At 32.4% G+C, this 72,089-nt stretch overlaps 1 long non-coding RNA gene across 2 annotated transcripts; it reads right to left on the minus strand.

The window, feature by feature from the left end:
• Nucleotides 1-23,877: 23,877 nt before the first annotated feature.
• On the minus strand, nt 23,878-26,865 carry LOC146953863 (uncharacterized). Of its 2 annotated transcripts, none has more exons than XR_015011224.1 (5): nt 26,704-26,865; nt 26,466-26,540; nt 24,577-25,726; nt 24,359-24,483; nt 23,878-24,262 (listed from the first exon to the last, which is right to left on the minus strand). It is a non-coding gene; the product is annotated as an uncharacterized LOC146953863 (long non-coding RNA). The 2 variants fall into 2 exon arrangements; XR_015011228.1 differs by having other exon boundaries at nt 26,476-26,540; nt 26,704-26,838.
• Between the last annotated feature and the right edge of the window lie 45,224 nt (nt 26,866-72,089).

Below are 72,089 nucleotides of genomic sequence, written 5' to 3' on the forward strand. Positions count from 1 at the left end.
AAAATGATAAAATCAACCTTGGAATTCGAATATATGCTTGTTAGATTTTATAGGAACTATTACATGCTTCGATTCGATAAGGCTAGGCCACTTTATGACCTTTTTAGTGAAAGAAAAAGGTCAAAAACGAGTAAAATCCATAAATTAACAAGGAAATTCACTTAACCCCCATTTTGGCCTTTTTAAAAAATTCTAAAATAAACCATGGATGTCGTAGATATGCTTGTTAGATTTCCTAGGAACTATTACATGCTTCGATTTGATAAGGCTAGGCCACTTTATGACCTTTTTAGTGAAAGAAAAAGGGTCAAAAACAAGTAATATCCGTAAATTAACAAGGAAATTCACTTAACCCTTATTTTGTCCATTTTCGAAAATGATAAAATCAACCTTGGAATTCGAATATATGCTTGTTAGATTTCATAGGAACTATTACATGCTTCGATTCGATAAGGCTAGGCCACTTTATGATCTTTTTAGTGAAAGAAAAAGGTCAAAAACGAGTAAAATCCATAAATTAACAAGGAAATTCACTTAACCCCCATTTTGGCCTTTTTAAAAAATTCTAAAATACCATGGATGTCGTAGATATGCTTGTTAGATTTCCTAGGAACTATTACATGCTTCGATTCGATAAGGCTAGGCCACTTTATGACCTTTTCAGTGAAAGAAAAAGGTCAAAAACGAGTAAAATCCAGAAATTAACAAGGAAATTCACTTAACCCCCATTTTGGCCTTTTTAAAAAATTCTAAAATAAACCATGGATGTCGTAGATATGCTTGTTTGATTTCCTAGGAACTATTACATGCTTTGATTCGATAAGGCTAGGCCAGTTTATGACCTTTTTAGTGAAAGAAAAAGGGTCAAAAACGAGTAAAATCCGTAAATTAACAAAGAAATTCACTTAACCCTCATTTTGTCCATTTTCGAAAATGATAAAATCAACCTTGGAATTCGAATATATGCTTGTTAGATTTCACAGGAACTATTACATGCTTCGATTCGATAAGGCTAGGCCACTTTATGACCTTTTTAGTGAAAGAAAAAGGTCAAAAACGAGTAAAATCCATAAATTAACAAGGAAATTCACTTAACCCCCATTTTGGCCTTTTTAAAAAATTCTAAAATAAACCATGGATGTCGTAGATATGCTTGTTAGATTTCCTAGGAACTATTACATGCTTCGATTCGATAAGGCTAGGCCACTTTATGACCTTTTTAGTGAAAGAAAAAGGGTCAAAAACGAGTAAAATCCGTAAATTAACAAAGAAATTCACTTAACCCTCATTTTGTCCATTTTCGAAAATGATAAAATCAACCTTGGAATTCGAATATATGCTTGTTAGATTTCACAGGAACTATTACATGCTTCGATTCGATAAGGCTAGGCCACTTTATGACCTTTTTAGTGAAAGAAAAAGGTCAAAAACGAGTAAAATCCATAAATTAACAAGGAAATTCACTTAACCCCCATTTTGGCCTTTTTAAAAAATTCTAAAATAAACCATGGATGTCGTAGATATGCTTGTTAGATTTCCTAGGAACTATTACATGCTTCGATTTGATAAGGCTAGGCCACTTTATGACCTTTTTAGTGAAAGAAAAAGGGTCAAAAACGAGTAATATCCGTAAATTAACAAGGAAATTCACTTAACCCTTATTTTGTCCATTTTCGAAAATGATAAAATCAACCTTGGAATTCGAATATATGCTTGTTAGATTTCATAGAAACTATTACATGCTTCGATTCGATAAGGCTAGGCCACTTTATGATCTTTTTAGTGAAAGAAAAAAGGTCAAAAATGAGTAAAATCCGTATATTAACAAGGAGATTCAATTAACCCCCATTTTGGCCTTTTTAAAAAATTCTAAAATAAACCATGGATGTCGTAGATATGCGTCTTAGATTTCCTAGGAACTATTTCATGCTTCGATTCGATAAGGCTAGGCCACTTTATGACCTTTTTAGTGAAAGAAAAAGGTCAAAAACGAGTAAAATCCATAAATTAACAAGGAAATTCACTTAACCCCCATTTTGGCCTTTTTAAAAAATTCTAAAATAAACCATGGATGTCGTAGATATGCTTGATAAATTTCCTAGGAACTATTACATGCTTCGATTCGATAAGGCTAGGCCACTTTATGACCTTTTTAGTGAAAGAAAAAGGTCAAAAACGAGTAAAATCCATAAATTAACAAGGAAATTCACTTAACCCCCATTTTGGCCTTTTTGAAAAATTCTAAAATAAACCATGGATGTCGTAGATATGCTTGTTAGCTTTCCTAAGAACTATTACATGCTTCGATTCGATAAGGCTAGGCCACTTTATGACCTTTTTAGTGAAAGAAAAAGGGTCAAAAACGAGTAAAATCCGTAAATTAACAAGGAAATTCACTTAACCCTCATTTTGTCCATTTTCGAAAATGATAAAATCAACCTTGGAATTCGAATATATGCTTGTTAGATTTCATAGGAACTATTACATGCTTCGATTCGATAAGGCTAGGCCACTTTATGACCTTTTTAGTGAAAGAAAAAGGTCAAAAACGAGTAAAATCCATAAATTAACAAGGAAATTCACTTAACCCCCATTTTGGCCTTTTTAAAAAATTCTAAAATAAACCATGGATGTCGTAGATATGCTTGTTAGATTTCCTAGGAACTATTACATGCTTCGATTCGATAAGGCTAGGCCACTTTATGACCTTTTTAGTGAAAGAAAAAGGTCAAAAACGAGTAAAATCCATAAATTAACAAGGAAATTCACTTAACCCCCATTTTGGCCTTTTTAAAAAATTCTAAAATAAACCAAGGATGTCGTAGATATGCTTGTTAGATTTCCTAGGAACTATTACATGCTTCGATTCGATAAGGCTAGGCCACTTTATGACCTTTTTAGTGAAAGAAAAAGGGTCAAAAACGAGTAAAATCCGTAAATTAACAAAGAAATTCACTTAACCCTCATTTTGTCAATTTTCGAAAATGATAAAATCAACCTTGGAATTCGAATATATGCTTGTTAGATTTCACAGGAACTATTACATGCTTCGATTCGATAAGGCTAGGCCACTTTATGACCTTTTTAGTGAAAGAAAAAGGTCAAAAACGAGTAAAATCCATAAATTAACATGGAAATTCACTTAACCCCCATTTTGGCCTTTTTAAAAAATTCTAAAATAAACCATGGATGTCGTAGATATGCTTGTTAGATTTCCTAGGAACTATTACATGCTTCGATTTGATAAGGCTAGGCCACTTTATGACCTTTTTAGTGAAAGAAAAAGGGTCAAAAACGAGTAATATCCGTAAATTAACAAGGAAATTCACTTAACCCTTATTTTGTCCATTTTCGAAAATGATAAAATCAACCTTGGAATTCGAATATATGCTTGTTAGATTTCATAGAAACTATTACATGCTTCGATTCGATAAGGCTAGGCCACTTTATGATCTTTTTAGTGAAAGAAAAAAGGTCAAAAATGAGTAAAATCCGTATATTAACAAGGAGATTCAATTAACCCCCATTTTGGCCTATTTAAAAAATTCTAAAATAAACCATGGATGTCGTAGATATGCTTCTTAGATTTCCTAGGAACTATTTCATGCTTCGATTCGATAAGGCTAGGCCACTTTATGACCTTTTTAGTGAAAGAAAAAGGTCAAAAACGAGTAAAATCCATAAATTAACAAGGAAATTCACTTAACCCCCATTTTGGCCTTTTTAAAAAATTCTAAAATAAACCATGGATGTCGTAGATATGCTTGATAAATTTCCTAGGAACTATTACATGCTTCGATTCGATAAGGCTAGGCCACTTTATGACCTTTTTAGTGAAAGAAAAAGGTCAAAAACGAGTAAAATCCATAAATTAACAAGGAAATTCACTTAACCCTCATTTTGTCCATTTTCGAAAATGATAAAATCAACCTTGGAATTCGAATATATGCTTGTTAGATTTCATAGGAACTATTACATGCTTCGAGTCGATAAGGCTAGGCCACTTTATGACCTTTTTAGTGAAAGAAAAAGGTCAAAAACGAGTAAAATCCATAAATTAACAAGGAAATTCACTTAACCCCCATTTTGGCCTTTTTAAAAAATTCTAAAATAAACCATGGATGTCGTAGATATGCTTGTTAGATTTCCTAGGAACTATTACATGCTTCGATTCGATAAGGCTAGGCCACTTTATGACCTTTTTAGTGAAAGAAAAAGGTCAAAAACGAGTAAAATCCATAAATTAACAAGGAAATTCACTTAACCCCCATTTTGGCCTTTTTAAAAAATTCTAAAATAAACCATGGATGTCGTAGATATGCTTGTTAGATTTCCTAGGAACTATTACATGCTTCGATTTGATAAGGCTAGGTTACTTTATAACCTTTTTAGTGAAAGAAAAAGGGTCAAAAACGAGTAATATCCGTAAATTAACAAGGAAATTCACTTAACCCTTATTTTGTCCATTTTCGAAAATGATAAAATCAACCTTGGAATTCGAATATATGCTTGTTAGATTTCATAGAAACTATTACATGCTTCGATTCGATAAGGCTAGGCCACTTTATGATCTTTTTAGTGAAAGAAAAAGGTCAAAAATGAGTAAAATCCGTATATTAACAAGGAGATTCAATTAACCCCCATTTTGGCCTTTTTAAAAAATTCTAAAATAAACCATGGATGTCGTAGATATGCTTCTTAGATTTCCTAGGAACTATTTCATGCTTCGATTCGATAAGGCTAGGCCACTTTATGACCTTTTTAGTGAAAGAAAAAGGTCAAAAACGAGTAAAATCCATAAATTAACAAGGAAATTCACTTAACCCCCATTTTGGCCTTTTTAAAAAATTCTAAAATAAACCATGGATGTCGTAGATATGCTTGTTAGCTTTCCTAAGAACTATTACATGCTTCGATTCGATAAGGCTAGGCCACTTTATGACTTTTTAGTGAAAGAAAAAGGGTCAAAAACGAGTAAAATCCATAAATTAACAAGGAAATTCACTTAACCCTCATTTTGTCCATTTTCGAAAATGATAAAATCAACCTTGGAATTCGAATATATGCTTGTTAGATTTCATAGGAACTATTACATGCTTCGATTCGATAAGGCTAGGCCACTTTATGATCTTTTTAGTGAAAGAAAAAGGTCAAAAACGAGTAAAATCCATAAATTAACAAGGAAATTCACTTAACCCCCATTTTGGCCTTTTTAAAAAATTCTAAAATAAACCATGGATGTCGTAGATATGCTTGTTAGATTTCCTAGGAACTATTACATGCTTCGATTCGATAAGGCTAGGCCACTTTATGACCTTTTTAGTGAAAGAAAAAGGTCAAAAACGAGTAAAATCCATAAATTAACAAGGAAATTCACTTAACCCCCATTTTGGCCTTTTTAAAAAATTCTAAAATAAACCATGGATGTCGTAGATATGCTTGTTTGATTTCCTAGGAACTATTACATGCTTTGATTCGATAAGGCTAGGCCAGTTTATGACCTTTTTAGTGAAAGAAAAAGGGTCAAAAACGAGTAAAATCCGTAAATTAACAAAGAAATTCACTTAACCCTCATTTTGTCCATTTTCGAAAATGATAAAATCAACCTTGGAATTCGAATATATGCTTGTTAGATTTCACAGGAACTATTACATGCTTCGATTCGATAAGGCTAGGCCACTTTATGACCTTTTTAGTGAAAGAAAAAGGTCAAAAACGAGTAAAATCCATAAATTAACAAGGAAATTCACTTAACCCCCATTTTGGGCTTTTTAAAAAATTCTAAAATAAACCATGGATGTCGTAGATATGCTTGTTAGATTTCCTAGGAACTATTACATGCTTCGATTCGATAAGGCTAGGCCACTTTATGACCTTTTTAGTGAAAGAAAAAGGGTCAAAAACGAGTAAAATCCGTAAATTAACAAGGAAATTCACTTAACCCTCATATTGTCCATTTTCGAAAATGATAAAATCAACCTTCGAATTCGAATATATGCTTGTTAGATTTCACAGGAACTATTACATGCTTCGATTCGATAAGGCTAGGCCACTTTATGACCTTTTTAGTGAAAGAAAAAGGTCAAAAACGAGTAAAATCCATAAATTAACAAGGAAATTCACTTAACCCCCATTTTGGCATTTTTAAAAAATTCTGAAATAAACCATGGATGTCGTAGATATGCTTGTTAGATTTCCTAAGAACTATTACATGCTTCGATTCGATAAGGCTAGGCCACTTTATGACCTTTTTAGTGAAAGAAAAAGGTCAAAAACGAGTAAAATCCATAAATTAACAAGGAAATTCACTTAACCCCCATTTTGGCCTTTTTAAAAAATTCTAAAATAAACCATGGATGTCGTAGATATGCTTGTTAGATTTCCTAGGAACTATTACATGCTTCGATTCGATAAGGCTAGGCCACTTTATGACCTTTTTAGTGAAAAAAAAAGGGTCAAAAACGAGTAATATCCGTAAATTAACAAGGAAATTCACTTAACCCTTATTTTGTCCATTTTCGAAAATGATAAAATCAACCTTGGAATTCGAATATATGCTTGTTAGATTTCATAGGAACTATTACATGCTTCGATTCGATAAGGCTAGGCCACTTTATGATCTTTTTAGTGAAAGAAAAAAGGTCAAAAATGAGTAAAATCCGTATATTAACAAGGAGATTCAATTAACCCCCATTTTGGCCTTTTTAAAAAATTCTAAAATAAACCATGGATGTCGTAGATATGCTTGTTAGATTTCCTAGGAACTATTTCATGCTTCGATTCGATAAGGCTAGGCCACTTTATGACCTTTTTAGTGAAAGAAAAAGGTCAAAAACGAGTAAAATCCATAAATTAACAAGGAAATTCACTTAACCCCCATTTTGGCCTTTTTAAAAAATTCTAAAATAAACCATGGATGTCGTAGATATGCTTGATAGATTTCCTAGGAACTATTACATGCTTCGATTCAATAAGGCTAGGCCACTTTATGACCTTTTTAGTGAAAGAAAAAGGTCAAAAACGAGTAAAATCCATAAATTAACAAGGAAATTCACTTAACCCCCATTTTGGCCTTTTTAAAAAATTCTAAAATAAACCATGGATGTCGTAGATATGCTTGTTAGATTTCCTAGGAACTATTACATGCTTCGATTTGATAAGGCTAGGCCACTTTATGACCTTTTTAGTGAAAGAAAAAGGGTCAAAAACGAGTAAAATCCGTAAATTAACAAGGAAATTCAATTAACCCCCATTTTGGCCGTTTTTAAAAATTCTAAAATAAACCATGGATGTCGTAGATATGCTTGTTAGATTTCCTATGAACTATTACATGCTTCGATTCGATAAGGCTAGGCCACTTTATGACCTTTTTAGTGAAAGAAAAAGGTCAAAAACGAGTAAAATCCATAAATTAACAAGGAAATTCACTTAACCCCCATTTTGGCCTTTTTAAAAAATTCTAAAATAAACCATGGATGTCGTAGATATGCTTGTTAGATTTCCTAGGAACTATTACATGCTTCGATTTGATAAGGCTAGGTTACTTTATAACCTTTTTAGTGAAAGAAAAAGGGTCAAAAACGAGTAATATCCGTAAATTAACAAGGAAATTCACTTAACCCTTATTTTGTCCATTTTCGAAAATGATAAAATCAACCTTGGAATTCGAATATATGCTTGTTAGATTTCATAGAAACTATTACATGCTTCGATTCGATAAGGCTAGGCCACTTTATGATCTTTTTAGTGAAAGAAAAAGGTCAAAAATGAGTAAAATCCGTATATTAACAAGGAGATTCAATTAACCCCCATTTTGGCCTTTTTAAAAAATTCTAAAATAAACCATGGATGTCGTAGATATGCTTCTTAGATTTCCTAGGAACTATTTCATGCTTCGATTCGATAAGGCTAGGCCACTTTATGACCTTTTTAGTGAAAGAAAAAGGTCAAAAACGAGTAAAATCCATAAATTAACAAGGAAATTCACTTAACCCCCATTTTGGCCTTTTTAAAAAATTCTAAAATAAACCATGGATGTCGTAGATATGCTTGTTAGCTTTCCTAAGAACTATTACATGCTTCGATTCGATAAGGCTAGGCCACTTTATGACTTTTTAGTGAAAGAAAAAGGGTCAAAAACGAGTAAAATCCGTAAATTAACAAGGAAATTCACTTAACCCTCATTTTGTCCATTTTCGAAAATGATAAAATCAACCTTGGAATTCGAATATATGCTTGTTAGATTTCATAGGAACTATTACATGCTTCGATTCGATAAGGCTAGGCCACTTTATGATCTTTTTAGTGAAAGAAAAAGGTCAAAAACGAGTAAAATCCATAAATTAACAAGGAAATTCACTTAACCCCCATTTTGGCCTTTTTAAAAAATTCTAAAATAAACCATGGATGTCGTAGATATGCTTGTTAGATTTCCTAGGAACTATTACATGCTTCGATTCGATAAGGCTAGGCCACTTTATGACCTTTTTAGTGAAAGAAAAAGGTCAAAAACGAGTAAAATCCATAAATTAACAAGGAAATTCACTTAACCCCCATTTTGGCCTTTTTAAAAAATTCTAAAATAAACCATGGATGTCGTAGATATGCTTGTTTGATTTCCTAGGAACTATTACATGCTTTGATTCGATAAGGCTAGGCCAGTTTATGACCTTTTTAGTGAAAGAAAAAGGGTCAAAAACGAGTAAAATCCGTAAATTAACAAAGAAATTCACTTAACCCTCATTTTGTCCATTTTCGAAAATGATAAAATCAACCTTGGAATTCGAATATATGCTTGTTAGATTTCACAGGAACTATTACATGCTTCGATTCGATAAGGCTAGGCCACTTTATGACCTTTTTAGTGAAAGAAAAAGGTCAAAAACGAGTAAAATCCATAAATTAAGAAGGAAATTCACTTAACCCCCATTTTGGCCTTTTTAAAAAATTCTAAAATAAACCATGGATGTCGTAGATATGCTTGTTAGATTTCCTAGGAACTATTACATGCTTCGATTCGATAAGGCTAGGCCACTTTATGACCTTTTTAGTGAAAGAAAAAGGGTCAAAAACGAGTAAAATCCGTAAATTAACAAAGAAATTCACTTAACCCTCATTTTGTCCATTTTCGAAAATGATAAAATCAACCTTGGAATTCGAATATATGCTTGTTAGATTTCACAGGAACTATTACATGCTTCGATTCGATAAGGCTAGGCCACTTTATGACCTTTTTAGTGAAAGAAAAAGGTCAAAAACGAGTAAAATCCATAAATTAACAAGGAAATTCACTTAACCCCCATTTTGGGCTTTTTAAAAAATTCTAAAATAAACCATGGATGTCGTAGATATGCTTGTTAGATTTCCTAGGAACTATTACATGCTTCGATTCGATAAGGCTAGGCCACTTTATGACCTTTTTAGTGAAAGAAAAAGGGTCAAAAACGAGTAAAATCCGTAAATTAACAAGGAAATTCACTTAACCCTCATATTGTCCATTTTCGAAAATGATAAAATCAACCTTCGAATTCGAATATATGCTTGTTAGATTTCACAGGAACTATTACATGCTTCGATTCGATAAGGCTAGGCCACTTTATGACCTTTTTAGTGAAAGAAAAAGGTCAAAAACGAGTAAAATCCATAAATTAACAAGGAAATTCACTTAACCCCCATTTTGGCATTTTTAAAAAATTCTGAAATAAACCATGGATGTCGTAGATATGCTTGTTAGATTTCCTAAGAACTATTACATGCTTCGATTCGATAAGGCTAGGCCACTTTATGACCTTTTTAGTGAAAGAAAAAGGTCAAAAACGAGTAAAATCCATAAATTAACAAGGAAATTCACTTAACCCCCATTTTGGCCTTTTTAAAAAATTCTAAAATAAACCATGGATGTCGTAGATATGCTTGTTAGATTTCCTAGGAACTATTACATGCTTCGATTCGATAAGGCTAGGCCACTTTATGACCTTTTTAGTGAAAAAAAAAGGGTCAAAAACGAGTAATATCCGTAAATTAACAAGGAAATTCACTTAACCCTTATTTTGTCCATTTTCGAAAATGATAAAATCAACCTTGGAATTCGAATATATGCTTGTTAGATTTCATAAGAACTATTACATGCTTCGATTCGATAAGGCTAGGCCACTTTATGATCTTTTTAGTGAAAGAAAAAAGGTCAAAAATGAGTAAAATCCGTATATTAACAAGGAGATTCAATTAACCCCCATTTTGGCCTTTTTAAAAAATTCTAAAATAAACCATGGATGTCGTAGATATGCTTGTTAGATTTCCTAGGAACTATTTCATGCTTCGATTCGATAAGGCTAGGCCACTTTATGACCTTTTTAGTGAAAGAAAAAGGTCAAAAACGAGTAAAATCCATAAATTAACAAGGAAATTCACTTAACCCCCATTTTGGCCTTTTTAAAAAATTCTAAAATAAACCATGGATGTCGTAGATATGCTTGATAGATTTCCTAGGAACTATTACATGCTTCGATTCGATAAGGCTAGGCCACTTTATGACCTTTTTAGTGAAAGAAAAAGGTCAAAAACGAGTAAAATCCATAAATTAACAAGGAAATTCACTTAACCCCCATTTTGGCCTTTTTAAAAAATTCTAAAATAAACCATGGATGTCGTAGATATGCTTGTTAGATTTCCTAGGAACTATTACATGCTTCGATTTGATAAGGCTAGGCCACTTTATGACCTTTTTAGTGAAAGAAAAAGGGTCAAAAACGAGTAAAATCCGTAAATTAACAAGGAAATTCAATTAACCCCCATTTTGGCCGTTTTTAAAAATTCTAAAATAAACCATGGATGTCGTAGATATGCTTGTTAGATTTCCTATGAACTATTACATGCTTCGATTCGATAAGGCTAGGCCACTTTATGACCTTTTTAGTGAAAGAAAAAGGGTCAAAAACGAGTAAAATCCGTAAATTAACAAGGAAATTCACTTAACCCTCATATTGTCCATTTTCGAAAATGATAAAATCAACCTTGGAATTCGAATATATGCTTGTTAGATTTCATAGGAACTATTACATGCTTCGATTCGATTAGGCTAGGCCACTTTATGACCTTTTTAGTGAAAGAAAAAGGGTCAAAAATGAGTAAAATCCGTATATTAACAAGGAAATTCACTTAACCCCCATTTTGGCCTTTTTAAAAAATTCTAAAATAAACCATGGATGTCGTAGATATGCTTGTTAGATTTCCTAGGAACTATTACATGTTTCGATTCGATAAGGCTAGGCCACTTTATGACCTTTTCAGTGAAAGAAAAAGGGTCAAAAACGAGTAAAATCCGTAAATTAACAAGAAAATTCACTTAACCCCCATTTTGGCCGTTTTTAAAAATTCTAAAATAAACCATGGATGTCGTAGATATACTTGTTAGATTTCCTAGGAACTATTACATGCTTCGATTCGATAAGCCTAGGCCACTTTATGACCTTTTTAGTGAAAGAAAAAGGGTCAAAAACGAGTAAAATCCGTAAATTAACAAGGAAATTCACTTAACCCTCATTTTGTCCATTTTTGAAAATGATAAAATCAACCTTGGAATTCGAATATATGCTTGTTAGATTTCATAGGAACTATTACATGCTTCGATTCGATAAGGCTAGGCCACTTTATGACCTTTTTAGTGAAAGAAAAAGGGTCAAAAACGAGTAATATCCGTAAATTAACAAGGAAATTCACTTAACCCTTATTTTGTCCATTTTCGAAAATGATAAAATCAACCTTGGAATTCGAATATATGCTTGTTAGATTTCATAGGAACTATTACATGCTTCGATTCGATAAGGCTAGGCCACTTTATGATCTTTTTAGTGAAAGAAAAAAGGTCAAAAATGAGTAAAATCCGTATATTAACAAGGAGATTCAATTAACCCCCATTTTGGCCTTTTTAAAAAATTCTAAAATAAACCATGGATGTCGTAGATATGCTTGTTAGATTTCCTAGGAACTATTTCATGCTTCGATTCGATAAGGCTAGGCCACTTTATGACCTTTTTAGTGAAAGAAAAAGGTCAAAAATGAGTAAAATCCATAAATTAACAAGGAAATTCACTTAACCCCCATTTTGGCCTTTTTAAAAAATTCTAAAATAAACCATGGATGTCGTAGATATGCTTGATAGATTTCCTAGGAACTATTACATGCTTCGATTCGATAAGGCTAGGCCACTTTATGACCTTTTTAGTGAAAGAAAAAGGTCAAAAACGAGTAAAATCCATAAATTAACAAGGAAATTCACTTAACCCCCATTTTGGCCTTTTTAAAAAATTCTAAAATAAACCATGGATGTCGTAGATATGCTTGTTAGCTTTCCTAAGAACTATTACATGCTTCGATTCGATAAGGCTAGGCCACTTTATGACCTTTTTAGTGAAAGAAAAAGGGTCAAAAACGAGTAAAATCCGTAAATTAACAAGGAAATTCACTTAACCCTCATTTTGTCCATTTTCGAAAATGATAAAATCAACCTTGGAATTCGAATATATGCTTGTTAGATTTCATAGGAACTATTACATGCTTCGATTCGATAAGGCTAGGCCACTTTATGACCTTTTTAGTGAAAGAAAAAGGTCAAAAACGAGTAAAATCCATAAATTAACAAGGAAATTCACTTAACCCCCATTTTGGCCTTTTTAAAAAATTCTAAAATAAACCATGGATGTCGTAGATATGCTTGTTAGATTTCCTAGGAACTATTACATGCTTCGATTTGATAAGGCTAGGCCACTTTATGACCTTTTTAGTGAAAGAAAAAGGGTCAAAAACGAGTAATATCCGTAAATTAACAAGGAAATTCACTTAACCCTTATTTTGTCCATTTTCGAAAATGATAAAATCAACCTTGGAATTCGAATATATGCTTGTTAGATTTCATAGGAACTATTACATGCTTCGATTCGATAAGGCTAGGCCACTTTATGATCTTTTTAGTGAAAGAAAAAAGGTCAAAAATGAGTAAAATCCGTATATTAACAAGGAGATTCAATTAACCCCCATTTTGGCCTTTTTAAAAAATTCTAAAATAAACCATGGATGTCGTAGATATGCTTGTTAGATTTCCTAGGAACTATTTCATGCTTCGATTCGATAAGGCTAGGCCACTTTATGACCTTTTTAGTGAAAGAAAAAGGTCAAAAACGAGTAAAATCCATAAATTAACAAGGAAATTCACTTAACCCCCATTTTGGCCTTTTTAAAAAATTCTAAAATAAACCATGGATGTCGTAGATATGCTTGATAGATTTCCTAGGAACTATTACATGCTTCGATTCGATAAGGCTAGGCCACTTTATGACCTTTTTAGTGAAAGAAAAAGGTCAAAAACGAGTAAAATCCATAAATTAACAAGGAAATTCACTTAACCCCCATTTTGGCCTTTTTAAAAAATTCTAAAATAAACCATGGATGTCGTAGATATGCTTGTTAGCTTTCCTAAGAACTATTACATGCTTCGATTCGATAAGGCTAGGCCACTTTATGACCTTTTTAGTGAAAGAAAAAGGGTCAAAAACGAGTAAAATCCGTAAATTAACAAGGAAATTCACTTAACCCTCATTTTGTCCATTTTCGAAAATGATAAAATCAACCTTGGAATTCGAATATATGCTTGTTAGATTTCATAGGAACTATTACATGCTTCGATTCGATAAGGCTAGGCCACTTTATGACCTTTTTAGTGAAAGAAAAAGGTCAAAAACGAGTAAAATCCATAAATTAACAAGGAAATTCACTTAACCCCCATTTTGGCCTTTTTAAAAAATTCTAAAATAAACCATGGATGTCGTAGATATGCTTGTTAGATTTCCTAGGAACTATTACATGCTTCGATTTGATAAGGCTAGGCCACTTTATGACCTTTTTAGTGAAAGAAAAAGGGTCAAAAACGAGTAATATCCGTAAATTAACAAGGAAATTCACTTAACCCTTATTTTGTCCATTTTCGAAAATGATAAAATCAACCTTGGAATTCGAATATATGCTTGTTAGATTTCATAGGAACTATTACATGCTTCGATTCGATAAGGCTAGGCCACTTTATGATCTTTTTAGTGAAAGAAAAAAGGTCAAAAATGAGTAAAATCCGTATATTAACAAGGAGATTCAATTAACCCCCATTTTGGCCTTTTTAAAAAATTCTAAAATAAACCATGGATGTCGTAGATATGCTTGTTAGATTTCCTAGGAACTATTTCATGCTTCGATTCGATAAGGCTAGGCCACTTTATGACCTTTTTAGTGAAAGAAAAAGGTCAAAAACGAGTAAAATCCATAAATTAACAAGGAAATTCACTTAACCCCCATTTTGGCCTTTTTAAAAAATTCTAAAATAAACCATGGATGTCGTAGATATGCTTGATAGATTTCCTAGGAACTATTACATGCTTCGATTCGATAAGGCTAGGCCACTTTATGACCTTTTTAGTGAAAGAAAAAGGTCAAAAACGAGTAAAATCCATAAATTAACAAGGAAATTCACTTAACCCCCATTTTGGCCTTTTTAAAAAATTCTAAAATAAACCATGGATGTCGTAGATATGCTTGTTAGATTTCCTAGGAACTATTACATGCTTCGATTTGATAAGGCTAGGCCACTTTATGACCTTTTTAGTGAAAGAAAAAGGGTCAAAAACGAGTAAAATCCGTAAATTAACAAGGAAATTCAATTAACCCCCATTTTGGCCGTTTTTAAAAATTCTAAAATAAACCATGGATGTCGTAGATATGCTTGTTAGATTTCCTAGGAACTATTACATGCTTCGATTCGATAAGGCTAGGCCACTTTATGACCTTTTTAGTGAAAGAAAAAGGGTCAAAAACGAGTAAAATCCGTAAATTAACAAGGAAATTCACTTAACCCTCATATTGTCCATTTTCGAAAATGATAAAATCAACCTTGGAATTCGAATATATGCTTGTTAGATTTCATAGGAACTATTACATGCTTCGATTCGATTAGGCTAGGCCACTTTATGACCTTTTTAGTGAAAGAAAAAGGGTCAAAAATGAGTAAAATCCGTATATTAACAAGGAAATTCACTTAACCCCCATTTTGGCCTTTTTAAAAAATTCTAAAATAAACCATGGATGTCGTAGATATGCTTGTTAGATTTCCTAGGAACTATTACATGTTTCGATTCGATAAGGCTAGGCCACTTTATGACCTTTTCAGTGAAAGAAAAAGGGTCAAAAACGAGTAAAATCCGTAAATTAACAAGAAAATTCACTTAACCCCCATTTTGGCCGTTTTTAAAAATTCTAAAATAAACCATGGATGTCGTAGATATACTTGTTAGATTTCCTAGGAACTATTACATGCTTCGATTCGATAAGCCTAGGCCACTTTATGACCTTTTTAGTGAAAGAAAAAGGGTCAAAAACGAGTAAAATCCGTAAATTAACAAGGAAATTCACTTAACCCTCATTTTGTCCATTTTTGAAAATGATAAAATCAACCTTGGAATTCGAATATATGCTTGTTAGATTTCATAGGAACTATTACATGCTTCGATTCGATAAGGCTAGGCCACTTTATGACCTTTTTAGTGAAAGAAAAAGGGTCAAAAACGAGTAATATCCGTAAATTAACAAGGAAATTCACTTAACCCTTATTTTGTCCATTTTCGAAAATGATAAAATCAACCTTGGAATTCGAATATATGCTTGTTAGATTTCATAGGAACTATTACATGCTTCGATTCGATAAGGCTAGGCCACTTTATGATCTTTTTAGTGAAAGAAAAAAGGTCAAAAATGAGTAAAATCCGTATATTAACAAGGAGATTCAATTAACCCCCATTTTGGCCTTTTTAAAAAATTCTAAAATAAACCATGGATGTCGTAGATATGCTTGTTAGATTTCCTAGGAACTATTTCATGCTTCGATTCGATAAGGCTAGGCCACTTTATGACCTTTTTAGTGAAAGAAAAAAGGTCAAAAATGAGTAAAATCCATAAATTAACAAGGAAATTCACTTAACCCCCATTTTGGCCTTTTTAAAAAATTCTAAAATAAACCATGGATGTCGTAGATATGCTTGATAGATTTCCTAGGAACTATTACATGCTTCGATTCGATAAGGCTAGGCCACTTTATGACCTTTTTAGTGAAAGAAAAAGGTCAAAAACGAGTAAAATCCATAAATTAACAAGGAAATTCACTTAACCCCCATTTTGGCCTTTTTAAAAAATTCTAAAATAAACCATGGATGTCGTAGATATGCTTGTTAGCTTTCCTAAGAACTATTACATGCTTCGATTCGATAAGGCTAGGCCACTTTATGACCTTTTTAGTGAAAGAAAAAGGGTCAAAAACGAGTAAAATCCGTAAATTAACAAGGAAATTCACTTAACCCTCATTTTGTCCATTTTCGAAAATGATAAAATCAACCTTGGAATTCGAATATATGCTTGTTAGATTTCATAGGAACTATTACATGCTTCGATTCGATAAGGCTAGGCCACTTTATGACCTTTTTAGTGAAAGAAAAAGGTCAAAAACGAGTAAAATCCATAAATTAACAAGGAAATTCACTTAACCCCCATTTTGGCCTTTTTAAAAAATTCTAAAATAAACCATGGATGTCGTAGATATGCTTGTTAGATTTCCTAGGAACTATTACATGCTTCGATTTGATAAGGCTAGGCCACTTTATGACCTTTTTAGTGAAAGAAAAAGGGTCAAAAACGAGTAATATCCGTAAATTAACAAGGAAATTCACTTAACCCTTATTTTGTCCATTTTCGAAAATGATAAAATCAACCTTGGAATTCGAATATATGCTTGTTAGATTTCATAGGAACTATTACATGCTTCGATTCGATAAGGCTAGGCCACTTTATGATCTTTTTAGTGAAAGAAAAAAGGTCAAAAATGAGTAAAATCCGTATATTAACAAGGAGATTCAATTAACCCCCATTTTGGCCTTTTTAAAAAATTCTAAAATAAACCATGGATGTCGTAGATATGCTTGTTAGATTTCCTAGGAACTATTTCATGCTTCGATTCGATAAGGCTAGGCCACTTTATGACCTTTTTAGTGAAAGAAAAAGGTCAAAAACGAGTAAAATCCATAAATTAACAAGGAAATTCACTTAACCCCCATTTTGGCCTTTTTAAAAAATTCTAAAATAAACCATGGATGTCGTAGATATGCTTGATAGATTTCCTAGGAACTATTACATGCTTCGATTCGATAAGGCTAGGCCACTTTATGACCTTTTTAGTGAAAGAAAAAGGTCAAAAACGAGTAAAATCCATAAATTAACAAGGAAATTCACTTAACCCCCATTTTGGCCTTTTTAAAAAATTCTAAAATAAACCATGGATGTCGTAGATATGCTTGTTAGATTTCCTAGGAACTATTACATGCTTCGATTGGATAAGGCTAGGCCACTTTATGACCTTTTTAGTGAAAGAAAAAGGGTCAAAAACGAGTAAAATCCGTAAATTAACAAGAAAATTCAATTAACCCCCATTTTGGCCGTTTTTAAAAATTCTAAAATAAACCATGGATGTCGTAGATATGCTTGTTAGATTTCCTAGGAACTATTACATGCTTCGATTCGATAAGGCTAGGCCACTTTATGACCTTTTTAGTGAAAGAAAAAGGGTCAAAAACGAGTAAAATCCGTAAATTAACAAGGAAATTCACTTAACCCTCATATTGTCCATTTTCGAAAATGATAAAATCAACCTTGGAATTCGAATATATGCTTGTTAGATTTCATAGGAACTATTACATGCTTCGATTCGATTAGGCTAGGCCACTTTATGACCTTTTTAGTGAAAGAAAAAGGGTCAAAAATGAGTAAAATCCGTATATTAACAAGGAAATTCACTTAACCCCCATTTTGGCCTTTTTAAAAAATTCTAAAATAAACCATGGATGTCGTAGATATGCTTGTTAGATTTCCTAGGAACTATTACATGTTTCGATTCGATAAGGCTAGGCCACTTTATGACCTTTTCAGTGAAAGAAAAAGGGTCAAAAACGAGTAAAATCCGTAAATTAACAAGAAAATTCACTTAACCCCCATTTTGGCCGTTTTTAAAAATTCTAAAATAAACCATGGATGTCGTAGATATACTTGTTAGATTTCCTAGGAACTATTACATGCTTCGATTCGATAAGCCTAGGCCACTTTATGACCTTTTTAGTGAAAGAAAAAGGGTCAAAAACGAGTAAAATCCGTAAATTAACAAGGAAATTCACTTAACCCTCATTTTGTCCATTTTTGAAAATGATAAAATCAACCTTGGAATTCGAATATATGCTTGTTAGATTTCATAGGAACTATTACATGCTTCGATTCGATAAGGCTAGGCCACTTTATGACCTTTTTAGTGAAAGAAAAAGGGTCAAAAACGAGTAATATCCGTAAATTAACAAGGAAATTCACTTAACCCTTATTTTGTCCATTTTCGAAAATGATAAAATCAACCTTGGAATTCGAATATATGCTTGTTAGATTTCATAGGAACTATTACATGCTTCGATTCGATAAGGCTAGGCCACTTTATGATCTTTTTAGTGAAAGAAAAAAGGTCAAAAATGAGTAAAATCCGTATATTAACAAGGAGATTCAATTAACCCCCATTTTGGCCTTTTTAAAAAATTCTAAAATAAACCATGGATGTCGTAGATATGCTTGTTAGATTTCCTAGGAACTATTTCATGCTTCGATTCGATAAGGCTAGGCCACTTTATGACCTTTTTAGTGAAAGAAAAAAGGTCAAAAATGAGTAAAATCCATAAATTAACAAGGAAATTCACTTAACCCCCATTTTGGCCTTTTTAAAAAATTCTAAAATAAACCATGGATGTCGTAGATATGCTTGTTAGCTTTCCTAAGAACTATTACATGCTTCGATTCGATAAGGCTAGGCCACTTTATGACCTTTTTAGTGAAAGAAAAAGGGTCAAAAACGAGTAAAATCCGTAAATTAACAAGGAAATTCACTTAACCCTCATTTTGTCCATTTTCGAAAATGATAAAATCAACCTTGGAATTCGAATATATGCTTGTTAGATTTCATAGGAACTATTACATGCTTCGATTCGATAAGGCTAGGCCACTTTATGACCTTTTTAGTGAAAGAAAAAGGTCAAAAACGAGTAAAATCCATAAATTAACAAGGAAATTCACTTAACCCCCATTTTGGCCTTTTTAAAAAATTCTAAAATAAACCATGGATGTCGTAGATATGCTTGTTAGATTTCCTAGGAACTATTACATGCTTCGATTTGATAAGGCTAGGCCACTTTATGACCTTTTTAGTGAAAGAAAAAGGGTCAAAAACGAGTAATATCCGTAAATTAACAAGGAAATTCACTTAACCCTTATTTTGTCCATTTTCGAAAATGATAAAATCAACCTTGGAATTCGAATATATGCTTGTTAGATTTCATAGGAACTATTACATGCTTCGATTCGATAAGGCTAGGCCACTTTATGATCTTTTTAGTGAAAGAAAAAAGGTCAAAAATGAGTAAAATCCGTATATTAACAAGGAGATTCAATTAACCCCCATTTTGGCCTTTTTAAAAAATTCTAAAATAAACCATGGATGTCGTAGATATGCTTGTTAGATTTCCTAGGAACTATTTCATGCTTCGATTCGATAAGGCTAGGCCACTTTATGACCTTTTTAGTGAAAGAAAAAGGTCAAAAACGAGTAAAATCCATAAATTAACAAGGAAATTCACTTAACCCCCATTTTGGCCTTTTTAAAAAATTCTAAAATAAACCATGGATGTCGTAGATATGCTTGTTAGATTTCCTAGGAACTATTACATGCTTCGATTTGATAAGGCTAGGCCACTTTATGACCTTTTTAGTGAAAGAAAAAGGGTCAAAAACGAGTAATATCCGTAAATTAACAAGGAAATTCACTTAACCCTTATTTTGTCCATTTTCGAAAATGATAAAATCAACCTTGGAATTCGAATATATGCTTGTTAGATTTCATAGGAACTATTACATGCTTCGATTCGATAAGGCTAGGCCACTTTATGATCTTTTTAGTGAAAGAAAAAAGGTCAAAAATGAGTAAAATCCGTATATTAACAAGGAGATTCAATTAACCCCCATTTTGGCCTTTTTAAAAAATTCTAAAATAAACCATGGATGTCGTAGATATGCTTGTTAGATTTCCTAGGAACTATTTCATGCTTCGATTCGATAAGGCTAGGCCACTTTATGACCTTTTTAGTGAAAGAAAAAGGTCAAAAACGAGTAAAATCCATAAATTAACAAGGAAATTCACTTAACCCCCATTTTGGCCTTTTTAAAAAATTCTAAAATAAACCATGGATGTCGTAGATATGCTTGATAGATTTCCTAAGAACTATTACATGCTTCGATTCGATAAGGCTAGGCCACTTTATGACCTTTTTAGTGAAAGAAAAAGGGTCAAAAACGAGTAAAATCCGTAAATTAACAAGGAAATTCACTTAACCCTCATTTTGTCCATTTTCGAAAATGATAAAATCAACCTTGGAATTCGAATATATGCTTGTTAGATTTCATAGGAACTATTACATGCTTCGATTCGATAAGGCTAGGCCACTTTATGACCTTTTTAGTGAAAGAAAAAGGTCAAAAACGAGTAAAATCCATAAATTAACAAGGAAATTCACTTAACCCCCATTTTGGCCTTTTTAAAAAATTCTAAAATAAACCATGGATGTCGTAGATATGCTTGTTAGATTTCCTAGGAACTATTACATGCTTCGATTTGATAAGGCTAGGCCACTTTATGACCTTTTTAGTGAAAGAAAAAGGGTCAAAAACGAGTAATATCCGTAAATTAACAAGGAAATTCACTTAACCCTTATTTTGTCCATTTTCGAAAATGATAAAATCAACCTTGGAATTCGAATATATGCTTGTTAGATTTCATAGGAACTATTACATGCTTCGATTCGATAAGGCTAGGCCACTTTATGATCTTTTTAGTGAAAGAAAAAAGGTCAAAAATGAGTAAAATCCGTATATTAACAAGGAGATTCAATTAACCCCCATTTTGGCCTTTTTAAAAAATTCTAAAATAAACCATGGATGTCGTAGATATGCTTGTTAGATTTCCTAGGAACTATTACATGCTTCGATTTGATAAGGCTAGGCCACTTTATGACCTTTTTAGTGAAAGAAAAAGGGTCAAAAACGAGTAATATCCGTAAATTAACAAGGAAATTCACTTAACCCTTATTTTGTCCATTTTCGAAAATGATAAAATCAACCTTGGAATTCGAATATATGCTTGTTAGATTTCATAGGAACTATTACATGCTTCGATTCGATAAGGCTAGGCCACTTTATGATCTTTTTAGTGAAAGAAAAAAGGTCAAAAATGAGTAAAATCCGTATATTAACAAGGAGATTCAATTAACCCCCATTTTGGCCTTTTTAAAAAATTCTAAAATAAACCATGGATGTCGTAGATATGCTTGTTAGATTTCCTAGGAACTATTTCATGCTTCGATTCGATAAGGCTAGGCCACTTTATGACCTTTTTAGTGAAAGAAAAAAGGTCAAAAATGAGTAAAATCCATAAATTAACAAGGAAATTCACTTAACCCCCATTTTGGCCTTTTTAAAAAATTCTAAAATAAACCATGGATGTCGTAGATATGCTTGTTAGCTTTCCTAAGAACTATTACATGCTTCGATTCGATAAGGCTAGGCCACTTTATGACCTTTTTAGTGAAAGAAAAAGGGTCAAAAACGAGTAAAATCCGTAAATTAACAAGGAAATTCACTTAACCCTCATTTTGTCCATTTTCGAAAATGATAAAATCAACCTTGGAATTCGAATATATGCTTGTTAGATTTCATAGGAACTATTACATGCTTCGATTCGATAAGGCTAGGCCACTTTATGACCTTTTTAGTGAAAGAAAAAGGTCAAAAACGAGTAAAATCCATAAATTAACAAGGAAATTCACTTAACCCCCATTTTGGCCTTTTTAAAAAATTCTAAAATAAACCATGGATGTCGTAGATATGCTTGTTAGATTTCCTAGGAACTATTACATGCTTCGATTTGATAAGGCTAGGCCACTTTATGACCTTTTTAGTGAAAGAAAAAGGGTCAAAAACGAGTAATATCCGTAAATTAACAAGGAAATTCACTTAACCCTTATTTTGTCCATTTTCGAAAATGATAAAATCAACCTTGGAATTCGAATATATGCTTGTTAGATTTCATAGGAACTATTACATGCTTCGATTCGATAAGGCTAGGCCACTTTATGATCTTTTTAGTGAAAGAAAAAAGGTCAAAAATGAGTAAAATCCGTATATTAACAAGGAGATTCAATTAACCCCCATTTTGGCCTTTTTAAAAAATTCTAAAATAAACCATGGATGTCGTAGATATGCTTGTTAGATTTCCTAGGAACTATTTCATGCTTCGATTCGATAAGGCTAGGCCACTTTATGACCTTTTTAGTGAAAGAAAAAGGTCAAAAACGAGTAAAATCCATAAATTAACAAGGAAATTCACTTAACCCCCATTTTGGCCTTTTTAAAAAATTCTAAAATAAACCATGGATGTCGTAGATATGCTTGATAGATTTCCTAGGAACTATTACATGCTTCGATTCGATAAGGCTAGGCCACTTTATGACCTTTTTAGTGAAAGAAAAAGGTCAAAAACGAGTAAAATCCATAAATTAACAAGGAAATTCACTTAACCCCCATTTTGGCCTTTTTAAAAAATTATAAAATAAACCATGGATGTCGTAGATATGCTTGTTAGATTTCCTAGGAACTATTACATGCTTCGATTTGATAAGGCTAGGCCACTTTATGACCTTTTTAGTGAAAGAAAAAGGGTCAAAAACGAGTAAAATCCGTAAATTAACAAGGAAATTCAATTAACACCCATTTTGGCCGTTTTTAAAAATTCTAAAATAAACCATGGATGTCGTAGATATGCTTGTTAGATTTCCTAGGAACTATTACATGCTTCGATTCGATAAGGCTAGGCCACTTTATGACCTTTTTAGTGAAAGAAAAAGGGTCAAAAACGAGTAAAATCCGTAAATTAACAAGGAAATTCACTTAACCCTCATATTGTCCATTTTCGAAAATGATAAAATCAACCTTGGAATTCGAATATATGCTTGTTAGATTTCATAGGAACTATTACATGCTTCGATTCGATTAGGCTAGGCCACTTTATGACCTTTTTAGTGAAAGAAAAAGGGTCAAAAATGAGTAAAATCCGTATATTAACAAGGAAATTCACTTAACCCCCATTTTGCACTACAAGAAAATTGTGTTTTAGATTCAGCAGGAAAATGGATGCTAAAAGGCAAATTGTGGATGCTAACAGCCTTTTAGAGTCAGTATAGAGTCCAAAAAATTGACGACAGTAAAAGCTTGGATGCTAAACACTTGCTTCCAACTGACGCTAAAATTGCATCTGCAAAAGTGGACGCTAAAATTGAAGCTAGAAACATAAAAAATGTGTATATAATGTAGACGCTACTTAGCATCTATAAAAGTGGACGCTAAAATTTGAGCTAAATTGTAAGGATTAGAGTTCAAAATTGTGGACGCTAATATTAGGATACAAATAAAAAAAACCGATGATGTCATGAAAAATAGTGTATGCAATATCATTCGATTCCCTGATTCAAATAAACCTGAATGCATGTGGTTTTTTTTTTGTTGATTAACAACCCCTAATCAAACTTATAAAATAATATTCATGACTTAATAATTTTATAGAAATCAAAATAAGACTTTAAATTCTTACATGAATAGAGTTTGGGATATCTATAAATATACATCAATTGCTATTCATAATTTACACATTAGTAGAGACTGTTAAAATTACTTTGGAGGATCTAAATTTGGGATGAATGGAATGAATTACAATTTGCATGATTTGATTTACAATCATTCCAGGATACATTACATGAGGTTCTGCTAAATGCGGTGCTAGACTTTCTTGGAACTAAATAAAACAATTTCAAGACATTAGTCTATACCACAAACACAAGTTGGTTAAAATCGAAGCTATGGCATCCATGCATAGCACTGAGGCCACAAACACAAGTTTGTAAGCATATAATCATGCATATCATTAACAAAAAACTACAAGTAAATGAGTATATATAAACATTACTTGCCATGCATCATAAGCTGCAGTCACCATCAAAAATGGAGTCTGAACCGATTCCTCAATGTGTGCCCCCGAAATACAGCAGTTCTACATGATTGAACGGTTAAAGAATTAGAGGTCATATGAAAGTTTATAGATAGTGTTGAAAGTTAGAGGTCATATGAAACAAAATATACTGCTTACGCATGAAGAAAAAATCTTGCATCACTCAAACATTTCACTTTGGTAGATTTTAGAAACAACCTTTGGAACTCATCACAATGTTGTATAGATGCCAGACCACCCGCAAAACATCCAAATAAAAGAGCCTAATTTTTAATTTTTAATTTTAAAAAAATAAAATTAGCATCCATGGACATCTATGATTGAATAATAAATTACGATAATCCAATATGGAAAACCTGATTGGCGTTCTTCATTCCATTGGACATTAATTCTTCTATTGTAGTTAGCCATATTTTCTGTCCTCATTTTGGCTGTTTCCACTCAAAGAGGCCCCATCACATCACAGTACTTCATTTTGACCCTGTTCTAGTTAAAGAAATATGTGCACAAGAGATGATGTGCACAAAAATTACAACACATAACACACAGATTTCAGTAAGAACGTGTATCCAAACCTAAATCAATTCACATCCAACCCACTTTTATCCAAAATCAATTCTCTCAAACTCAATTATATTAAAAATCAAGCCACCGCCAAACCAAACACACACTATAGCTAATTATAGAACAGAAAACTAAAAGTTGGAACCTGTAGCAAAATAAGGCAATAAAAACATGTTTTGAAGAAATGCCATCAAAGAAAACTAAATAAATTTAATTGTCATTCATGAAAGGTTCCACCTTACTCATCCACCAATCAAACCCAAATTTTCAAGTAATTAAAGCAATGTTCCATGCCAGATAACACATAACTTAGAAGCAACCACATAAACTGTAAAGTAATAAAACTAATACCTTGGACATGTCGACAACAATGTATAAGTATCATATCAAACCCTTCAGAATTCGCATAGTAGCTGCATTTGAAGCAAGTGCGTGAAGGCGCCTATGATATTGGCGTGGTGAGTATCAATTGTATTTATGGGACGAAGAAGTCCAAACTCAACCTTCTGCAAAGACTCCCATGATCTATCTTATGTATAAGCTCTCTCCTAAGAGCGCCCACATCCATACCATCAATATGGGTGGTATAAATAGGTCCCACTGAATACATTATATTATTTTACACTTCTCAATTATTTAAACCATTAAACTACATTTTCTAAATATACATACCACTCATCCAAAACTCTAAATTGGGTCCCACCTAATCACACAATACACCTTAAATCTATAATTTAAAATCATATTCTAATTTTATATTATTTTTAACATTCAAAAAGTAGGAAAGAGAGGGTGGCAATGCAATACCACCCAACTTGTTGGACTTGGTGAAATATATGACACAATGTCATAACTATCTGCAAAATCTGCTAAGACACTCTAAAAAAAGGGCCGATATTCATGCTCTAAGGATCAATTACATGCTAGTACCAAATCTGCAGGCTGCAGGCATCACATTGTCCAAAGGATCAATTACACAATAAGAATGTCAATTATACAAAACTAAATTACAAGTTTATGAAAAACATATGCTAAATATAAAAATAGCTAAAATCTAACTGTTCTCCTTGTACTGCACAACAAAATCTATGACGAGGAACCGTGGATATGCGCCACCCATCATCATGTTCAACACTATATATGTCACCTAAATTAGTTTAACTTTCAATACATATACACAAGCAACCTAATCTAATTTTCAGCTCAATGTGTATTCAACATAAATCAATTAACACCATATTCACTAATTTCCTAATTCAAACTAGCGAGTATGAGGATTAAAGTTAACTCTTACATTTATTTTAATACCATCACCAAAATTCTCAACATCATATGTTTACTCTAAATTGTCTATCTCCCATTTATGAAGAATAAGCCACATCCCAATTATAATTGTTCATGCATTCAAGGGCATCTAGTACTTCTACTTACTAATTACCTACATATATATGAAGTACCAGGAGCACAACAAACTTCATGTATTAAGTACTTAAAACATATTCGTGTTTTAACAAGTATATATAGCTATACATATCCAACAAACATGGAGAAACTAAAATAAATCTACTACAATTAAGAATCTAACTACACCAAGAGTAGTTTCGAGAAACTTATTCATAAATCAATTAAAATCAATAAAAAAAATCTCAGTTTATCAATTGAAATCCTACTAGAAACCCACCTCAAATTACCTTCCAATAGCTTCAAAAGTGCTCAAGACTCCCACTTTCCTCAAACTCCATGTTCTTCTCCAAGTCTTCAACGTTTAACAACACCCATTATTCATGTTCAATACAAGAAAAATCACACATTTAATGTTTTCATTCCATGTAATTGAAGAAATTGGAATTGGGTAAAAATTAGGGTTAGTTTCGGATTTGAGAGGAAGAAAAGAGGGGAAAGAAATTATTCTCACTTACCTTGCTTCCAATGAGAGATTAAAGACGAGGATGACACATGCAATCTTCAAAGATGTAAAAAATGGAGAATTTTTTGGGTGAGTGGGGATTTTGGGAGAGAACCGTGAGAGAGAAAGGAGAAAAGTAACAACAGATCGCGATAGAGAATTGAAGATAAGGTCTGAAATTTCTCTCCTTTTTGCCCCTTTTGCCACTACTTTAACCCATGATAATTACCATATTGCCACTAATAGTAAAATTTTAGCTTCATTTATCGTGGATGCTATTTTTAAAATTAAAAATTACAAAAGCTTTGCATCAGAAATTGTGGATGCTAATTAGATGATAATATTTTAAAAAAATTAGCGTCAACAACATAAATTATAGCGTCCATATGACTGAAGCTAAATTGAATAAGAAATATGAATTGGAAAAAGTGTATTGGCTTCAGCATTTGTGGATGCTAAGCTGATGCTATTAGCATCAGAAATGCGCTGAAGCTAAAATTTCTGAAGCTAAATGACCATTTTCTTGTAGTGTTGGCCTTTTTAAAAAATTCTAAAATAAACCATGGATGTCGTAGATATGCTTGTTAGATTTCCTAGGAACTATTACATGTTTCGATTCGATAAGGCTAGGCCACTTTATGACCTTTTCAGTGAAAGAAAAAGGGTCAAAAACGAGTAAAATCCGTAAATTAACAAGAAAATTCACTTAACCCCCATTTTGGCCGTTTTTAAAAATTCTAAAATAAACCATGGATGTCGTAGATATACTTGTTAGATTTCCTAGGAACTATTACATGCTTCGATTCGATAAGCCTAGGCCACTTTATGACCTTTTTAGTGAAAGAAAAAGGGTCAAAAACGAGTAAAATCCGTAAATTAACAAGGAAATTCACTTAACCCTCATTTTGTCCATTTTTGAAAATGATAAAATCAACCTTGGAATTCGAATATATGCTTGTTAGATTTCATTGGAACTATTACATGCTTCGATTCGATAAGGCTAGGCCACTTTATGACCTTTTTAGTGAAAGAAAAAGGGTCAAAAACGAGTAATATCCGTAAATTAACAAGGAAATTCACTTAACCCTTATTTTGTCCATTTTCGAAAATGATAAAATCAACCTTGGAATTCGAATATATGCTTGTTAGATTTCATAGGAACTATTACATGCTTCGATTCGATAAGGCTAGGCCACTTTATGATCTTTTTAGTGAAAGAAAAAAGGTCAAAAATGAGTAAAATCCGTATATTAACAAGGAGATTCAATTAACCCCCATTTTGGCCTTTTTAAAAAATTCTAAAATAAACCATGGATGTCGTAGATATGCTTGTTAGATTTCCTAGGAACTATTTCATGCTTCGATTCGATAAGGCTAGGCCACTTTATGACCTTTTTAGTGAAAGAAAAAGGTCAAAAACGAGTAAAATCCATAAATTAACAAGGAAATTCACTTAACCCCCATTTTGGCCTTTTTAAAAAATTCTAAAATAAACCATGGATGTCGTAGATATGCTTGATAGATTTCCTAGGAACTATTACATGCTTCGATTCGATAAGGCTAGGCCACTTTATGACCTTTTTAGTGAAAGAAAAAGGTCAAAAACGAGTAAAATCCATAAATTAACAAGGAAATTCACTTAACCCCCATTTTGGCCTTTTTAAAAAATTATAAAATAAACCATGGATGTCGTAGATATGCTTGTTAGCTTTCCTAAGAACTATTACATGCTTCGATTCGATAAGGCTAGGCCACTTTATGACCTTTTTAGTGAAAGAAAAAGGGTCAAAAACGAGTAAAATCCGTAAATTAACAAGGAAATTCACTTAACCCTCATTTTGTCCATTTTCGAAAATGATAAAATCAACCTTGGAATTCGAATATATGCTTGTTAGATTTCATAGGAACTATTACATGCTTCGATTCGATAAGGCTAGGCCACTTTATGACCTTTTTAGTGAAAGAAAAAGGTCAAAAACGAGTAAAATCTATAAATTAACAAGGAAATTCACTTAACCCCCATTTTGGCCTTTTTAAAATATTCTAAAATAAACCATGGATGTCGTAGATATGCTTTTTAGATTTCCTAGGAACTATTACATGCTTCGATTCGATAAGGCTAGGCCACTTTATGACCTTTTTAGTGAAAGAAAAAGGGTCAAAAACGAGTAAAATCCGTAAATTAACAAGGAAATTCACTTAACCCTCATTTTATCCATTTTCGAAAATGATAAAATCAACCTTGGAATTCGAATATATGCATGTTAGATTTCATAGGAACTATTACATGCTTCGATTCGATTAGGCTAGGCCACTTTATGACCTTTTTAGTGAAAGAAAAAGGGTCAAAAATGAGTAAAATCCGTATATTAACAAGGAAATTCACTTAACCCCCATTTTGGCCTTTTTAAAAAATTCTAAAATAAACCATGGATGTCATTGATATGCTTGTTAGATTTCCTAGGAACTATTACATGCTTCGATTCGATAAGGCTAGGCAACTTTATGACCTTTTTAGTGAAAGAAAAAGGGTCAAAAACGAGTAAAATCCGTAAATTAACAAGGAAATTCACTTAACCCTCATATTGTCCATTTTCGAAAATGATAAAATCAACCTTCGAATTCGAATATATGCTTGTTAGATTTCACAGGAACTATTACATGCTTCGATTCGATAAGGCTAGACCACTTTATGACCTTTTTAGTGAAAGAAAAAGGTCAAAAACGAGTAAAATCCATAAATTAACAAGGAAATTCACTTAACCCCCATTTTGGCATTTTTAAAAAATTCTGAAATAAACCATGGATGTCGTAGATATGCTTGTTAGATTTCCTAAGAACTATTACATGCTTCGATTCGATAAGGCTAGGCCACTTTATGACCTTTTTAGTGAAAGAAAAAGGTCAAAAACGAGTAAAATCCATAAATTAACAAGGAAATTCACTTAACCCCCACTTTGGCCTTTTTAAAAAATTCTAAAATAAACCATGGATGTCGTAGATATGCTTGTTAGATTTCCTAGGAACTATTACATGCTTCGATTTGATAAGGCTAGGCCACTTTATGACCTTTTTAGTGAAAGAAAAAGGGTCAAAAACGAGTAATATCCGTAAATTAACAAGGAAATTCACGTAACCCTTATTTTGTCCATTTTCGAAAATGATAAAATCAACCTTGGAATTCGAATATATGCTTGTTAGATTTAATAGGAACTATTACATGCTTCGATTCGATAAGGCTAGGCCACTTTATGATCTTTTTAGTGAAAGAAAAAAGGTCAAAAATGAGTAAAATCCGTATATTAACAAGGAGATTCAATTAACCCCCATTTTGGCCTTTTTAAAAAATTCTAAAATAAACTATGGATGTCGTAGATATGCTTGTTATATTTCCTAGGAACTATTTCATGCTTCGATTCGATAAGGCTAGGCCACTTTATGACCTTTTTAGTGAAAGAAAAAGGTCAAAAACGAGTAAAATCTATAAATTAACAAGAAAATTCACTTAACCCCCATTTTGGCCTTTTTAAAATATTCTAAAATAAACCATGGATGTCGTAGATATGCTTGTTAGATTTCCTAGGAACTATTACATGCTTCGATTCGATAAGGCTAGGCCACTTTATGACCTTTTTAGTGAAAGAAAAAGGGTCAAAAACGAGTAAAATCCGTAAATTAACAAGGAAATTTACTTAACCCTCATTTTATCCATTTTCGAAAATGATAAAATCAACCTTGGAATTCGAATATATGCTTGTTAGATTTCATAGGAACTATTACATGCTTCGATTCGATTAGGCTAGGCCACTTTATGACCTTTTTAGTGAAAGAAAAAGGGTCAAAAAGGAGTAAAATCCGTATATTAACAAGGAAATTCACTTAACCCCCATTATGGCCTTTTTAAAAAATTCTAAAATAAACCATGGATGTCATAGATATGCTTGTTAGATTTCCTAGGAACTATTACATGCTTCGATTCGATAAGGCTAGGCCACTTTATGACCTTTTTAGTGAAAGAAAAAGGGTCAAAAACGAGTAAAATCCGTAAATTAACAAGGAAATTCACTTAACCCTCATATTGTCCATTTTCGAAAATGATAAAATCAACCTTCGAATTCGAATATATGCTTGTTAGATTTCACAGGAACTATTACATGCTTCGATTCGATAAGGCTAGGCCACTTTATGACCTTTTTAGTGAAAGAAAAAGGTCAAAAACGAGTAAAATCCATAAATTAACAAGGAAATTCACTTAACCCCCATTTTGGCCTTTTTAAAAAATTCTAAAATAAACCATGGATGTCGTAGATATGCTTGTTAGATTTCCTAGGAACTATTACATGCTTCGATTTGATAAGGCTAGGCCACTTTATGACCTTTTTAGTGAAAGAAAAAGGGTCAAAAACGAGTAATATCCGTAAATTAACAAGGAAATTCACGTAACCCTTATTTTGTCCATTTTCGAAAATGATAAAATCAACCTTGGAATTCGAATATATGCTTGTTAGATTTAATAGGAACTATTACATGCTTCGATTCGATAAGGCTAGGCCACTTTATGATCTTTTTAGTGAAAGAAAAAAGGTCAAAAATGAGTAAAATCCGTATATTAACAAGGAGATTCAATTAACCCCCATTTTGGCCTTTTTAAAAAATTCTAAAATAAACCATGGATGTCGTAGATATGCTTGTTATATTTCCTAGGAACTATTTCATGCTTCGATTCGATAAGGCTAGGCCACTTTATGACCTTTTTAGTGAAAGAAAAAGGTCAAAAACGAGTAAAATCCATAAATTAACAAGGAAATTCACTTAACCCCCATTTTGGCCTTTTTAAAATATTCTAAAATAAACCATGGATGTCGTAGATATGCTTGTTAGATTTCCTAGGAACTATTACATGCTTCGATTCGATAAGGCTAGGCCACTTTATGACCTTTTTAGTGAAAGAAAAAGGGTCAAAAACGAGTAAAATCCGTAAATTAACAAGGAAATTCACTTAACCCTCATTTTATCCATTTTCGAAAATGATAAAATCAACCTTGGAATTCGAATATATGCTTGTTAGATTTCATAGGAACTATTACATGCTTCGATTCGATTAGGCTAGGCCACTTTATGACCTTTTTAGTGAAAGAAAAAGGGTCAAAAAGGAGTAAAATCCGTATATTAACAAGGAAATTCACTTAACCCCCATTTTGGCCTTTTTAAAAAATTCTAAAATAAACCATGGATGTCATAGATATGCTTGTTAGATTTCCTAGGAACTATTACATGCTTCGATTCGATAAGGCTAGGCCACTGTATGACCTTTTTAGTGAAAGAAAAAGGGTCAAAAACGAGTAAAATCCGTAAATTAACAAGGAAATTCACTTAACCCTCATATTGTCCATTTTCGAAAATGATAAAATCAACCTTCGAATTCGAATATATGCTTGTTAGATTTCACAGGAACTATTACATGCTTCGATTCGATAAGGCTAGGCCACTTTATGACCTTTTTAGTGAAAGAAAAAGGTCAAAAACGAGTAAAATCCATAAATTAACAAGGAAATTCACTTAACCCCCATTTTGGCATTTTTAAAAAATTCTGAAATAAACCATGGATGTCGTAGATATGCTTGTTAGATTTCCTAAGAACTATTACATGCTTCGATTCGATAAGGCTAGGCCACTTTATGACCTTTTTAGTGAAAGAAAAAGGTCAAAAACGAGTAAAATCCATAAATTAACAAGGAAATTCACTTAACCCCCATTTTGGCCTTTTTAAAAAATTCTAAAATAAACCATGGATGTCGTAGATATGCTTGTTAGATTTCCTAGGAACTATTACATGCTTCGATTTGATAAGGCTAGGCCACTTTATGACCTTTTTAGTGAAAGAAAAAGGGTCAAAAACGAGTAATATCCGTAAATTAACAAGGAAATTCACGTAACCCTTATTTTGTCCATTTTCGAAAATGATAAAATCAACCTTGGAATTCGAATATATGCTTGTTAGATTTAATAGGAACTATTACATGCTTCGATTCGATAAGGCTAGGCCACTTTATGATCTTTTTAGTGAAAGAAAAAAGGTCAAAAATGAGTAAAATCCGTATATTAACAAGGAGATTCAATTAACCCCCATTTTGGCCTTTTTAAAAAATTCTAAAATAAACCATGGATGTCGTAGATATGCTTGTTATATTTCCTAGGAACTATTTCATGCTTCGATTCGATAAGGCTAGGCCACTTTATGACCTTTTTAGTGAAAGAAAAAGGTCAAAAACGAGTAAAATCCATAAATTAACAAGGAAATTCACTTAACCCCCATTTTGGCCTTTTTAAAATATTCTAAAATAAACCATGGATGTCGTAGATATGCTTGTTATATTTCCTAGGAACTATTTCATGCTTCGATTCGATAAGGCTAGGCCACTTTATGACCTTTTTAGTGAAAGAAAAAGGGTCAAAAACGAGTAAAATCCGTAAATTAACAAGGAAATTCACTTAACCCTCATTTTATCCATTTTCGAAAATGATAAAATCAACCTTGGAATTCGAATATATGCTTGTTAGATTTCATAGGAACTATTACATGCTTCGATTCGATTAGGCTAGGCCACTTTATGACCTTTTTAGTGAAAGAAAAAGGGTCAAAAAGGAGTAAAATCCGTATATTAACAAGGAAATTCACTTAACCCCCATTTTGGCCTTTTTAAAAAATTCTAAAATAAACCATGGATGTCATAGATATGCTTGTTAGATTTCCTAGGAACTATTACATGCTTCGATTCGATAAGGCTAGGCCACTGTATGACCTTTTTAGTGAAAGAAAAAGGGTCAAAAACGAGTAAAATCCGTAAATTAACAAGGAAATTCACTTAACCCTCATATTGTCCATTTTCGAAAATGATAAAATCAACCTTCGAATTCGAATATATGCTTGTTAGATTTCACAGGAACTATTACATGCTTCGATTCGATAAGGCTAGGCCACTTTATGACCTTTTTAGTGAAAGAAAAAGGTCAAAAACGAGTAAAATCCATAAATTAACAAGGAAATTCACTTAACCCCCATTTTGGCATTTTTAAAAAATTCTGAAATAAACCATGGATGTCGTAGATATGCTTGTTAGATTTCCTAAGAACTATTACATGCTTCGATTCGATAAGGCTAGGCCACTTTATGACCTTTTTAGTGAAAGAAAAAGGTCAAAAACGAGTAAAATCCATAAATTAACAAGGAAATTCACTTAACCCCCATTTTGGCCTTTTTAAAAAATTCTAAAATAAACCATGGATGTCGTAGATATGCTTGTTAGATTTCCTAGGAACTATTACATGCTTCGATTTGATAAGGCTAGGCCACTTTATGACCTTTTTAGTGAAAGAAAAAGGGTCAAAAACGAGTAATATCCGTAAATTAACAAGGAAATTCACGTAACCCTTATTTTGTCCATTTTCGAAAATGATAAAATCAACCTTGGAATTCGAATATATGCTTGTTAGATTTAATAGGAACTATTACATGCTTCGATTCGATAAGGCTAGGCCACTTTATGATCTTTTTAGTGAAAGAAAAAAGGTCAAAAATGAGTAAAATCCGTATATTAACAAGGAGATTCAATTAACCCCCATTTTGGCCTTTTTAAAAAATTCTAAAATAAACCATGGATGTCGTAGATATGCTTGTTATATTTCCTAGGAACTATTTCATGCTTCGATTCGATAAGGCTAGGCCACTTTATGACCTTTTTAGTGAAAGAAAAAGGTCAAAAACGAGTAAAATCCATAAATTAACAAGGAAATTCACTTAACCCCCATTTTGGCCCTTTTAAAAAATTCTAAAATAAACCATGGATGTCGTAGATATGCTTGATAGATTTCCTAGGAACTATTACATGCTTCGATTCGATAAGGCTAGGCCACTTTATGACCTTTTTAGTGAAAGAAAAAGGTCAAAAACGAGTAAAATCCATAAATTAACAAGGAAATTCACTTAACCCCCATTTTGGCCTTTTTAAAAAATTCTAAAATAAACCATGGATGTCGTAGATATGCTTGTTAGCTTTCCTAAGAACTATTACATGCTTCGATTCGATAAGGCTAGGCCACTTTATGACCTTTTTAGTGAAAGAAAAAGGGTCAAAAACAAGTAAAATCCGTAAATTAACAAGGAAATTCACTTAACCCTCATATTGTCCATTTTCGAAAATGATAAAATCAACCTTGGAATTCGAATATATGCTTGTAAGATTTCATAGGAACTATTACATGCTTCGATTCGATAAGGCTAGGCCACTTTATGACCTTTTTAGTGAAAGAAAAAAGGTCAAAAATGAGTAAAATCCGTATATTAACAAGGAAATTCAATTAACCCCCATTTTGGCCTTTTTAAAAAATTCTAAAATAAACCATGGATGTCATAGATATGCTTGTTAGATTTCCTAGGAACTATTACATGCTTCGATTCGATAAGGCTAGGCCACTTTATGACCTTTTTAGTGAAAGAAAAAGGGTCAAAAACGAGTAAAATCCGTAAATTAACAAGGAAATTCAATTAACCCCCATTTTGGCCGTTTTTAAAAATTCTAAAATAAACCATGGATGTCGTAGATATGCTTGTTAGATTTCCTAGGAACTATTACATGCTTCGATTCGATAAGGCTAGGCCACTTTATGACCTTTTTAGTGAAAGAAAAAGGGTCAAAAACGAGTAATATCCGTAAATTAACAAGGAAATTCACTTAACCCTTATTTTGTCCATTTTCGAAAATGATAAAATCAACCTTGGAATTCGAATATATGCTTGTTAGATTTCATAGGAACTATTACATGCTTCGATTCGATAAGGCTAGGCCACTTTATGATCTTTTTAGTGAAAGAAAAAAGGTCAAAAATGAGTAAAATCCGTATATTAACAAGGAGATTCAATTAACCCCCATTTTGGCCTTTTTAAAAAATTCTAAAATAAACCATGGATGTCGTAGATATGCTTGATAGATTTCCTAGGAACTATTACATGCTTCGATTCGATAAGGCTAGGCCACTTTATGACCTTTTTAGTGAAAGAAAAAGGTCAAAAACGAGTAAAATCCATAAATTAACAAGGAAATTCACTTAACCCCCATTTTGGCATTTTTAAAAAATTCTGAAATAAACCATGGATGTCGTAGATATGCTTGTTAGATTTCCTAAGAACTATTACATGCTTCGATTCGATAAGGCTAGGCCACTTTATGACCTTTTTAGTGAAAGAAAAAGGTCAAAAACGAGTAAAATCCATAAATTAACAAGGAAATTCACTTAACCCCCATTTTGGCCTTTTTAAAAAATTCTAAAATAAACCATGGATGTCGTAGATATGCTTGTTAGATTTCCTAGGAACTATTACATGCTTCGATTTGATAAGGCTAGGCCACTTTATGACCTTTTTAGTGAAAGAAAAAGGGTCAAAAACGAGTAATATCCGTAAATTAACAAGGAAATTCACGTAACCCTTATTTTGTCCATTTTCGAAAATGATAAAATCAACCTTGGAATTCGAATATATGCTTGTTAGATTTAATAGGAACTATTACATGCTTCGATTCGATAAGGCTAGGCCACTTTATGATCTTTTTAGTGAAAGAAAAAAGGTCAAAAATGAGTAAAATCCGTATATTAACAAGGAGATTCAATTAACCCCCATTTTGGCCTTTTTAAAAAATTCTAAAATAAACCATGGATGTCGTAGATATGCTTGTTATATTTCCTAGGAACTATTTCATGCTTCGATTCGATAAGGCTAGGCCACTTTATGACCTTTTTAGTGAAAGAAAAAGGTCAAAAACGAGTAAAATCCATAAATTAACAAGGAAATTCACTTAACCCCCATTTTGGCCCTTTTAAAAAATTCTAAAATAAACCATGGATGTCGTAGATATGCTTGATAGATTTCCTAGGAACTATTACATGCTTCGATTCGATAAGGCTAGGCCACTTTATGACCTTTTTAGTGAAAGAAAAAGGTCAAAAACGAGTAAAATCCATAAATTAACAAGGAAATTCACTTAACCCCCATTTTGGCCTTTTTAAAAAATTCTAAAATAAACCATGGATGTCGTAGATATGCTTGTTAGCTTTCCTAAGAACTATTACATGCTTCGATTCGATAAGGCTAGGCCACTTTATGACCTTTTTAGTGAAAGAAAAAGGGTCAAAAACAAGTAAAATCCGTAAATTAACAAGGAAATTCACTTAACCCTCATATTGTCCATTTTCGAAAATGATAAAATCAACCTTGGAATTCGAATATATGCTTGTAAGATTTCATAGGAACTATTACATGCTTCGATTCGATAAGGCTAGGCCACTTTATGACCTTTTTAGTGAAAGAAAAAAGGTCAAAAATGAGTAAAATCCGTATATTAACAAGGAAATTCAATTAACCCCCATTTTGGCCTTTTTAAAAAATTCTAAAATAAACCATGGATGTCATAGATATGCTTGTTAGATTTCCTAGGAACTATTACATGCTTCGATTCGATAAGGCTAGGCCACTTTATGACCTTTTTAGTGAAAGAAAAAGGGTCAAAAACGAGTAAAATCCGTAAATTAACAAGGAAATTCAATTAACCCCCATTTTGGCCGTTTTTAAAAATTCTAAAATAAACCATGGATGTCGTAGATATGCTTGTTAGATTTCCTAGGAACTATTACATGCTTCGATTCGATAAGGCTAGGCCACTTTATGACCTTTTTAGTGAAAGAAAAAGGGTCAAAAACGAGTAATATCCGTAAATTAACAAGGAAATTCACTTAACCCTTATTTTGTCCATTTTCGAAAATGATAAAATCAACCTTGGAATTCGAATATATGCTTGTTAGATTTCATAGGAACTATTACATGCTTCGATTCGATAAGGCTAGGCCACTTTATGATCTTTTTAGTGAAAGAAAAAAGGTCAAAAATGAGTAAAATCCGTATATTAACAAGGAGATTCAATTAACCCCCATTTTGGCCTTTTTAAAAAATTCTAAAATAAACCATGGATGTCGTAGATATGCTTGATAGATTTCCTAGGAACTATTACATGCTTCGATTCGATAAGGCTAGGCCACTTTATGACCTTTTTAGTGAAAGAAAAAGGTCAAAAACGAGTAAAATCCATAAATTAACAAGGAAATTCACTTAACCCCCATTTTGGCCTTTTTAAAAAATTCTAAAATAAACCATGGATGTCGTAGATATGCTTGTTAGCTTTCCTAAGAACTATTACATGCTTCGATTCGATAAGGCTAGGCCACTTTATGACCTTTTTAGTGAAAGAAAAAGGGTCAAAAACGAGTAAAATCCGTAAATTAACAAGGAAATTCACTTAACCCTCATTTTGTCCATTTTCGAAAATGATAAAATCAACCTTGGAATTCGAATATATGCTTGTTAGATTTCATAGGAACTATTACATGCTTCGATTCGATAAGGCTAGACCACTTTATGACCTTTTTAGTGAAAGAAAAAGGTCAAAAACGAGTAAAATCTATAAATTAACAAGGAAATTCACTTAACCCCCATTTTGGCCTTTTTAAAAAATTCTAAAATAAACCATGGATGTCGTAGATATGCTTGTTAGATTTCCTAGGAACTATTACATGCTTCGATTCGATAAGGCTAGGCCACTTTATGACCTTTTTAGTGAAAGAAAAAGGGTCAAAAACGAGTAAAATCCGTAAATTAACAAGGAAATTCACTTAACCCTCATATTGTCCATTTTCGAAAATGATAAAATCAACCTTCGAATTCGAATATATGCTTGTTAGATTTCACAGGAACTATTACATGCTTCGATTCGATAAGGCTAGGCCACTTTATGACCTTTTTAGTGAAAGAAAAAGGTCAAAAACGAGTAAAATCCATAAATTAACAAGGAAATTCACTTAACCCCCATTTTGGCCTTTTTAAAAAATTCTAAAATAAACCATGGATGTCGTAGATATGCTTGTTAGCTTTCCTAAGAACTATTACATGCTTCGATTCGATAAGGCTAGGCCACTTTATGACCTTTTTAGTGAAAGAAAAAGGGTCAAAAACAAGTAAAATCCGTAAATTAACAAGGAAATTCACTTAACCCTCATATTGTCCATTTTCGAAAATGATAAAATCAACCTTGGAATTCGAATATATGCTTGTAAGATTTCATAGGAACTATTACATGCTTCGATTCGATAAGGCTAGGCCACTTTATGACCTTTTTAGTGAAAGAAAAAAGGTCAAAAATGAGTAAAATCCGTATATTAACAAGGAAATTCAATTAACCCCCATTTTGGCCTTTTTAAAAAATTCTAAAATAAACCATGGATGTCATAGATATGCTTGTTAGATTTCCTAGGAACTATTACATGCTTCGATTCGATAAGGCTAGGCCACTTTATGACCTTTTTAGTGAAAGAAAAAGGGTCAAAAACGAGTAAAATCCGTAAATTAACAAGGAAATTCAATTAACCCCCATTTTGGCCGTTTTTAAAAATTCTAAAATAAACCATGGATGTCGTAGATATGCTTGTTAGATTTCCTAGGAACTATTACATGCTTCGATTCGATAAGGCTAGGCCACTTTATGACCTTTTTAGTGAAAGAAAAAGGGTCAAAAACGAGTAATATCCGTAAATTAACAAGGAAATTCACTTAACCCTTATTTTGTCCATTTTCGAAAATGAGAAAATCAACCTTGGAATTCGAATATATGCTTGTTAGATTTCATAGGAACTATTACATGCTTCGATTGGATAAGGCTAGGCCACTTTATGATCTTTTTAGTGAAAGAAAAAAGGTCAAAAATGAGTAAAATCCGTATATTAACAAGGAAATTCACTTAACCCCCATTTTGGCCTTTTTAAAAAATTCTAAAATAAACCATGGATGTCGTAGATATGCTTGTTAGCTTTCCTAAGAACTATTACATGCTTCGATTCGATAAGGCTAGGCCACTTTATGACCTTTTTAGTGAAAGAAAAAGGGTCAAAAACGAGTAAAATCCGTAAATTAACAAGGAAATTCACTTAACCCTCATTTTGTCCATTTTCGAAAATGATAAAATCAACCTTGGAATTCGAATATATGCTTGTTAGATTTCCTAGGAACTATTACATGCTTCGATTCGATAAGGCTAGGCCACTTTATGACCTTTTTAGTGAAAGAAAAAGGGTCAAAAACGAGTAAAATCCGTAAATTAACAAGGAAATTCACTTAACCCTCATATTGTCCATTTTCGAAAATGATAAAATCAACCTTCGAATTCGAATATATGCTTGTTAGATTTCACAGGAACTATTACATGCTTCGATTCGATAAGGCTAGGCCACTTTATGACCTTTTTAGTGAAAGAAAAAGGTCAAAAACGAGTAAAATCCATAAATTAACAAGGAAATTCACTTAACCCCCATTTTGGCATTTTTAAAAAATTCTGAAATAAACCATGGATGTCGTAGATATGCTTGTTAGATTTCCTAAGAACTATTACATGCTTCGATTCGATAAGGCTAGGCCACTTTATGACCTTTTTAGTGAAAGAAAAAGGTCAAAAACGAGTAAAATCCATAAATTAACAAGGAAATTCACTTAACCCCCATTTTGGCCTTTTTAAAAAATTCTAAAATAAACCATGGATGTCGTAGATATGCTTGTTAGATTTCCTAGGAACTATTACATGCTTCGATTTGATAAGGCTAGGCCACTTTATGACCTTTTTAGTGAAAGAAAAAGGGTCAAAAACGAGTAATATCCGTAAATTAACAAGGAAATTCACTTAACCCTTATTTTGTCCATTTTCGAAAATGATAAAATCAACCTTGGAATTCGAATATATGCTTGTTAGATTTCATAGGAACTATTACATGCTTCGATTCGATAAGGCTAGGCCACTTTATGATCTTTTTAGTGAAAGAAAAAAGGTCAAAAATGAGTAAAATCCGTATATTAACAAGGAGATTCAATTAACCCCCATTTTGGCCTTTTTAAAAAATTCTAAAATAAACCATGGATGTCGTAGATATGCTTGTTAGATTTCCTAGGAACTATTTCATGCTTCGATTCGATAAGGCTAGGCCACTTTATGACCTTTTTAGTGAAAGAAAAAGGTCAAAAACGAGTAAAATCCATAAATTAACAAGGAAATTCACTTAACCCCCATTTTGGCCTTTTTAAAAAATTCTAAAATAAACCATGGATGTCGTAGATATGCTTGATAGATTTCCTAGGAACTATTACATGCTTCGATTCGATAAGGCTAGGCCACTTTATGACCTTTTTAGTGAAAGAAAAAGGTCAAAAACGTGTAAAATCCATAAATTAACAAGGAAATTCACTTAACCCCCATTTTGGCCTTTTTAAAAAATTCTAAAATAAACCATGGATGTCGTAGATATGCTTGTTAGCTTTCCTAAGAACTATTACATGCTTCGATTCGATAAGGCTAGGCCACTTTATGACCTTTTTAGTGAAAGAAAAAGGGTCAAAAACGAGTAAAATCCGTAAATTAACAAGGAAATTCACTTAACCCTCATATTGTCCATTTTCGAAAATGATAAAATCAACCTTGGAATTCGAATATATGCTTGTTAGATTTCATAGGAACTATTACATGCTTCGATTCGATAAGGCTAGGCCACTTTATGACCTTTTTAGTGAAAGAAAAAAGGTCAAAAATGAGTAAAATCCGTATATTAACAAGGAAATTCAATTAACCCCCATTTTGGCCTTTTTAAAAAATTCTAAAATAAACCATGGATGTCATAGATATGCTTGTTAGATTTCCTAGGAACTATTACATGCTTCGATTCGATAAGGCTAGGCCACTTTATGACCTTTTTAGTGAAAGAAAAAGGGTCAAAAACGAGTAAAATCCGTAAATTAACAAGGAAATTCAATTAACCCCCATTTTGGCCGTTTTTAAAAATTCTAAAATAAACCATGGATGTCGTAGATATGCTTGTTAGATTTCCTAGGAACTATTACATGCTTCGATTCGATAAGGCTAGGCCACTTTATGACCTTTTTAGTGAAAGAAAAAGGGTCAAAAACGAGTAATATCCGTAAATTAACAAGGAAATTCACTTAACCCTTATTTTGTCCATTTTCGAAAATGAGAAAATCAACCTTGGAATTCGAATATATGCTTGTTAGATTTCATAGGAACTATTACATGCTTCGATTGGATAAGGCTAGGCCACTTTATGATCTTTTTAGTGAAAGAAAAAAGGTCAAAAATGAGTAAAATCCGTATATTAACAAGGAAATTCACTTAACCCCCATTTTGGCCTTTTTAAAAAATTCTAAAATAAACCATGGATGTCGTAGATATGCTTGTTAGCTTTCCTAAGAACTATTACATGCTTCGATTCGATAAGGCTAGGCCACTTTATGACCTTTTTAGTGAAAGAAAAAGGGTCAAAAACGAGTAAAATCCGTAAATTAACAAGGAAATTCACTTAACCCTCATTTTGTCCATTTTCGAAAATGATAAAATCAACCTTGGAATTCGAATATATGCTTGTTAGATTTCCTAGGAACTATTACATGCTTCGATTCGATAAGGCTAGGCCACTTTATGACCTTTTTAGTGAAAGAAAAAGGGTCAAAAACGAGTAAAATCCGTAAATTAACAAGGAAATTCACTTAACCCTCATATTGTCCATTTTCGAAAATGATAAAATCAACCTTCGAATTCGAATATATGCTTGTTAGATTTCACAGGAACTATTACATGCTTCGATTCGATAAGGCTAGGCCACTTTATGACCTTTTTAGTGAAAGAAAAAGGTCAAAAACGAGTAAAATCCATAAATTAACAAGGAAATTCACTTAACCCCCATTTTGGCATTTTTAAAAAATTCTGAAATAAACCATGGATGTCGTAGATATGCTTGTTAGATTTCCTAAGAACTATTACATGCTTCGATTCGATAAGGCTAGGCCACTTTATGACCTTTTTAGTGAAAGAAAAAGGTCAAAAACGAGTAAAATCCATAAATTAACAAGGAAATTCACTTAACCCCCATTTTGGCCTTTTTAAAAAATTCTAAAATAAACCATGGATGTCGTAGATATGCTTGTTAGATTTCCTAGGAACTATTACATGCTTCGATTTGATAAGGCTAGGCCACTTTATGACCTTTTTAGTGAAAGAAAAAGGGTCAAAAACGAGTAATATCCGTAAATTAACAAGGAAATTCACTTAACCCTTATTTTGTCCATTTTCGAAAATGATAAAATCAACCTTGGAATTCGAATATATGCTTGTTAGATTTCATAGGAACTATTACATGCTTCGATTCGATAAGGCTAGGCCACTTTATGATCTTTTTAGTGAAAGAAAAAAGGTCAAAAATGAGTAAAATCCGTATATTAACAAGGAGATTCAATTAACCCCCATTTTGGCCTTTTTAAAAAATTCTAAAATAAACCATGGATGTCGTAGATATGCTTGTTAGATTTCCTAGGAACTATTTCATGCTTCGATTCGATAAGGCTAGGCCACTTTATGACCTTTTTAGTGAAAGAAAAAGGTCAAAAACGAGTAAAATCCATAAATTAACAAGGAAATTCACTTAACCCCCATTTTGGCCTTTTTAAAAAATTCTAAAATAAACCATGGATGTCGTAGATATGCTTGATAGATTTCCTAGGAACTATTACATGCTTCGATTCGATAAGGCTAGGCCACTTTATGACCTTTTTAGTGAAAGAAAAAGGTCAAAAACGTGTAAAATCCATAAATTAACAAGGAAATTCACTTAACCCCCATTTTGGCCTTTTTAAAAAATTCTAAAATAAACCATGGATGTCGTAGATATGCTTGTTAGCTTTCCTAAGAACTATTACATGCTTCGATTCGATAAGGCTAGGCCACTTTATGACCTTTTTAGTGAAAGAAAAAGGGTCAAAAACGAGTAAAATCCGTAAATTAACAAGGAAATTCACTTAACCCTCATATTGTCCATTTTCGAAAATGATAAAATCAACCTTGGAATTCGAATATATGCTTGTTAGATTTCCTAGGAACTATTACATGCTTCGATTCGATAAGGCTAGGCCACTTTATGACCTTTTTAGTGAAAGAAAAAGGGTCAAAAACGAGTAAAATCCGTAAATTAACAAGGAAATTCAATTAACCCCCATTTTGGCCGTTTTTAAAAATTCTAAAATAAACCATGGATGTCGTAGATATGCTTGTTAGATTTCCTAGGAACTATTACATGCTTCGATTCGATAAGGCTAGGCCACTTTATGACCTTTTTAGTGAAAGAAAAAGGGTCAAAAACGAGTAAAATCCGTAAATTAACAATGAAATTCACTTAACCCTCATTTTATCCATTTTCGAAAATGATAAAATCAACCTTGGAATTCGAATATATGCTTGTTAGATTTCATAGGAACTATTACATGCTTCGATTCGATTAGGCTAGGCCACTTTATGACCTTTTTAGTGAAAGAAAAAGGGTCAAAAATGAGTAAAATCCGTATATTAACAAGGAAATTCACTTAACCCCCATTTTGGCCTTTTTAAAAAATTCTAAAATAAACCATGGATGTCGTAGATATGCTTGTTAGATTTCCTAGGAACTATTACATGTTTCGATTCGATAAGGCTAGGCCACTTTATGACCTTTTCAGTGAAAGAAAAAGGGTCAAAAACGAGTAAAATCCGTAAATTAACAAGAAAATTCACTTAACCCCCATTTTGGCCGTTTTTAAAAATTCTAAAATAAACCATGGATGTCGTAGATATACTTGTTAGATTTCCTAGGAACTATTACATGCTTCGATTCGATAAGCCTAGGCCACTTTATGACCTTTTTAGTGAAAGAAAAAGGGTCAAAAACGAGTAAAATCCGTAAATTAACAAGGAAATTCACTTAACCCTCATTTTGTCCATTTTTGAAAATGATAAAATCAACCTTGGAATTCGAATATATGCTTGTTAGATTTCATAGGAACTATTACATGCTTCGATTCGATAAGGCTAGGCCACTTTATGACCTTTTTAGTGAAAGAAAAAGGGTCAAAAACGAGTAATATCCGTAAATTAACAAGGAAATTCACTTAACCCTTATTTTGTCCATTTTCGAAAATGATAAAATCAACCTTGGAATTCGAATATATGCTTGTTAGATTTCATAGGAACTATTACATGCTTCGATTCGATAAGGCTAGGCCACTTTATGACCTTTTTAGTGAAAGAAAAAAGGTCAAAAATGAGTAAAATCCGTATATTAACAAGGAAATTCAATTAACCCCCATTTTGGCCTTTTTAAAAAATTCTAAAATAAACCATGGATGTCATAGATATGCTTGTTAGATTTCCTAGGAACTATTACATGCTTCGATTCGATAAGGCTAGGCCACTTTATGACCTTTTTAGTGAAAGAAAAAGGGTCAAAAACGAGTAAAATCCGTAAATTAACAAGGAAATTCACTTAACCCCCATATTGTCCATTTTCGAAAATGATAAAATCAACCTTGGAATTCGAATATATGCTTGTTAGATTTCATAGGAACTATTACATGCTTCGATTCGATAAGGCTAGGCCACTTTATGACCTTTTTAGTGAAAGAAAAAAGGTCAAAAATGAGTAAAATCCGTATATTAACAAGGAAATTCAATTAACCCCCATTTTGGCCTTTTTAAAAAATTCTAAAATAAACCATGGATGTCATAGATATGCTTGTTAGATTTCCTAGGAACTATTACATGCTTCGATTCGATAAGGCTAGGCCACTTTATGACCTTTTTAGTGAAAGAAAAAGGGTCAAAAACGAGTAAAATCCGTAAATTAACAAGGAAATTCAATTAACCCCCATTTTGGCCGTTTTTAAAAATTCTAAAATAAACCATGGATGTCGTAGATATGCTTGTTAGATTTCCTAGGAACTATTACATGCTTCGATTCGATAAGGCTAGGCCACTTTATGACCTTTTTAGTGAAAGAAAAAGGGTCAAAAACGAGTAAAATCCGTAAATTAACAATGAAATTCACTTAACCCTCATTTTATCCATTTTCGAAAATGATAAAATCAACCTTGGAATTCGAATATATGCTTGTTAGATTTCATAGGAACTATTACATGCTTCGATTCGATTAGGCTAGGCCACTTTATGACCTTTTTAGTGAAAGAAAAAGGGTCAAAAATGAGTAAAATCCGTATATTAACAAGGAAATTCACTTAACCCCCATTTTGGCCTTTTTAAAAAATTCTAAAATAAACCATGGATGTCGTAGATATGCTTGTTAGATTTCCTAGGAACTATTACATGTTTCGATTCGATAAGGCTAGGCCACTTTATGACCTTTTCAGTGAAAGAAAAAGGGTCAAAAACGAGTAAAATCCGTAAATTAACAAGAAAATTCACTTAACCCCCATTTTGGCCGTTTTTAAAAATTCTAAAATAAACCATGGATGTCGTAGATATACTTGTTAGATTTCCTAGGAACTATTACATGCTTCGATTCGATAAGCCTAGGCCACTTTATGACCTTTTTAGTGAAAGAAAAAGGGTCAAAAACGAGTAAAATCCGTAAATTAACAAGGAAATTCACTTAACCCTCATTTTGTCCATTTTTGAAAATGATAAAATCAACCTTGGAATTCGAATATATGCTTGTTAGATTTCATAGGAACTATTACATGCTTCGATTCGATAAGGCTAGGCCACTTTATGACCTTTTTAGTGAAAGAAAAAGGGTCAAAAACGAGTAATATCCGTAAATTAACAAGGAAATTCACTTAACCCTTATTTTGTCCATTTTCGAAAATGATAAAATCAACCTTGGAATTCGAATATATGCTTGTTAGATTTCATAGGAACTATTACATGCTTCGATTCGATAAGGCTAGGCCACTTTATGACCTTTTTAGTGAAAGAAAAAAGGTCAAAAATGAGTAAAATCCGTATATTAACAAGGAAATTCAATTAACCCCCATTTTGGCCTTTTTAAAAAATTCTAAAATAAACCATGGATGTCATAGATATGCTTGTTAGATTTCCTAGGAACTATTACATGCTTCGATTCGATAAGGCTAGGCCACTTTATGACCTTTTTAGTGAAAGAAAAAGGGTCAAAAACGAGTAAAATCCGTAAATTAACAAGGAAATTCACTTAACCCTCATATTGTCCATTTTCGAAAATGATAAAATCAACCTTGGAATTCGAATATATGCTTGTTAGATTTCATAGGAACTATTACATGCTTCGATTCGATAAGGCTAGGCCACTTTATGACCTTTTTAGTGAAAGAAAAAAGGTCAAAAATGAGTAAAATCCGTATATTAACAAGGAAATTCAATTAACCCCCATTTTGGCCTTTTTAAAAAATTCTAAAATAAACCATGGATGTCATAGATATGCTTGTTAGATTTCCTAGGAACTATTACATGCTTCGATTCGATAAGGCTAGGCCACTTTATGACCTTTTTAGTGAAAGAAAAAGGGTCAAAAACGAGTAAAATCCGTAAATTAACAAGGAAATTCAATTAACCCCCATTTTGGCCGTTTTTAAAAATTCTAAAATAAACCATGGATGTCGTAGATATGCTTGTTAGATTTCCTAGGAACTATTACATGCTTCGATTCGATAAGGCTAGGCCACTTTATGACCTTTTTAGTGAAAGAAAAAGGGTCAAAAACGAGTAAAATCCGTAAATTAACAATGAAATTCACTTAACCCTCATTTTATCCATTTTCGAAAATGATAAAATCAACCTTGGAATTCGAATATATGCTTGTTAGATTTCATAGGAACTATTACATGCTTCGATTCGATTAGGCTAGGCCACTTTATGACCTTTTTAGTGAAAGAAAAAGGGTCAAAAATGAGTAAAATCCGTATATTAACAAGGAAATTCACTTAACCCCCATTTTGGCCTTTTTAAAAAATTCTAAAATAAACCATGGATGTCGTAGATATGCTTGTTAGATTTCCTAGGAACTATTACATGTTTCGATTCGATAAGGCTAGGCCACTTTATGACCTTTTCAGTGAAAGAAAAAGGGTCAAAAACGAGTAAAATCCGTAAATTAACAAGAAAATTCACTTAACCCCCATTTTGGCCGTTTTTAAAAATTCTAAAATAAACCATGGATGTCGTAGATATACTTGTTAGATTTCCTAGGAACTATTACATGCTTCGATTCGATAAGCCTAGGCCACTTTATGACCTTTTTAGTGAAAGAAAAAGGGTCAAAAACGAGTAAAATCCGTAAATTAACAAGGAAATTCACTTAACCCTCATTTTGTCCATTTTTGAAAATGATAAAATCAACCTTGGAATTCGAATATATGCTTGTTAGATTTCATAGGAACTATTACATGCTTCGATTCGATAAGGCTAGGCCACTTTATGACCTTTTTAGTGAAAGAAAAAGGGTCAAAAACGAGTAATATCCGTAAATTAACAAGGAAATTCACTTAACCCTTATTTTGTCCATTTTCGAAAATGATAAAATCAACCTTGGAATTCGAATATATGCTTGTTAGATTTCATAGGAACTATTACATGCTTCGATTCGATAAGGCTAGGCCACTTTATGACCTTTTTAGTGAAAGAAAAAGGGTCAAAAACGAGTAATATCCGTAAATTAACAAGGAAATTCACTTAACCCTTATTTTGTCCATTTTCGAAAATGATAAAATCAACCTTGGAATTCGAATATATGCTTGTTAGATTTTATAGGAACTATTACATGCTTCGATTCGATAAGGCTAGGCCACTTTATGACCTTTTTAGTGAAAGAAAAAAGGTCAAAAATGAGTAAAATCCGTATATTAACAAGGAAATTCAATTAACCCCCATTTTGGCCTTTTTAAAAAATTCTAAAATAAACCATGGATGTCGTAGATATGCTTGTTAGATTTCCTAGGAACTATTACATGTTTCGATTCGATAAGGCTAGGCCACTTTATGACCTTTTCAGTGAAAGAAAAAGGGTCAAAAACGAGTAAAATCCGTAAATTAACAAGAAAATTCACTTAACCCCCATTTTGGCCGTTTTTAAAAATTCTAAAATAAACCATGGATGTCGTAGATATACTTGTTAGATTTCCTAGGAACTATTACATGCCTCGATTCGATAAGCCTAGGCCACTTTATGACCTTTTTAGTGAAAGAAAAAGGGTCAAAAACGAGTAAAATCCGTAAATTAACAAGGAAATTCACTTAACCCTCATTTTGTCCATTTTTGAAAATGATAAAATCAACCTTGGAATTCGAATATATGCTTGTTAGATTTCATAGGAACTATTACATGCTTCGATTCGATAAGGCTAGGCCACTTTATGATCTTTTTAGTGAAAGAAAAAAGGTCAAAAATGAGTAAAATCCGTATATTAACAAGGAGATTCAATTAACCCCCATTTTGGCCTTTTTAAAAAATTCTAAAATAAACCATGGATGTCGTAGATATGCTTGTTAGATTTCCTAGGAACTATTTCATGCTTCGATTCGATAAGGCTAGGCCACTTTATGACCTTTTTAGTGAAAGAAAAAGGTCAAAAACGAGTAAAATCCATAAATTAACAAGGAAATTCACTTAACCCCCATTTTGGCCTTTTTAAAAAATTCTAAAATAAACCATGGATGTCGTAGATATGCTTGATAGATTTCCTAGGAACTATTACATGCTTCGATTCGATAAGGCTAGGCCACTTTATGACCTTTTTAGTGAAAGAAAAAGGTCAAAAACGAGTAAAATCCATAAATTAACAAGGAAATTCACTTAACCCCCATTTTGGCCTTTTTAAAAAATTCTAAAATAAACCATGGATGTCGTAGATATGCTTGTTAGCTTTCCTAAGAACTATTACATGCTTCGATTCGATAAGGCTAGGCCACTTTATGACCTTTTTAGTGAAAGAAAAAGTGTCAAAAACGAGTAAAATCCGTAAATTAACAAGGAAATTCACTTAACCCTCATTTTGTCCATTTTCGAAAATGATAAAATCAACCTTGGAATTCGAATATATGCTTGTTAGATTTCATAGGAACTATTACATGCTTCGATTCGATAAGGCTAGGCCACTTTATGACCTTTTTAGTGAAAGAAAAAGGTCAAAAACGAGTAAAATCCATAAATTAACAAGGAAATTCACTTAACCCCCATTTTGGCCTTTTTAAAAAATTCTAAAATAAACCATGGATGTCGTAGATATGCTTGTTAGATTTCCTAGGAACTATTACATGCTTCGATTCGATAAGGCTAGGCCACTTTATGACCTTTTTAGTGAAAGAAAAAGGGTCAAAAACGAGTAAAATCCGTAAATTAACAAGGAAATTCACTTAACCCTCATATTGTCCATTTTCGAAAATGATAAAATCAACCTTGGAATTCGAATATATGCTTGTTAGATTTCACAGGAACTATTACATGCTTCGATTCGATAAGGCTAGGCCACTTTATGACCTTTTTAGTGAAAGAAAAAGGTCAAAAACGAGTAAAATCCATAAATTAACAAGGAAATTCACTTAACCCCCATTTTGGCATTTTTAAAAAATTCTGAAATAAATCATGGATGTCGTAGATATGCTTGTTAGATTTCCTAAGAACTATTACATGCTTCGATTCGATAAGGCTAGGCCACTTTATGACCTTTTTAGTGAAAGAAAAAGGTCAAAAACGAGTAAAATCCATAAATTAACAAGGAAATTCACTTAACCCCCATTTTGGCCTTTTTAAAAAATTCTAAAATAAACCATGGATGTCGTAGATATGCTTGTTAGATTTCCTAGGAACTATTACATGCTTCGATTTGATAAGGCTAGGCCACTTTATGACCTTTTTAGTGAAAGAAAAAAGGTCAAAAATGAGTAAAATCCGTATATTAACAAGGAAATTCAATTAACCCCCATTTTGGCCTTTTTAAAAAATTCTAAAATAAACCATGGATGTCATAGATATGCTTGTTAGATTTCCTAGGAACTATTACATGCTTCGATTCGATAAGGCTAGGCCACTTTATGACCTTTTTAGTGAAAGAAAAAGGGTCAAAAACGAGTAAAATCCGTAAATTAACAAGGAAATTCAATTAACCCCCATTTTGGCCGTTTTTAAAAATTCTAAAATAAACCATGGATGTCGTAGATATGCTTGTTAGATTTCCTAGGAACTATTACATGCTTCGATTCGATAAGGTTAGGCCACTTTATGACCTTTTTAGTGAAAGAAAAAGGGTCAAAAACGAGTAAAATCCGTAAATTAACAAGGAAATTCACTTAACCCTCATTTTATCCATTTTCGAAAATGATAAAATCAACCTTGGAATTCGAATATATGCTTGTTAGATTTCATAGGAACTATTACATGCTTTGATTCGATTAGGCTAGGCCACTTTATGACCTTTTTAGTGAAAAAAAAAGGGTCAAAAATGAGTAAAATCCGTATATTAACAAGGAGATTCAATTAACCCCCATTTTGGCCTTTTTAAAAAATTCTAAAATAAACCATGGATGTCGTAGATATGCTTGTTAGATTTCCTAGGAACTATTTCATGCTTCGATTCGATAAGGCTAGGCCACTTTATGACCTTTTTAGTGAAAGAAAAAGGTCAAAAACGAGTAAAATCCATAAATTAACAAGGAAATTCACTTAACCCCCATTTTGGCCTTTTTAAAAAATTCTAAAATAAACCATGGATGTCGTAGATATGCTTGATAGATTTCCTAGGAACTATTACATGCTTCGATTCGATAAGGCTAGGCCACTTTATGACCTTTTTAGTGAAAGAAAAAGGTCAAAAACGAGTAAAATCCATAAATTAACAAGGAAATTCACTTAACCCCCATTTTGGCCTTTTTAAAAAATTCTAAAATAAACCATGGATGTCGTAGATATGCTTGTTAGCTTTCCTAAGAACTATTACATGCTTCGATTCGATAAGGCTAGGCCACTTTATGACCTTTTTAGTGAAAGAAAAAGTGTCAAAAACGAGTAAAATCCGTAAATTAACAAGGAAATTCACTTAACCCTCATTTTGTCCATTTTCGAAAATGATAAAATCAACCTTGGAATTCGAATATATGCTTGTTAGATTTCATAGGAACTATTACATGCTTCGATTCGATAAGGCTAGGCCACTTTATGACCTTTTTAGTGAAAGAAAAAGGTCAAAAACGAGTAAAATCCATAAATTAACAAGGAAATTCACTTAACCCTCATTTTATCCATTTTCGAAAATGATAAAATCAACCTTGGAATTCGAATATATGCTTGTTAGATTTCATAGGAACTATTACATGCTTTGATTCGATTAGGCTAGGCCACTTTATGACCTTTTTAGTGAAAAAAAAGGGTCAAAAATGAGTAAAATCCGTATATTAACAAGGAGATTCAATTAACCCCCATTTTGGCCTTTTTAAAAAATTCTAAAATAAACCATGGATGTCGTAGATATGCTTGTTAGATTTCCTAGGAACTATTTCATGCTTCGATTCGATAAGGCTAGGCCACTTTATGACCTTTTTAGTGAAAGAAAAAGGTCAAAAACGAGTAAAATCCATAAATTAACAAGGAAATTCACTTAACCCCCATTTTGGCCTTTTTAAAAAATTCTAAAATAAACCATGGATGTCGTAGATATGCTTGATAGATTTCCTAGGAACTATTACATGCTTCGATTCGATAAGGCTAGGCCACTTTATGACCTTTTTAGTGAAAGAAAAAGGTCAAAAACGAGTAAAATCCATAAATTAACAAGGAAATTCACTTAACCCCCATTTTGGCCTTTTTAAAAAATTCTAAAATAAACCATGGATGTCGTAGATATGCTTGTTAGCTTTCCTAAGAACTATTACATGCTTCGATTCGATAAGGCTAGGCCACTTTATGACCTTTTTAGTGAAAGAAAAAGTGTCAAAAACGAGTAAAATCCGTAAATTAACAAGGAAATTCACTTAACCCTCATTTTGTCCATTTTCGAAAATGATAAAATCAACCTTGGAATTCGAATATATGCTTGTTAGATTTCATAGGAACTATTACATGCTTCGATTCGATAAGGCTAGGCCACTTTATGACCTTTTTAGTGAAAGAAAAAGGTCAAAAACGAGTAAAATCCATAAATTAACAAGGAAATTCACTTAACCCCCATTTTGGCCTTTTTAAAAAATTCTAAAATAAACCATGGATGTCGTAGATATGCTTGTTAGATTTCCAAGGAACTATTACATGCTTCGATTCGATAAGGCTAGGCCACTTTATGACCTTTTTAGTGAAAGAAAAAGGGTCAAAAACGAGTAAAATCCATAAATTAACAAGGAAATTCACTTAACCCCCATTTTGGCCTTTTTAAAAAATTCTAAAATAAACCATGGATGTCGTAGATATGCTTGTTAGATTTCCTAGGAACTATTACATGCTTCGATTTGATAAGGCTAGGCCACTTTATGACCTTTTTAGTGAAAGAAAAAAGGTCAAAAATGAGTAAAATCCGTATATTAACAAGGAAATTCAATTAACCCCCATTTTGGCCTTTTTAAAAAATTCTAAAATAAACCATGGATGTCATAGATATGCTTGTTAGATTTCCTAGGAACTATTACATGCTTCGATTCGATAAGGCTAGGCCACTTTATGACCTTTTTAGTGAAAGAAAAAGGGTCAAAAACGAGTAAAATCCGTAAATTAACAAGGAAATTCAATTAACCCCCATTTTGGCCGTTTTTAAAAATTCTAAAATAAACCATGGATGTCGTAGATATGCTTGTTAGATTTCCTAGGAACTATTACATGCTTCGATTCGATAAGGCTAGGCCACTTTATGACCTTTTTAGTGAAAGAAAAAGGGTCAAAAACGAGTAAAATCCGTAAATTAACAAGGAAATTCACTTAACCCTCATTTTATCCATTTTCGAAAATGATAAAATCAACCTTGGAATTCGAATATATGCTTGTTAGATTTCATAGGAACTATTACATGCTTTGATTCGATTAGGCTAGGCCACTTTATGACCTTTTTAGTGAAAAAAAAAGGGTCAAAAATGAGTAAAATCCGTATATTAACAAGGAGATTCAATTAACCCCCATTTTGGCCTTTTTAAAAAATTCTAAAATAAACCATGGATGTCGTAGATATGCTTGTTAGATTTCCTAAGAACTATTACATGCTTCGATTCGATAAGGCTAGGCCACTTTATGACCTTTTTAGTGAAAGAAAAAGGTCAAAAACGAGTAAAATCCATAAATTAACAAGGAAATTCACTTAACCCCCATTTTGGCCTTTTTAAAAAATTCTAAAATAAACCATGGATGTCGTAGATATGCTTGTTAGATTTCCTAGGAACTATTACATGCTTCGATTTGATAAGGCTAGGCCACTTTATGACCTTTTTAGTGAAAGAAAAAAGGTCAAAAATGAGTAAAATCCGTATATTAACAAGGAAATTCAATTAACCCCCATTTTGGCCTTTTTAAAAAATTCTAAAATAAACCATGGATGTCATAGATATGCTTGTTAGATTTCCTAGGAACTATTACATGCTTCGATTCGATAAGGCTAGGCCACTTTATGACCTTTTTAGTGAAAGAAAAAGGGTCAAAAACGAGTAAAATCCGTAAATTAACAAGGAAATTCAATTAACCCCCATTTTGGCCGTTTTTAAAAATTCTAAAATAAACCATGGATGTCGTAGATATGCTTGTTAGATTTCCTAGGAACTATTACATGCTTCGATTCGATAAGGCTAGGCCACTTTATGACCTTTTTAGTGAAAGAAAAAGGGTCAAAAACGAGTAAAATCCGTAAATTAACAAGGAAATTCACTTAACCCTCATTTTATCCATTTTCGAAAATGATAAAATCAACCTTGGAATTCGAATATATGCTTGTTAGATTTCATAGGAACTATTACATGCTTTGATTCGATTAGGCTAGGCCACTTTATGACCTTTTTAGTGAAAAAAAAAGGGTCAAAAATGAGTAAAATCCGTATATTAACAAGGAGATTCAATTAACCCCCATTTTGGCCTTTTTAAAAAATTCTAAAATAAACCATGGATGTCGTAGATATGCTTGTTAGATTTCCTAGGAACTATTTCATGCTTCGATTCGATAAGGCTAGGCCACTTTATGACCTTTTTAGTGAAAGAAAAAGGTCAAAAACGAGTAAAATCCATAAATTAACAAGGAAATTCACTTAACCCCCATTTTGGCCTTTTTAAAAAATTCTAAAATAAACCATGGATGTCGTAGATATGCTTGATAGATTTCCTAGGAACTATTACATGCTTCGATTCGATAAGGCTAGGCCACTTTATGACCTTTTTAGTGAAAGAAAAAGGTCAAAAACGAGTAAAATCCATAAATTAACAAGGAAATTCACTTAACCCCCATTTTGGCCTTTTTAAAAAATTCTAAAATAAACCATGGATGTCGTAGATATGCTTGTTAGCTTTCCTAAGAACTATTACATGCTTCGATTCGATAAGGCTAGGCCACTTTATGACCTTTTTAGTGAAAGAAAAAGTGTCAAAAACGAGTAAAATCCGTAAATTAACAAGGAAATTCACTTAACCCTCATTTTGTCCATTTTCGAAAATGATAAAATCAACCTTGGAATTCGAATATATGCTTGTTAGATTTCATAGGAACTATTACATGCTTCGATTCGATAAGGCTAGGCCACTTTATGACCTTTTTAGTGAAAGAAAAAGGTCAAAAACGAGTAAAATCCATAAATTAACAAGGAAATTCACTTAACCCTCATTTTATCCATTTTCGAAAATGATAAAATCAACCTTGGAATTCGAATATATGCTTGTTAGATTTCATAGGAACTATTACATGCTTTGATTCGATTAGGCTAGGCCACTTTATGACCTTTTTAGTGAAAAAAAAAGGGTCAAAAATGAGTAAAATCCGTATATTAACAAGGAGATTCAATTAACCCCCATTTTGGCCTTTTTAAAAAATTCTAAAATAAACCATGGATGTCGTAGATATGCTTGTTAGATTTCCTAGGAACTATTTCATGCTTCGATTCGATAAGGCTAGGCCACTTTATGACCTTTTTAGTGAAAGAAAAAGGTCAAAAACGAGTAAAATCCATAAATTAACAAGGAAATTCACTTAACCCCCATTTTGGCCTTTTTAAAAAATTCTAAAATAAACCATGGATGTCGTAGATATGCTTGATAGATTTCCTAGGAACTATTACATGCTTCGATTCGATAAGGCTAGGCCACTTTATGACCTTTTTAGTGAAAGAAAAAGGTCAAAAACGAGTAAAATCCATAAATTAACAAGGAAATTCACTTAACCCCCATTTTGGCCTTTTTAAAAAATTCTAAAATAAACCATGGATGTCGTAGATATGCTTGTTAGCTTTCCTAAGAACTATTACATGCTTCGATTCGATAAGGCTAGGCCACTTTATGACCTTTTTAGTGAAAGAAAAAGTGTCAAAAACGAGTAAAATCCGTAAATTAACAAGGAAATTCACTTAACCCTCATTTTGTCCATTTTCGAAAATGATAAAATCAACCTTGGAATTCGAATATATGCTTGTTAGATTTCATAGGAACTATTACATGCTTCGATTCGATAAGGCTAGGCCACTTTATGACCTTTTTAGTGAAAGAAAAAGGTCAAAAACGAGTAAAATCCATAAATTAACAAGGAAATTCACTTAACCCCCATTTTGGCCTTTTTAAAAAATTCTAAAATAAACCATGGATGTCGTAGATATGCTTGTTAGATTTCCAAGGAACTATTACATGCTTCGATTCGATAAGGCTAGGCCACTTTATGACCTTTTTAGTGAAAGAAAAAGGGTCAAAAACGAGTAAAATCCATAAATTAACAAGGAAATTCACTTAACCCCCATTTTGGCCTTTTTAAAAAATTCTAAAATAAACCATGGATGTCGTAGATATGCTTGTTAGATTTCCTAGGAACTATTACATGCTTCGATTTGATAAGGCTAGGCCACTTTATGACCTTTTTAGTGAAAGAAAAAAGGTCAAAAATGAGTAAAATCCGTATATTAACAAGGAAATTCAATTAACCCCCATTTTGGCCTTTTTAAAAAATTCTAAAATAAACCATGGATGTCATAGATATGCTTGTTAGATTTCCTAGGAACTATTACATGCTTCGATTCGATAAGGCTAGGCCACTTTATGACCTTTTTAGTGAAAGAAAAAGGGTCAAAAACGAGTAAAATCCGTAAATTAACAAGGAAATTCAATTAACCCCCATTTTGGCCGTTTTTAAAAATTCTAAAATAAACCATGGATGTCGTAGATATGCTTGTTAGATTTCCTAGGAACTATTACATGCTTCGATTCGATAAGGCTAGGCCACTTTATGACCTTTTTAGTGAAAGAAAAAGGGTCAAAAACGAGTAAAATCCGTAAATTAACAAGGAAATTCACTTAACCCTCATTTTATCCATTTTCGAAAATGATAAAATCAACCTTGGAATTCGAATATATGCTTGTTAGATTTCATAGGAACTATTACATGCTTTGATTCGATTAGGCTAGGCCACTTTATGACCTTTTTAGTGAAAAAAAAAGGGTCAAAAATGAGTAAAATCCGTATATTAACAAGGAGATTCAATTAACCCCCATTTTGGCCTTTTTAAAAAATTCTAAAATAAACCATGGATGTCGTAGATATGCTTGTTAGATTTCCTAGGAACTATTTCATGCTTCGATTCGATAAGGCTAGGCCACTTTATGACCTTTTTAGTGAAAGAAAAAGGTCAAAAACGAGTAAAATCCATAAATTAACAAGGAAATTCACTTAACCCCCATTTTGGCCTTTTTAAAAAATTCTAAAATAAACCATGGATGTCGTAGATATGCTTGATAGATTTCCTAGGAACTATTACATGCTTCGATTCGATAAGGCTAGGCCACTTTATGACCTTTTTAGTGAAAGAAAAAGGTCAAAAACGAGTAAAATCCATAAATTAACAAGGAAATTCACTTAACCCCCATTTTGGCCTTTTTAAAAAATTCTAAAATAAACCATGGATGTCGTAGATATGCTTGTTAGCTTTCCTAAGAACTATTACATGCTTCGATTCGATAAGGCTAGGCCACTTTATGACCTTTTTAGTGAAAGAAAAAGTGTCAAAAACGAGTAAAATCCGTAAATTAACAAGGAAATTCACTTAACCCTCATTTTGTCCATTTTCGAAAATGATAAAATCAACCTTGGAATTCGAATATATGCTTGTTAGATTTCATAGGAACTATTACATGCTTCGATTCGATAAGGCTAGGCCACTTTATGACCTTTTTAGTGAAAGAAAAAGGTCAAAAACGAGTAAAATCCATAAATTAACAAGGAAATTCACTTAACCCCCATTTTGGCCTTTTTAAAAAATTCTAAAATAAACCATGGATGTCGTAGATATGCTTGTTAGATTTCCAAGGAACTATTACATGCTTCGATTCGATAAGGCTAGGCCACTTTATGACCTTTTTAGTGAAAGAAAAAGGGTCAAAAACGAGTAAAATCCGTAAATTAACAAGGAAATTCACTTAACCCTCATATTGTCCATTTTCGAAAATGATAAAATCAACCTTGGAATTCGAATATATGCTTGTTAGATTTCACAGGAACTATTACATGCTTCGATTCGATAAGGCTAGGCCACTTTATGACCTTTTTAGTGAAAGAAAAAGGTCAAAAACGAGTAAAATCCATAAATTAACAAGGAAATTCACTTAACCCCCATTTTGGCATTTTTAAAAAATTCTGAAATAAACCATGGATGTCGTAGATATGCTTGTTAGATTTCCTAAGAACTATTACATGCTTCGATTCGATAAGGCTAGGCCACTTTATGACCTTTTTAGTGAAAGAAAAAGGTCAAAAACGAGTAAAATCCATAAATTAACAAGGAAATTCACTTAACCCCCATTTTGGCCTTTTTAAAAAAATTCTAAAATAAACCATGGATGTCGTAGATATGCTTGTTAGATTTCCTAGGAACTATTACATGCTTCGATTTGATAAGGCTAGGCCACTTTATGACCTTTTTAGTGAAAGAAAAAAGGTCAAAAATGAGTAAAATCCGTATATTAACAAGGAAATTCAATTAACCCCCATTTTGGCCTTTTTAAAAAATTCTAAAATAAACCATGGATGTCATAGATATGCTTGTTAGATTTCCTAGGAACTATTACATGCTTCGATTCGATAAGGCTAGGCCACTTTATGACCTTTTTAGTGAAAGAAAAAGGGTCAAAAACGAGTAAAATCCGTAAATCAACAAGGAAATTCAATTAACCCCCATTTTGGCCGTTTTTAAAAATTCTAAAATAAACCATGGATGTCGTAGATATGCTTGTTAGATTTCCTAGGAACTATTACATGCTTCGATTCGATAAGGCTAGGCCACTTTATGACCTTTTTAGTGAAAGAAAAACGGTCAAAAACGAGTAGAATCCGTAAATTAACAAGGAAATTCACTTAACCCTCATTTTATCCATTTTCGAAAATGATAAAATCAACCTTGGAATTCGAATATATGCTTGTTAGATTTCATAGGAACTATTACATGCTTCGATTCGATTAGGCTAGGCCACTTTATGACCTTTTTAGTGAAAAAAAAAGGGTCAAAAATGAGTAAAATCCGTATAGTAACAAGGAAATTCACTTAACCCCCATTTTGGCCTTTTTATAAAATTCTAAAATAAATCATGGATGTCGTAGATATGCTTGTTAGATTTCCTAGGAACTATTACATGTTTCGATTCGATAAGGCTAGGCCACTTTATGACCTTTTCAGTGAAAGAAAAAGGGTCAAAAACGAGTAAAATCCGTAAATTAACAAGAAAATTCACTTAACCCCCATTTTGGCCGTTTTTAAAAATTCTAAAATAAACCATGGATGTCGTAGATATACTTGTTAGATTTCCTAGGAACTATTACATGCTTCGATTCGATAAGCCTAGGCCACTTTATGACCTTTTTAGTGAAAGAAAAAGGTCAAAAACGAGTAAAATCCATAAATTAACAAGGAAATTCACTTAACCCCCATTTTGGCCTTTTTAAAAAATTCTAAAATAAACCATGGATGTCGTAGATATGCTTGTTAGATTTCCTAGGAACTATTACATGCTTCGATTCGATAAGGCTAGGCCACTTTATGACCTTTTTAGTGAAAGAAAAAGGGTCAAAAACGAGTAAAATCTGTAAATTAACAAGGAAATTCACTTAACCCTCATATTGTCCATTTTCGAAAATGATAAAATCAACCTTGGAATTCGAATATATGCTTGTTAGATTTCACAGGAACTATTACATGCTTCGATTCGATAAGGCTAGGCCACTTTATGAACTTTTTAGTGAAAGAAAAAGGTCAAAAACGAGTAAAATCCATAAATTAACAAGGAAATTCACTTAACCCCCATTTTGGCATTTTTAAAAAATTCTGAAATAAACCATGGATGTCGTAGATATGCTTGTTAGATTTCCTAAGAACTATTACATGCTTCGTTCGATAAGGCTAGGCCACTTTATGACCTTTTTAGTGAAAGAAAAAGGTCAAAAACGAGTAAAATCCATAAATTAACAAGGAAATTCACTTAACCCCCATTTTGGCCTTTTTAAAAAATTCTAAAATAAACCATGGATGTCGTAGATATGCTTGTTAGATTTCCTAGGAACTATTACATGCTTCGATTTGATAAGGCTAGGCCACTTTATGACCTTTTTAGTGAAAGAAAAAAGGTCAAAAATGAGTAAAATCCGTATATTAACAAGGAAATTCAATTAACCCCCATTTTGGCCTTTTTAAAAAATTCTAAAATAAACCATGGATGTCATAGATATGCTTGTTAGATTTCCTAGGAACTATTACATGCTTCGATTCGATAAGGCTAGGCCACTTTATGACCTTTTTAGTGAAAGAAAAAGCGTCAAAAACGAGTAAAATCCGTAAATTAACAAGGAAATTCAATTAACCCCCATTTTGGCCGTTTTTAAAAATTCTAAAATAAACCATGGATGTCGTAGATATGCTTGTTAGATTTCCTAGGAACTATTACATGCTTCGATTCGATAAGGCTAGGCCACTTTATGACCTTTTTAGTGAAAGAAAAAGGGTCAAAAACGAGTAAAATCCGTAAATTAACAAGGAAATTCACTTAACCCTCATTTTATCCATTTTCAAAAATGATAAAATCAACCTTGGAATTCGAATATATGCTTGTTAGATTTCATAGGAACTATTACATGCTTCGATTCGATTAGGCTAGGCCACTTTATGACCTTTTTAGTGAAAAAAAAAGGGTCAAAAATGAGTAAAATCCGTATAGTAACAAGGAAATTCACTTAACCCCCATTTTGGCCTTTTTAAAAAATTCTAAAATAAATCATGGATGTCGTAGATATGCTTGTTAGATTTCCTAGGAACTATTACATGTTTCGATTCGATAAGGCTAGGCCACTTTATGACCTTTTCAGTGAAAGAAAAAGGGTCAAAAACGAGTAAAATCCGTAAATTAACAAGAAAATTCACTTAACCCCCATTTTGGCCGTTTTTAAAAATTCTAAAATAAACCATGGATGTCGTAGATATACTTGTTAGATTTCCTAGGAACTATTACATGCTTCGATTCGATAAGCCTAGGCCACTTTATGATCTTTTTAGTGAAAGAAAAAGGTCAAAAACGAGTAAAATCCATAAATTAACAAGGAAATTCACTTAACCCCCATTTTGGCCTTTTTAAAAAATTCTAAAATAAACCATGGATGTCGTAGATATGCTTGTTAGCTTTCCGAAGAACTATTACATGCTTCGATTCGATAAGGCTAGGCCACTTTATGACCTTTTTAGTGAAAGAAAAAGGTCAAAAACGAGTAAAATCCATAAATTAACAAGGAAATTCACTTAACCCCCATTTTGGCATTTTTAAAAAATTCTGAAATAAACCATGGATGTCGTAGATATGCTTGTTAGATTTCCTAAGAACTATTACATGCTTCGTTCGATAAGGCTAGGCCACTTTATGACCTTTTTAGTGAAAGAAAAAGGTCAAAAACGAGTAAAATCCATAAATTAACAAGGAAATTCACTTAACCCCCATTTTGGCCTTTTTAAAAAATTCTAAAATAAACCATGGATGTCGTAGATATGCTTGTTAGATTTCCTAGGAACTATTACATGCTTCGATTTGATAAGGCTAGGCCACTTTATGACCTTTTTAGTGAAAGAAAAAAGGTCAAAAATGAGTAAAATCCGTATATTAACAAGGAAATTCAATTAACCCCCATTTTGGCCTTTTTAAAAAATTCTAAAATAAACCATGGATGTCATAGATATGCTTGTTTGATTTCCTAGGAACTATTACATGCTTCGATTCGATAAGGCTAGGCCACTTTATGACCTTTTTAGTGAAAGAAAAAGCGTCAAAAACGAGTAAAATCCGTAAATTAACAAGGAAATTCAATTAACCCCCATTTTGGCCGTTTTTAAAAATTCTAAAATAAACCATGGATGTCGTAGATATGCTTGTTAGATTTCCTAGGAACTATTACATGCTTCGATTCGATAAGGCTAGGCCACTTTATGACCTTTTTAGTGAAAGAAAAAGGGTCAAAAACGAGTAAAATCCGTAAATTAACAAGGAAATTCACTTAACCCTCATTTTATCCATTTTCGAAAATGATAAAATCAACCTTGGAATTCGAATATATGCTTGTTAGATTTCATAGGAACTATTACATGCTTCGATTCGATTAGGCTAGGCCACTTTATGACCTTTTTAGTGAAAAAAAAAGGGTCAAAAATGAGTAAAATCCGTATAGTAACAAGGAAATTCACTTAACCCCCATTTTGGCATTTTTAAAAAATTCTAAAATAAATCATGGATGTCGTAGATATGCTTGTTAGATTTCCTAGGAACTATTACATGTTTCGATTCGATAAGGCTAGGCCACTTTATGACCTTTTCAGTGAAAGAAAAAGGGTCAAAAACGAGTAAAATCCGTAAATTAACAAGAAAATTCACTTAACCCCCATTTTGGCCGTTTTTAAAAATTCTAAAATAAACCATGGATGTCGTAGATATACTTGTTAGATTTCCTAGGAACTATTACATGCTTCGATTCGATAAGCCTAGGCCACTTTATGACCTTTTTAGTGAAAGAAAAAGGTCAAAAACGAGTAAAATCCATAAATTAACAAGGAAATTCACTTAACCCCCATTTTGGCCTTTTTAAAAAATTCTAAAATAAACCATGGATGTCGTAGATATGCTTGTTAGCTTTCCGAAGAACTATTACATGCTTCGATTCGATAAGGCTAGGCCACTTTATGACCTTTTTAGTGAAAGAAAAAGGGTCAAAAACGAGTAAAATCCGTAAATTAACAAGGAAATTCACTTAACCGTCATTTTATCCATTTTCGAAAATGATAAAATCAACCTTGGAATTCGAATATATGCTTGTTAGATTTCATAGGAACTATTACATGCTTCGATTCGATTAGGCTAGGCCACTTTATGACCTTTTTAGTGAAAAAAAAAGGGTCAAAAATGAGTAAAATCCGTATAGTAACAAGGAAATTCACTTAACCCCCATTTTGGCCTTTTTAAAAAATTCTAAAATAAATCATGGATGTCGTAGATATGCTTGTTAGATTTCCTAGGAACTATTACATGTTTCGATTCGATAAAGCTAGGCCACTTTATGACCTTTTCAGTGAAAGAAAAAGGGTCAAAAACGAGTAAAATCCGTAAATTAACAAGAAAATTCACTTAACCCCCATTTTGGCCGTTTTTAAAAATTCTAAAATAAACCATGGATGTCGTAGATATACTTGTTAGATTTCCTAGGAACTATTACATGCTTCGATTCGATAAGCCTAGGCCACTTTATGACCTTTTTAGTGAAAGAAAAAGGTCAAAAACGAGTAAAATCCATAAATTAACAAGGAAATTCACTTAACCCCCATTTTGGCATTTTTAAAAAATTCTGAAATAAACCATGGATGTCGTAGATATGCTTGTTAGATTTCCTAAGAACTATTACATGCTTCGATTCGATAAGGCTAGGCCACTTTATGACCTTTTTAGTGAAAGAAAAAGGTCAAAAACGAATAAAATCCATAAATTAACAAGGAAATTCACTTAACCCCCATTTTGGCCTTTTTAAAAAATTCTAAAATAAACCATGGATGTCGTAGATATGCTTGTTAGATTTCCTAGGAACTATTACATGCTTCGATTTGATAAGGCTAGGCCACTTTATGACCTTTTTAGTGAAAGAAAAAAGGTCAAAAATGAGTAAAATCCGTATATTAACAAGGAAATTCAATTAACCCCCATTTTGGCCTTTTTAAAAAAATCTAAAATAAACCATGGATGTCATAGATATGCTTGTTAGATTTCCTAGGAACTATTACATGCTTCGATTCGATAAGGCTAGGCCACTTTATGACCTTTTTAGTGAAAGAAAAAGGGTCAAAAACGAGTAAAATCCGTAAATTAACAAGGAAATTCAATTAACCCCCATTTTGGCCGTTTTTAAAAATTCTAAAATAAACCATGGATGTCGTAGATATGCTTGTTAGATTTCCTTGGAACTATTACATGCTTCGATTCGATAAGGCTAGGCCACTTTATGACCTTTTTAGTGAAAGAAAAAGGGTCAAAAACGAGTAAAATCCGTAAATTAACAAGGAAATTCACTTAACCCTCATTTTATGCATTTTCGAAAATGATAAAATCAACCTTGGAATTCGAATATATGCTTGTTAGATTTCATAGGAACTATTACATGCTTCGATTCGATTAGGCTAGGCCACTTTATGACCTTTTTAGTGAAAAAAAAAGGGTCAAAAATGAGTAAAATCCGTATAGTAACAAGGAAATTCACTTAACCCCCATTTTGGCCTTTTTAAAAAATTCTAAAATAAATCATGGATGTCGTAGATATGCTTGTTAGATTTCCTAGGAACTATTACATGTTTCGATTCGATAAGGCTAGGCCACTTTATGACCTTTTCAGTGAAAGAAAAAGGGTCAAAAACGAGTAAAATCCGTAAATTAACAAGAAAATTCACTTAACCCCCATTTTGGCCGTTTTTAAAAATTCTAAAATAAACCATGGATGTCGTAGATATACTTGTTAGATTTCCTAGGAACTATTACATGCTTCGATTCGATAAGGCTAGGCCACTTTATGACCTTTTTAGTGAAAGAAAAAGGTCAAAAACGAGTAAAATCCATAAATTAACAAGGAAATTCACTTAACCCCCATTTTGGCATTTTTAAAAAATTCTGAAATAAACCATGGATGTCGTAGATATGCTTGTTAGATTTCCTAAGAACTATTACATGCTTCGATTCGATAAGGCTAGGCCACTTTATGACCTTTTTAGTGAAAGAAAAAGGTCAAAAACGAGTAAAATCCATAAATTAACAAGGAAATTCACTTAACCCCCATTTTGGCCTTTTTAAAAAATTCTAAAATAAACCATGGATGTCGTAGATATGCTTGTTAGATTTCCTAGGAACTATTACATGCTTCGATTTGATAAGGCTAGGCCACTTTATGACCTTTTTAGTGAAAGAAAAAAGGTCAAAAATGAGTAAAATCCGTATATTAACAAGGAAATTCAATTAACCCCCATTTTGGCCTTTTTAAAAAATTCTAAAATAAACCATGGATGTCATAGATATGCTTGTTAGATTTCCTAGGAACTATTACATGCTTCGATTCGATAAGGCTAGGCCACTTTATGACCTTTTTAGTGAAAGAAAAAGGGTCAAAAACGAGTAAAATCCGTAAATTAACAAGGAAATTCAATTAACCCCCATTTTGGCCGTTTTTAAAAATTCTAAAATAAACCATGGATGTCGTAGATATGCTTGTTAGATTTCCTAGGAACTATTACATGCTTCGATTCGATAAGGCTAGGCCACTTTATGACCTTTTTAGTGAAAGAAAAAGGGTCAAAAACGAGTAAAATCCGTAAATTAACAAGGAAATTCAATTAACCCTCATTTTATCCATTTTTGAAAATGATAAAATCAACCTTGGAATTCGAATATATGCTTGTTAGATTTCATAGGAACTATTACATGCTTCGATTCGATTAGGCTAGGCCACTTTATGACCTTTTTAGTGAAACGAGTAAAATCCGTAAATTAACAAGAAAATTCACTTAACCCCCATTTTGGCCGTTTTTAAAAATTCTAAAATAAACCATGGATGTCGTAGATATACTTGTTAGATTTCCTAGGAACTATTACATGCTTCGATTCGATAAGGCTAGGCCACTTTATGACCTTTTTAGTGAAAGAAAAAGGGTCAAAAACGAGTAAAATCCGTAAATTAACAAGGAAATTCAATTAACCCCCATTTTGGCCGTTTTTAAAAATTCTAAAATAAACCATGGATGTCGTAGATATGCTTGTTAGATTTCCTTGGAACTATTACATGCTTCGATTCGATAAGGCTAGGCCACTTTATGACCTTTTTAGTGAAAGAAAAAGGGTCAAAAACGAGTAAAATCCGTAAATTAACAAGGAAATTCACTTAACCCTCATTTTATCCATTTTCGAAAATGATAAAATCAACCTTGGAATTCGAATATATGCTTGTTAGATTTCATAGGAACTATTACATGCTTCGATTCGATTAGGCTAGGCCACTTTATGACCTTTTTAGTGAAAAAAAAAGGGTCAAAAATGAGTAAAATCCGTATAGTAACAAGGAAATTCACTTAACCCCCATTTTGGCCTTTTTAAAAAATTCTAAAATAAATCTTGGATGTCGTAGATATGCTTGTTAGATTTCCTAGGAACTATTACATGTTTCGATTCGATAAGGCTAGGCCACTTTATGACCTTTTCAGTGAAAGAAAAAGGGTCAAAAACGAGTAAAATCCGTAAATTAACAAGAAAATTCACTTAACCCCCATTTTGGCCGTTTTTAAAAATTCTAAAATAAACCATGGATGTCGTAGATATACTTGTTAGATTTCCTAGGAACTATTACATGCTTCGATTCGATAAGGCTAGGCCACTTTATGACCTTTTTAGTGAAAGAAAAAGGTCAAAAACGAGTAAAATCCATAAATTAACAAGGAAATTCACTTAACCCCCATTTTGGCATTTTTAAAAAATTCTGAAATAAACCATGGATGTCGTAGATATGCTTGTTAGATTTCCTAAGAACTATTACATGCTTCGATTCGATAAGGCTAGGCCACTTTATGACCTTTTTAGTGAAAGAAAAAGGTCAAAAACGAGTAAAATCCATAAATTAACAAGGAAATTCACTTAACCCCCATTTTGGCCTTTTTAAAAAATTCTAAAATAAACCATGGATGTCGTAGATATGCTTGTTAGATTTCCTAGGAACTATTACATGCTTCGATTTGATAAGGCTAGGCCACTTTATGACCTTTTTAGTGAAAGAAAAAAGGTCAAAAATGAGTAAAATCCGTATATTAACAAGGAAATTCAATTAACCCCCATTTTGGCCTTTTTAAAAAATTCTAAAATAAACCATGGATGTCATAGATATGCTTGTTAGATTTCCTAGGAACTATTACATGCTTCGATTCGATAAGGCTAGGCCACTTTATGACCTTTTTAGTGAAAGAAAAAGGGTCAAAAACGAGTAAAATCCGTAAATTAACAAGGAAATTCAATTAACCCCCATTTTGGCCGTTTTTAAAAATTCTAAAATAAACCATGGATGTCGTAGATATGCTTGTTAGATTTCCTAGGAACTATTACATGCTTCGATTCGATAAGGCTAGGCCACTTTATGACCTTTTTAGTGAAAGAAAAAGGGTCAAAAACGAGTAAAATCCGTAAATTAACAAGGAAATTCAATTAACCCTCATTTTATCCATTTTTGAAAATGATAAAATCAACCTTGGAATTCGAATATATGCTTGTTAGATTTCATAGGAACTATTACATGCTTCGATTCGATTAGGCTAGGCCACTTTATGACCTTTTTAGTGAAACGAGTAAAATCCGTAAATTAACAAGAAAATTCACTTAACCCCCATTTTGGCCGTTTTTAAAAATTCTAAAATAAACCATGGATGTCGTAGATATACTTGTTAGATTTCCTAGGAACTATTACATGCTTCGATTCGATAAGCCTAGGCCACTTTATGACCTTTTTAGTGAAAGAAAAAGGTCAAAAACGAGTAAAATCCATAAATTAACAAGGAAATTCACTTAACCCCCATTTTGGCCTTTTTAAAAAATTCTAAAATAAACCATGGATGTCGTAGATATGCTTGTTAGCTTTCCTAAGAACTATTACATGCTTCGATTCGATAAGGCTAGGCCACTTTATGACCTTTTTAGTGAAAGAAAAAGGGTCAAAAACGAGTAAAATCCGTAAATTAACAAGGAAATTCACTTAACCCTCATTTTATCCATTTTCGAAAATGATAAAATCAACCTTGGAATTCGAATATATGCTTGTTAGATTTCATAGGAACTATTACATGCTTCGATTCGATTAGGCTAGGCCACTTTATGACCTTTTTAGTGAAAAAAAAAGGGTCAAAAATGAGTAAAATCCGTATAGTAACAAGGAAATTCACTTAACCCCCATTTTGGCCTTTTTAAAAAATTCTAAAATAAATCATGGATGTCGTAGATATGCTTGTTAGATTTCCTAGGAACTATTACATGTTTCGATTCGATAAGGCTAGGCCACTTTATGACCTTTTCAGTGAAAGAAAAAGGGTCAAAAACGAGTAAAATCCGTAAATTAACAAGAAAATTCACTTAACCCCCATTTTGGCCGTTTTTAAAAATTCTAAAATAAACCATGGATGTCGTAGATATACTTGTTAGATTTCCTAGGAACTATTACATGCTTCGATTCGATAAGCCTAGGCCACTTTATGACCTTTTTAGTGAAAGAAAAAGGTCAAAAACGAGTAAAATCCATAAATTAACAAGGAAATTCACTTAACCCCCATTTTGGCATTTTTAAAAAATTCTGAAATAAACCATGGATGTCGTAGATATGCTTGTTAGATTTCCTAAGAACTATTACATGCTTCGATTCGATAAGGCTAGGCCACTTTATGACCTTTTTAGTGAAAGAAAAAGGTCAAAAACGAGTAAAATCCATAAATTAACAAGGAAATTCACTTAACCCCCATTTTGGCCTTTTTAAAAAATTCTAAAATAAACCATGGATGTCGTAGATATGCTTGTTAGATTTCCTAGGAACTATTACATGCTTCGATTTGATAAGGCTAGGCCACTTTATGACCTTTTTAGTGAAAGAAAAAAGGTCAAAAATGAGTAAAATCCGTATATTAACATGGAAATTCAATTAACCCCCATTTTGGCCTTTTTAAAAAATTCTAAAATAAACCATGGATGTCATAGATATGCTTGTTAGATTTCCTAGGAACTATTACATGCTTCGATTCGATAAGGCTAGGCCACTTTATGACCTTTTTAGTGAAAGAAAAAGGGTCAAAAACGAGTAAAATCCGTAAATTAACAAGGAAATTCAATTAACCCCCATTTTGGCCGTTTTTAAAAATTCTAAAATAAACCATGGATGTCGTAGATATGCTTGTTAGATTTCATAGGAACTATTACATGCTTCGATTCGATTAGGCTAGGCCACTTTATGACCTTTTTAGTGAAACGAGTAAAATCCGTAAATTAACAAGAAAATTCACTTAACCCCCATTTTGGCCGTTTTTAAAAATTCTAAAATAAACCATGGATGTCGTAGATATACTTGTTAGATTTCCTAGGAACTATTACATGCTTCGATTCGATAAGCCTAGGCCACTTTATGACCTTTTTAGTGAAAGAAAAAGGTCAAAAACGAGTAAAATCCATAAATTAACAAGGAAATTCACTTAACCCCCATTTTGGCCTTTTTAAAAAATTCTAAAATAAACCATGGATGTCGTAGATATGCTTGTTAGCTTTCCTAAGAACTATTACATGCTTCGATTCGATAAGGCTAGGCAACTTTATGACCTTTTTAGTGAAAGAAAAAGGGTCAAAAACGAGTAAAGTCCATAAATTAACAAGGAAATTCACTTAACCCTCATTTTATCCATTTTCGAAAATGATAAAATCAACCTTGGAATTCGAATATATGCTTGTTAGATTTCATAGGAACTATTACATGCTTCGATTCGATTAAGCTAGGCCACTTTATGACCTTTTTAGTGAAAAAAAAAGGGTCAAAAATGAGTAAAATCCGTATAGTAACAAGGAAATTCACTTAACCCCCATTTTGGCCTTTTTATAAAATTCTAAAATAAATCATGGATGTCGTAGATATGCTTGTTAGATTTCCTAGGAACTATTACATGTTTCGATTCGATAAGGCTAGGCCACTTTATGACCTTTTCAGTGAAAGAAAAAGGGTCAAAAACGAGTAAAATCCGTAAATTAACAAGAAAATTCACTTAACCCCCATTTTGGCCGTTTTTAAAAATTCTAAAATAAACCATGGATGTCGTAGATATACTTGTTAGATTTCCTAGGAACTATTACATGCTTCGATTCGATAAGCCTAGGCCACTTTATGACCTTTTTAGTGAAAGAAAAAGGTCAAAAACGAGTAAAATCCATAAATTAACAAGGAAATTCACTTAACCCCCATTTTGGCATTTTTAAAAAATTCTGAAATAAACCATGGATGTCGTAGATATGCTTGTTAGATTTCCTAAGAACTATTACATGCTTCGATTCGATAAGGCTAGGCCACTTTATGACCTTTTTAGTGAAAGAAAAAGGTCAAAAACGAGTAAAATCCATAAATTAACAAGGAAATTCACTTAACCCCCATTTTGGCCTTTTTAAAAAATTCTAAAATAAACCATGGATGTCGTAGATATGCTTGTTAGATTTCCTAGGAACTATTACATGCTTCGATTTGATAAGGCTAGGCCACTTTATGACCTTTTTAGTGAAAGAAAAAAGGTCAAAAATGAGTAAAATCCGTATATTAACATGGAAATTCAATTAACCCCCATTTTGGCCTTTTTAAAAAATTCTAAAATAAACCATGGATGTCATAGATATGCTTGTTAGATTTCCTAGGAACTATTACATGCTTCGATTCGATAAGGCTAGGCCACTTTATGACCTTTTTAGTGAAAGAAAAAGGGTCAAAAACGAGTAAAATCCGTAAATTAACAAGGAAATTCAATTAACCCCCATTTTGGCCGTTTTTAAAAATTCTAAAATAAACCATGGATGTCGTAGATATGCTTGTTAGATTTCCTAGGAACTATTACATGCTTCGATTCGATAAGGCTAGGCCACTTTATGACCTTTTTAGTGAAAGAAAAAGGGTCAAAAACGAGTAAAATCCGTAAATTAACAAGGAAATTCACTTAACCCTCATTTTATCCATTTTCGAAAATGATAAAATCAACCTTGGAATTCGAATATATGCTTGTTAGATTTCATAGGAACTATTACATGCTTCGATTCGATTAGGCTAGGCCACTTTATGACCTTTTTAGTGAAAAAAAAAGGGTCAAAAATGAGTAAAATCCGTATAGTAACAAGGAAATTCACTTAACCCCCATTTTGGCCTTTTTAAAAAATTCTAAAATAAATCATGGATGTCGTAGATATGCTTGTTGGATTTCCTAGGAACTATTACATGTTTCGATTCGATAAGGCTAGGCCACTTTATGACCTTTTCAGTGAAAGAAAAAGGGTCAAAAACGAGTAAAATCCGTAAATTAACAAGAAAATTCACTTAACCCCCATTTTGGCCGTTTTTAAAAATTCTAAAATAAACCATGGATGTCGTAGATATACTTGTTAGATTTCCTAGGAACTATTACATGCTTCGATTCGATAAGCCTAGGCCACTTTATGACCTTTTTAGTGAAAGAAAAAGGTCAAAAACGAGTAAAATCCATAAATTAACAAGGAAATTCACTTAACCCCCATTTTGGCATTTTTAAAAAATTCTGAAATAAACCATGGATGTCGTAGATATGCTTGTTAGATTTCCTAAGAACTATTACATGCTTCGATTCGATAAGGCTAGGCCACTTTATGACCTTTTTAGTGAAAGAAAAAGGTCAAAAACGAGTAAAATCCATAAATTAACAAGGAAATTCACTTAACCCCCATTTTGGCCTTTTTAAAAAATTCTAAAATAAACCATGGATGTCGTAGATATGCTTGTTAGATTTCCTAGGAACTATTACATGCTTCGATTTGATAAGGCTAGGCCACTTTATGACCTTTTTAGTGAAAGAAAAAAGGTCAAAAATGAGTAAAATCCGTATATTAACATGGAAATTCAATTAACCCCCATTTTGGCCTTTTTAAAAAATTCTAAAATAAACCATGGATGTCATAGATATGCTTGTTAGATTTCCTAGGAACTATTACATGCTTCGATTCGATAAGGCTAGGCCACTTTATGAC

This window comes from Medicago sativa, chromosome 1 (assembly GCF_051527215.1).
Source record: "Medicago sativa cultivar Bolivia chromosome 1, Bolivia_mono, whole genome shotgun sequence".
Lineage (NCBI taxonomy): Eukaryota > Viridiplantae > Streptophyta > Magnoliopsida > Fabales > Fabaceae > Medicago > Medicago sativa.